Source organism: Impatiens glandulifera, chromosome 3 (genome assembly GCF_907164915.1).
Source record: "Impatiens glandulifera chromosome 3, dImpGla2.1, whole genome shotgun sequence".
NCBI lineage: Eukaryota > Viridiplantae > Streptophyta > Magnoliopsida > Ericales > Balsaminaceae > Impatiens > Impatiens glandulifera.
This window is the reverse complement of record NC_061864.1, coordinates 32532457-32604545: the sequence shown is the minus strand read 5'-3', so window position 1 is coordinate 32604545 and position 72089 is coordinate 32532457. Positions and strand designations below refer to the sequence as shown.

The 72089-nt window shown below is 29.0% G+C and overlaps 2 protein-coding genes and 2 non-coding genes across 4 annotated transcripts; all 4 read right to left on the bottom strand.

Moving 5' to 3' along the window:
- Positions 1–12960: 12960 nt before the first annotated feature.
- LOC124931637 (peptidyl-prolyl cis-trans isomerase FKBP62-like) lies at positions 12961–23976 on the bottom strand. Its single transcript, XM_047472151.1, has 13 exons — positions 23704–23976; positions 23473–23559; positions 22901–23158; positions 22697–22777; positions 22532–22612; positions 18702–18896; positions 17582–17671; positions 17306–17481; positions 16739–16861; positions 16351–16497; positions 14158–14285; positions 13951–14074; positions 12961–13296 (listed from the first exon to the last, which is right to left on the bottom strand). Exons 1-13 carry the CDS (start codon positions 23900–23902, stop codon positions 13267–13269), a joined length of 1719 nt encoding a protein of 572 aa, XP_047328107.1. The 5' UTR covers positions 23903–23976; the 3' UTR covers positions 12961–13266.
- Positions 23977–43763: 19787 nt separating this feature from the next.
- Positions 43764–43837, bottom strand: TRNAI-AAU. Its single transcript has one exon. It is a non-coding gene; the product is annotated as a tRNA-Ile (tRNA).
- A 956-nt stretch (positions 43838–44793) lies between these two features.
- Positions 44794–44867, bottom strand: TRNAI-AAU. Its single transcript has one exon. It is a non-coding gene; the product is annotated as a tRNA-Ile (tRNA).
- Positions 44868–60434: 15567 nt separating this feature from the next.
- On the bottom strand, positions 60435–61139 carry LOC124931284. The gene has a single exon (XM_047471717.1). It carries the CDS (start codon positions 61075–61077, stop codon positions 60559–60561), a length of 519 nt encoding a protein of 172 aa, XP_047327673.1. The 5' UTR covers positions 61078–61139; the 3' UTR covers positions 60435–60558.
- Between the last annotated feature and the right edge of the window lie 10950 nt (positions 61140–72089).

The window sequence follows — 72089 nt, the reverse complement described above, 5'->3', positions numbered from 1 at the left end:
AACTGGTGCTGCTCCATTTTCGGAAGCAAATACAAATCAGGTAAAAAATCAGATATGTAATCATAACCGTCCTAGAAATCAAAATGATCGTGGCCGAAATCAAAATAGTGACCGAGGATGTAGAAATGACTACAAAAATAGGTACCATTTTGATCCAAATCATTGGAATAATAATATGCCAAATAAACCTCAACGAAGAAGGTATAATCCTAAACTTAGAAATGATGAACCCTATGATCGATGTGGGATTAAGGGTCATTGAGCCCGAGTTTTCCGCACATCTAGTCATTTAGCTAATTGTATTAGGCTTCGAAGAAAAGAGAAAGGGTCGAGGCTGAAGTAAACCTAGCAACTCGGGATGACTCTTTTGATGACATCCTAAATGAAAATATCATGCATCTGGAAGCCACTGACTTCATTGATGGCATATAAATGAATATTTTAGACTGTTAATTCTAATATATTTTTGCTTGTGTACTTATGATATTTTTGGCGAAACCCCCACTTTTGTAATTTCCCCATTTAAGGTAAATACTAATGCATTTTGAAATGATTATATATATATATATATATTGTACTAATATTGGTGTTACCTTCGTTTTGTCTTACAAAAGACATTGATACTAAAATTGGAGACTACATCTACCTTATTGACAATGGGACAACGCACAATATTTTGAAAAATAATATCTTTTTCTCACACCTTAAGATGGGAAAGCGGTGAAAATCATAAGCGGTAATGCTAAATGTATTGAATATTTAGGCAAAGTAATTATATTTCTCCCTAAAGGGACCAAAATTGCGATTGAGAATGCTTTATTCTCGAGTAAAGCTCGAAAAAATCTGCTAAGCTTTAATGATATTAAAAAATGGATATAATACTGAAACGGCAAATGAAGAAGAAAATGAATATATTTTAATTACTCAAATAATAGATGGCCAGAAAATGGTATTTAAAAAACTGCGTACTTTCTCATCTAGCCTATATTATACAAAGTATATGTAGCTGAAATACATAATATAGTACGCCTAAAGGCTATTAATGAATTTATTACATGACATGATAGACTTGGACATCTTGACAACGTAATGTTAAGATGAATAATTGAAAATTCAAATGACCATACTCTAATAAAATAGAAAATATTAAATTCAAATGAATTCACATGTGCTTCTTGTTCTCAAGGAAATTTAAATACCATGTCATCTTTATCCAAAGTGAGAGTTGAATCTCCAACATTTTTAGAAAGAATTCAAGGCGATATATGTGGACCTATTTATCCACTTTGTGACCTTTAAGTACTTTATAGTATTAAACGCATCAACGCGTTGGTTCCATGTTTGTTTATTGTCAACTCGCAATCTATCTTTTGCTAGACTAATTACACAAACTATTAAATTGCGAGCACAATTTTCAGATTATCCAATAAAGAAAATACGCTTTGATAATGATGAAGAATTTACATCACATGCATTTGATGATTATTGTACATCCATTGGAATTGTAGTAGAGAGTCATGTTCCTCATGTACATACTCAAAATGGTCGGGCTGAATCACTCATTAAAATATTACAATTAATTGCAAGACCTATATTAACGAGATCAAAACTTCCCGTTTCTATTTGGGGACATGTCACATTGCATGCTACAACACTTGTAAAAATAAGACTGACAAGCTATCATAGCTACTCCCCTATGCAAATTATAACTGGAAATGAACGAATATTTCCCATTTATGAATTTTTGGGTGTACAGTTTATGTACAAATTATGCCACCTAATAGAACTAAAATGAGACCTCAAAGAAGGTTGGGCATCTATGTCGGATATGAATCACCATAAATTATTAAGTATCTTGAACTAACTACGAGTGATTTATTCATTGAAAGACTTGCAGATTATCCTTTTGACGAATCGCACTTCCCGACAATAAGGGAGACAATAATCAACTGAAAAAAGAAATTTCATGGAAAATTCCATTGATAACAATGATCCTTGTACAAAACAATGTGAACTAGAATTTTAGAGAATTATACATTTACAAAGAATTGCAAATCAATTTCCTGATGCTTTCAATGATGTTGCAAAAGTTACAAAATCTTATATTGCAGCGGCAAATGCACCAGCTAAAATGAATGTCCCAGAAGGACATATGGTAAGTGCTAATGAATCTACTGAACGCCAAAAGCGTGGTAGACCTTAGGTTCAAAAAATCTAAGAAAGAAAAAGATTGTGCAAACAGATGATCAAAATCATGAAGAGGTTCTTGAAAAAGATATATCCCCTGAAGATGGTGATATTAAAAATATTCACCCAGAAGATAATGCAGTTATTGAAACATCTTTCAATTATGTAACTTCTGAAAAATCTTTGAACCGGAAAAAAATTGTAGTTGATAATATATTTGCATATAATATATTTCACTCGATGTAATAAAAATGATGAGGATCCTGAACCAAAATCAGTTAATGAATGTGGGAAAAGAAATTATTGGCCAAAATGGAAAGAAGCAATTCAGTTTGAATTAGATTCACTGAATAAAAGAAAAGTATTCGGTCCAATAGTCCAAACACTTGAACATGTAAAGCTAGTTGGCTACAAATGGGTGTTTGTGAGAAAAATAAATGAAAATAATAAAATTCTCATTTACAAAGCAAGGCTTGTAGCCCAAAGTTTTTCCCAAAGACCGGGAATGATTTTGAGGAAACATATGCCCGGGTCATGGATGTGATAACATTCAGGTATCTTGTGAGCCTAGTAGTGCGAGAAAAATTCGAAATGAGATTAATGGATGTTGTCACTGTTATCATTATGACTCTTTAGAAAATGATATCTATATGAAAATCTCAGAAGGGTTTAAGATGTCTGATTTATGAAAATCATATCCCAAAGAGATTTAATCTATTAAATTGAAAAAATCATTGTATGGGCTTAAGAAATTTGGTCGAATGTGGTATAATTGTCTTAGTAAAATTTTGATGAAAGAAGGTTATGTGAATGACCTAATTTGTCCATTTGTTTTCATAAAGAAAATGGATCTGAATTTGTAATCATTGTAGTATATGTTGATGGTTTAAATTTGATTGGAACTCTTGAAGAGTTGTAAACGACTGTTGAATATTTGAAAAAGGAATTCGAAATCAAAGATTTTGGGAAAACTAAATTTTTCCTTGGATTACAAATTGAGCATTCAGAATATGACATATTCATCCATCAATCAGTTTATACCCAAAAGGTATTGAAGTATTTTTGGATGAATTTTGATCACATGCTAAGTACACTAATGGTCGTCCGAGGACTTGATCCTGAAAATGATCCATTTAAGCCAAAAGAAGAAGATGAAGAAGAACTTGGCCCTGAAGTGCCTATTTAAGTGTTATTGGTGCACTAATGTATCTTACAAATAATATGCGACTAGATATTGCGTTAGTTGAAAATTTATTAGCAATATTTAGTTTTTTCCCTAGTCTACGACATTGGAATGGCATAAAGCACATTTTTTGTTATCTCAAAGGGACAATTGACCTCAGGTTATTTTATTCGAAAGAATCTCAGATAGATTTAATTGGCTATGCTGATGCCGAATATTTATCTATCCACACAAAGCTATATCTCAATTTGGATATATTTTTATGTGTGGTGGAACAATTATCTCATGAAAAATTATGAAGAAAACTTTAACAGCTAGTTCATCAAATTATGCTGAAATATTTGCAATACATGAGGCTAATCGAGAATGTGTTTGGTTGAGGTCATTGTTACATCACATTCTAAAGAATTGTGGTTTAACAACTAAAGAGAAAATTATCCCAACAGTTTTGTTTAAAGATAATTCAGGTTGTATAACTCAACTGAAAGGAGGCTATATTAAAAGAGATAGGACGAAACACATTTCACCAAAAAAATTCTTTACTCATGATCTTCAAAAAGAATGGTGAAATTTATGTGCAACAAATTATATCAGGTGAAAACTTGGTGGATTTATTAACCAAAGCATTGTCGACTTCTACATTTGAAAAGCTAGTAAAGCTAGTAAAGAGAATATGGATGCGTCGACTTTGAAATTTGAAGCAATACCCAAATCAGGGGAGATATAAACACAAGAATATTGTACTTTTTTTCCCAAAGAATTTTTTCTAGTAAGGTTTTAACGAGTCATATTCTTTGTGTTAATTAACATCCAATAGGGAGTGTTATGAAACAACAAACGTGGATCTTAATTATTCTCCACACATGGACATATATGTGACAATATGAAACAACAAACAAGCGAATACTAATTATTCTCAACACATGGACATATATGTGGCAATATGCATGTCACCCTTCTTCCTTATAAATAGACTTTCTATAATGAATAAAAGATATATATCTCTCAATATTTTCTTTCAATTTTTTTACTTTGTGTTTGTGTTTGAATATTTCCATCTATTTACTTGTTTTTTGTTTTATTAGCTAATAATCCGTTGTTTTATACCATTATATAATTATAAAATTTTATACTTTTATATTTTTATCATATTTTACAATTAAAATATAAAAGATAGAATAAATAAAAAAATATATTTCATTAATTTATTTATATAAATATATATATATATATATATACAATTTTCTCAAATCATTTATAATATAGAAAAATAATATTTTTCACCATAACTAATTTATATTTTTTTTAAATATTCTCCTCCTTTAATATTTATTTTTTAATATATAATATTTATATAATATAAATTTATATATATATATATATATTTAAAATTATGAGAAATGATAGTGAGATAAAATTAAAAAATAAATATTAGCTAAAAATAGTCATTTTATAACACTTCATATATATCCCTCTTCTAGCCTAGCGGCAAAAAGAGGTGGATACCAACCCTAAGTTCCTGGGTTCGAGGCCGTCGAGCGGCAAGTTCTGCGCCCCTGGTTAAATGATTGAGTGTGTTTGCGGGTGTCCCATTTTATATATATATCTTATAAATTATTTCATATTTTTATTATATTAATATAATTAAGATAAAAAGATATAGTAGATATATTTTCTCTTTTTTTCCATGTGAAAACCTATGTAAATAAAGGAGGTTAAAATAATAAAAAAAACAATTTTAAATCTCCCTTATGAGTGGGCACATAGATCATTTTATTTTTTCACTCTTCATTATTTATTTTTCTCTATTTCTATTCATTAATGTTTTTTCCTTCATCTTCCTAACTAAATTTTAAATATATATTTAAAATAAGTAATAATAGGAAGTAAGAAGGGCATGCTTTGTACTGTTTGTAGGAGTGTTCATCGGTTCGGTTTTCGAATTATTCGAGTTTTTGGTTCAGATTCTTCGAATTTTTATTTTTTTTAAGAAAATTCGAAAACCGAACCGATTTGAATAAATTCGAATTCGGTCGGATATTCGGTTTAGACCAAATATTAAACATCACATGCCTATAAAATTAAAAATATCTTATCTACTTATATTATATAAAAAAATATAAATCATGCAAACTAAGCTTAGTGACTCAACACCAATATATATTTGACAATTGAACGAAGAAAGTAAAACAGTGTCGACGACGATAATATATGGTGGTTGAGAGGTGTGGACGGCTAGAGAAAGGAGAAAATGAATGAGAGATTATGGATTTAATGTAAGGATCTAGTAGGAGGTCCATGATAATTTAATATATAATATTTAAATAATATATAATAAAAAAATGAATTCGGTTTTCGGTTTGGTTTTCGAGTTGAAACCTAAACTCAAAAACTGTATTTGAATTTGAATCGGTTTAGAATTCGATTTGAAAACTGGAAATGTAATTCGAATTCGATCGGATATTCGGTTCAAACGAAATATTGAACACCCCTAACTGTTTGTACTAAAAAAGAGAAGATTTCTTCTCTATATTAGAATGAATGAATCTTATGTCTACTTCTTCTCTCATTATGTCAATTCTCTATCTCATAATTTTAGTTATAATATTATATATATATATATATATATATATTTATAATTATATTATATCGTTTATTTATAATTAAAATAATAATATTTTTTAATTTACTTATTAAAAGAAATTATTTCAATTATTTAAATAATATTAAGGAATTATTTAAAATAAAATAAAATAAAATAAAATTTTAATATAATTAATTTTAAATATTATATATTAATAATAAATTTATTATAAAATTAATTAAAATATATTTTTTTTGGTTGAATAAAGGAGAGCTAGCATTACACCTCACATCCATGACCTCCTCTTAAACTTTAGGTGGAATCGAACTCGTGACCTTTGGGTCTCTAATTAAAATATAAAACCTTAAAAATAAAATAACAATTTTATATAAAAAAAAGTTGTTTAAAAAATATTAGAAAAATTAAATATGAATTATTTTAATAAAAATTATTATTAAAAAAAATTATACGTTATAATATTAATAATTTCTCTCTAATACATCCAAACATTATCAATGAGAATGAAAATGATTAATATTTTTAACCAAATACTACACACTTATCAATCATACTCATTCTCATTCTACACATCTATTTCATTCATATTCACATTTATTTTATTAATATGTAAATTCTAAAAACATAGTAAAAATTCTGATATATATATTAATTAGTTCTTACCTTCAAATAATCATGTTCTCACACCACAATACATGACACATTATATTATAAGAGAGTAACGAGTCGGATTGTTAATTCGCGGGTCGACCCGTTCATAAATTTTAAACGATTAAATTAAAAAAATAAAATATGATATATAAAACTTGGAACCTAAACTTTTAAATAAACTCTTGATCCAACTTAGTTAATAAAACTTTATATTTTAAATTTAACAACAAATTTGATAAACGTGCGACATTGCGTTTATATAATTAATTTTTTTTTTATGTTAATTCCCTATAATTTATTTTTAAGACCTAAAATGTGTTTTTATTAATTAGATAACACATTATTTTACATTCATAACATTATACTTTAATTCATTTGTTTTTAATAATAGTTGTTATTTTTGTTTTAAATATTAATGTGAATTTAAATGATTATAAATAATGTGTTAATCTATATACAAATTAACTTGTTGGTCAAAAGTTTACATACAATAAATAAATAAATAAATATATATATATATATAATTATAAATGATATTTAACGATAATAAGTGGTTTAAAGATTAAAGTATTTATCCATTATACTTGAGACATAATTTGAATATAATAATTAAAATGAGTTTCGAATTGATGCAGCTGGTGGTTCGAATTAAAGCGGCAATTGTTTTCTATCTTATCGATATCTAACTCAATATTCCATTTTTTTCTCGCTCTCACTTTTGTAAATCTTTCAACCTCATAGAAAACTCGAGAAAACGGTTTTTGAAAGGACGAAAACAGATCTACACTATGTAGTTTACGACGTTAAAGTTTTGTAAGGTCCTAAGTTGCGGGACATCTATGACAAGAGCCAATACAGGGATGTCAATTGCGACGTCAATATGTGTAAATGTAAAATTTGTTTCAAGTTCTTTACACTTTAGGAATACAAATTATTTTTATCATATGCACACAATTAGGGAGAGACTTCACATTCTACGTTTGTAGGTAAATATGCGATTATTTCAGTTTTTCTATAATTTGGAATTATAAACATTTTTTTTATCATTTGCCAAACTATATATATATAAAAAAAAATTATAAATTGAATTCAACAATGGTCTACCCGTTAAAGTATTCACGTATCATATTTTTATTAGATACAATTTTGAGAGAATGATGCTTCAAATTAACTTTTTAATTTTATTAACACATTAAAAATTTTAATATCTTATATACGTTAAATATAATATTTTAATATTTACAATACAAATACAAATCATGCAACTTAGGGTACATACTAGTTAAATTAAAAGAAGAGAGCTTGAAACTCCAAAATTAGATGGTATCAAAAAGCGATATAAGTGTAAGCATAGTTTTAAAATACGCGGTCAAACTGGTCCAATTGCCTAGTTAAATGAACGGTCCAACTTTTAACTACAATACAGTTACCTTTCGAACTGTTCAAAATCCGGTATGACTAGACGGTTTGACTGAAAATCCAAACCGTAATTTTCCAGTTCGAAAGGTTAACTCATACATGATGCGTTTCTCTTTCTCTCCCCTGATGACAGTGGCCGTTTGCAACTCTGGTGCAGTTGGTTTTAAATAGGGCAACCATTCACCCTGAAGACTATGACCGTTTGTAGCTCTAGTCCGATTAGTTCCAAACAAGGCGTCCATTCTCCCAAATGATTGTGACCGTTTGCAGCTCCGGTTGGTTCCATATATAACGGACAACAATGAATTTATTGAGAGAAAAAAGTGAAAGATATAAGAAAAATATGAAAGATTAAAAATATTAATAATAATAGCGGTAAATCTCAGTAGAGAAAAAATGTATTAATTCGTGTTGTCAGTTATCAATCAAAGAACGTGAATAATTTTCTTTTTCTTTACCTCATTTCCCATAGTTTATTTTTTCAGAAATAAACAATCAATGACCCAATACATCTAAAAAAGATTCGATTTGGATCAAAATTCGTCAAAAAAAACCCGAGTTATAACAGGATCAGTTTTCAAAACATTCTTATAAGGCCCAAGATGTCAATTGAAATCAAATAGACTTTTGAAGCCCACAGTGGTCGTTTAACATGTTTTTCACAGTTTTCACACATTTAACACGTTTTTGGCATGTCTAACACGTTTTATACATTTTTGACACGTTTAACACGGTTTTTCAAGTTTTGACACATTTAACACGTTTTTCACACGTTTAACACATTTTCACACGTTGTTCACATTTAACACGTTTTACACATTTTTCACGTTTTGACAAGTTTAACACGTTTTTACACGTTTTTCACACGTTTTAACATGGTTTTCACACATCTTAACACGTTTTTCACATTTTTGACGTTTACTCACGTTTAAACACACGTTTTAACACGTTTTTCACACATTTTCACGTTTTTAACACGTTTTCACGTTTTTGGCACATATAACACGTTTTTGACATTTTTAATACGTTTAACATGTTTTTCACACGTTTTAATAGGTTTAAAATATGTTAAACATGTCAAAAACGTGTTAAACGTATCAAAAATATGTTAAACGTGCCAAATAAGTAAAAAACTTATTAAACGTGCCAAAACGTGAAAAACGTGTTAAACATGTTTAAAACGTGTTAAATGTGTTAAAAATATGTCAAACGTTTCAAAAATGTAAAAAACATATGAAACGTGTGAACAACGTGTTAAATATATTTAATGTGTTAAAAACGTTTTAAACGTGTTAAAAACATTTTAAACGTGTTAAAAACATGAAAACGTTCCAAACATGTGAAAAACTTGTTAAACGTGCCAAAACGTGAAAACCGTGTTAAACGTGTCAAAATGAGGTAAATGTGTCAAAAACGTAAAAAATTGTGTTAAATGTGTCAAAAACGTGCAAACGTGTTAAAAACATAAAAAATGTATAAAACGGTCAAAAACGTGAAAACATGTTAAACGTGTCAAAATGAGGTAAATGTGTTAGAATCGTAAAAAAATATGTTAAATGTGTCAAAACGTAAACAAATGTGTTAAATGTGTCAAAAACGTAAAAAAAATGTGTTAAATGTGTCCAAAACGTGAAAATTTGATAAACGTATCAAAAACGTGTAAAAATGTTAAAAACTTGTTAAACGTACCAAAACGTGCCAAAATATGAATAAAAAAATGAAAACGTGTCAAAAACGTGTTAAACGTTCCAAACATGTGTTAAACTTGTTAAACGTGCCAAAACATGAAAAACGTGTTAAACGTGTCAAAAATGTGGTAAACGTGTCAAAAACGTAAACAAATGTGTTAAATGTGTCAAAAATGTGAAAACGTGTTAAACGTGTTAAACATGTCTAAAACGTAAAAAACGTGTTAAATGTGTCAAAAACGTGAAAACGTGTTAAACGTGTCAAAAACGTGTTAAATATGTGAAAAACTTGTTAAACGTTCCAAAACGTGCAAAATGTGCTAAAATGTAAAAAACGTGTTAAACGTGTTAAACATGTTAAAAATGTGAAAATCATGTTAAACGTGTTAAACATGTTAAAAATGTGAAAATCATGTTAAACGTGTCAAAAACGTGTTAAACGTGTCAAGGACATGTTAAACGTGTCAATGACGTGAAAAACGTGTCAATGACATGAAAAACGTGTTAAATGAGTCAAAAACGTGTTAAACGTGTCAATGACGTGAAAAACGTGTTAAATGTGTCTAAACGTGTTAAACATGTCAAAAACGTGTTAAACGTGCCAAAACGTGTTAAACGTGTCAAAAACGTGTTAAACGTGTCAAGGACGTGTTAAACGTGTCAAAGAAGTGAAAAAAGTGTTAAATGTATCAAAAACGTGTTAAATATGTCAAGAACGTGAAAAACGTGTTAAACGTGTTAAACGTGCCAAAACGTGTTCAACGTTTTAAAAACGTGAAAAATCATGTTAAACGTGTCAAACACGTGTCGAGAACGTGTTAAATGTGTCAAGGACGTGAAAAACATGTTAAATGTGTCAAAAATGTGTTAATCGTGTCAAGGACGTGAAAAACGTGTTAAATGTGTCAAAACGTGCCAAAAACGTGTTAAACATGTCAAAGACGTGTTAAACGTGTCAAGGGCGTGAAAAATGTGTCAAAAACGTGTTAAACGTGTCAAGGACGTGAAAAACATGTTGAATGTGTCAAAACGTGTTAAACGTGTCAAAAACGTGTTAAACGTGCCAAAAATGTGTTAAACGTGCCAAAAACGTGTTAAACGTGTTAAAAATGTGAAAATCATGTTAAACGTGTCAAAAACGTGTTAAACGTGTCAATGACGTAAAAAATGTGTTAAATGTGTCAAAAACGTGTTAAACGTGCCAAAATATGAAAATATGTTAAACGTGTGAAAAACGTGTAAATGACGTGTTAAACGTGTTAAACGTGTCAAAAATGTGGTAAACGTGTCAAAAACGTAAACAAATGTGTTAAATATGTCAAAAACGTGAAAACGTGTTAAACGTGTCAAAAACGTAAAAAAACGTGTTAAATGTGTCAAAAACGTGTTAAACGTGCCAAAAACGTGTTAAATGTGTCAAAAATGTGTTAAACGTGTCAAAAACGTGTTAAACGTGTTAAACGTGTTTAAAATGTGAAAATCATGTTAAACGTGTCAAAAACGTGTCAATGACGTAAAAAACGTGTTAAATGTGTCAAAAACGTGTTAAACGTGCCCAAATATGAAAATATATTAAACGTGTGAAAAACGTTTTAAACGTGTTTAAAACGTGTTAAACGTGTTTAATGTGTGAAAAAACGTATTAAACATGTCAAAAATATGTAAAACGTGTTAATTTGAAATTACAATTCCGACCTAAAAAGATTGGAATTTAGAACTATCAAATTTAACTCTAGATTCTCCAATTTTAATTTTAATGTCAATTCCTGAGTTATCAAACACACCCTAAAAGTTATTTGAAAATGATAAAGTCTAGGACTCAAATAGGACTCAAAAGACAATAGGAAAAAATGGGTTCGAAAGCTCAAAAGTCAAAGAGATAGTAAAATTGAAGTTTAATGACTTTGCAATTTATGGATAATATTTACTTCATGAATGATGCCCGACTCCATCCATGTCCTTTAGATTTAACATTTTTTTATACATATTGGTCTTGGTTGCCAACACGTATTGTTGCACATGAAAATGAAAATACAAGAGTCTCGACATTTTGGATGTTCAAATTGAAGAAATCATTTAGCATGAAGGTCATTAAAAGATTGAATGGAATAATCGGCTACCTTAGGAAAGAAGCCCTTGGAGAGCTAAAGAAATGGAAATAAATAAAGGAGACGGATCTTCAATACATTTTCAAGTTGCATTCGTGATCGCCTTAAGCAGGTTGCGAAATATATATTTTATTTTAAAGTTTTAATAGGTGATTTCAAATCATGCAAACATGTATTGCTTACAAAGCATTCCTATAAAATCACAATGCTTCTTTGAACGAAAAAGATTGTTTATTCTACAGAATTTGTAATATTTAACTAAAATGAATGCACATATATTGTAAGCGCGTAAAAATGCAAACAAACATCCACAATGTAGCCAAATATTATTCGAATTTGAAGTTGAATATTTTTTTAAGTTCTAACTCTAGAAGAGTCGATGAATTAGTGTAGTCATAATGTCTTATGCATATTTTATTATCTCTCCTTTTAAAGAAACATTTTAGACCGAGCACTCATATCCCCATCATCCCTCCTTTTAAAAAACTAGATTATGTTAGAACTCTTAACCTATATAACGTTTACAAATCTTTTCTTAAAAATATTTTATTTGAATTAAATTCCTTAAAATAATTAACCGTCTATCTTCATAGAGACGAAAAGACTCGAAAAAAATAACTAAAAACAATTTGATAATCCGATTAGGTTAATTTTGACTTTTTAGAATTGTCATCGGGTTTTTCTCCGCAAGAAACTAAGAAAGAAATTTTATTTTATTCGCATCAAAACGTAAAAGTGAAAAGATTTCGTTTCAAAGATTGGGTACTCTAGAAAAACCATTGATATTATGTCTCGTGTGCCCATCTAAACGGAAACTTTTTACTATTTATTGAAATACAAAATTTATATTTTAATTTATAAAGTACTTTGCTGAGTAGAAATAATATTCAAAAAAATATTTTGAATTCCGGAAAATGAAAGGTATAAGTTGATGGGTGAAAGTTTAGATCTTGTCATCTAAATAATTTTTTAAACTAGAGTCAAACAATGACATTTGGTATCTTATATTCGATTCTTACCATTTAAACTACCTTAATAGATTGATTCTAAAGACTTGTATTAGTAAGAAATCATTTTTTTCACAATAATAAATCCTCTGTAACCAAAGATGGCAACCTATCATATCCACCACCCCTACAGTATTATATTGAAATAGTATAAGTGAGATTTCAAATAAACGTTTAAGTAATCTTCTTCTTTTGTCAGAAGCAACGAGTCATCCAAACATGAGCCAAAATCGCCACATCTGAGATCACTTATACAAATTTCCCATTTATGTATTTATCTATGCAAAAGCATCTATGTCAAATCTAAACCATTCCATTTTCAGATCGAGCTGAAGCTTCTTTGCACATCTAGATTACATTTCATTTTCAGGCAGAGCTGAAGCTGCATAAATCTTGCCTGATGAACTCTGCATCTATCCTGTCATTCCTCTACCTCTCCAATCTTCAACTTCTGAAATGGATATCAATGTGTTTGATCAGATGCAGTCATAGTGCATTCATGACACGGATTCAGAAAGTAAGAGACATGTAATTTTCAACAAAATCACAAAATAGTTATTGAGACAAGGACCACTCTTTTCTTAAAGGGCATTTCCATTTCAAGTAGCCTATTTGGTTACAAGTTCACAAAACTACATTTCAAAAGAAGCTAAAACTTTTTAATCAAACCCCAACATCTAATTTGGGATCCAGCTTATTATAATTCAGCTCTACAATTCTTTTACCAACCAAAAATTTGTCTTACAAAAAGCTAAGATCATATTCCAAACACAATTTTATTTATCAAATTCAATGTGATCTCATCCAACCACACTTCTTTTACCAAACAGGAAAAACTATTTCAGCTAGTACTTTACGTTTTTCTATAATATACTACAAACTAAAAGGAATAACCAGGATCCAACTAGCCCGCACTAAATCTTGACAAAGAGGATAAAAATCATGTAAAAAGAGGAAGAACCGGTTCCCTATGTGAGAAGAAACAATAACATGTTCCTCTTTGTAGTTTGGGAGGGAGTAGGAATTTAATAAGAAAGAACTAATAGTTCAATCCATCGAAAGAAGGATTGGGTTTTATCCAAGCTAGCATTTATAAGATTATTACCTTTCTTGGAACAAAATATCCCTCCTTTGTCTTTGGAGCAAACATGTTTGCGAAGAGTTTTGCATCCCTTTTGTTGCTTTCAGCTTTAAGTTCTTTCAAGCGCTTCTGGACCATCTTAACCTCCCTGATATAAATAACAAAGTATCATGTATCTGTATATATGCACATGTGTCAAAAAAGGAATAACGGCACAAACACAGAATGTGCCTGTTTTGTGGATCAGCCTCCAGAGCCTTCTTGATATCAATTTCAGCTAATTGTAGATCATACGTTTCCATATATGCTTGTGCCCGTCTGTACAAAGCCTTTATATTATAGAACTCCACATCTAGGACCTGTAAGAGATTCAACTTCATTGAGGTTCATACATTTCACTTTAATACCAAAAAATAATCAGCACATCTAGATTAAGAAGAGAGAAGATAAACAATATGCATTTAAAGAATCATACATTTATAGGACCATTTGATCAGGCAAATAATTTTTTTTTAATGTTTAGTAAGCTAGCATAACCCCACATGCAAATCAATACTTAGATGAATTTGTCTACATTTTCTATCCAAACTTCATTTTTTTTCACAAATCCAAACTTATCTACATGTTGTAAGGTTGTATTAGATAACACGACTAATCACTTAAACCAAATGATGTGCTTATTTAGATTAAGTCCATTTATAATTGTCATTTAAAATCATTTAATTATTTAGATTTAGTTCAAATTAAGATATCTTGATTAATTCAATAAACTAGTAAAAACAACAAACCACTTTTAACCCTTGAAAATTAATAAAATATAAGGGTAAAATAGTCATCGACCAGTTGGATGTTGCGTTTGGAATAATATCTTTGTTATTTGGGAGGACTTCAGGTGTAATTCTATATTCAAGGTAAGCGATGGTTATTCTATTTGCTTTTGGAATGCAAGTGGTGCATTCAAGCCTTGCTAAAGACTTTTAAGAGCTTTTCTTGGTTGCTATTTGTAAGAGGGCCACAATGAGGGAAATCTTCATTCTAGTCGTGGGTCTTTTGATTCTTCTACCCGGTTTATCAAGCGCCTTAACTAAAGTGAGTCTGACTCTGTTTCTCGGTTGCTCGCTCGAGTGGCCCTGATGTGTTGATGAACTCTCAGGACGGTCTTCGGTAGAGGCAAGGATAACTTTAGCTTTGGTCTCTGTTATTTGATTTTATTCAGGAAGGTGGATCTGGATTTCCCTTGGGCATTATCTGGTTGATGGGGTTCCATCTAAAATGTTCTTTTGGATGGTGAGTCTTTCATTGAGGCATCCTTATTAACAACACATGCAAGCACAAAGGGACTACTACTGCGAGTAGGCTACGGGTCGAAGGAGATGACTTCCCACATTCTCCTTCATTGCCACCTTTGTTTGTAAATATTTGAGGTCTCTTGTGGTGTTCATCTAAAGCCTGGTCCTTGTTTGAGGGGTCACTGGCTCCTCTAGTCATTTAAATCCAACATACCACTATCGAAGTCAAAGTATGGATTGAAGACGATTGCATGCATTTAGCCTTAGGGCTTGTTTGTATTTTAAGATAATTTAGTCATTTTTTTGTAGGAAGCTAGCTAAAAACCCCAGTCATGAACTCCAATTCAACTTAAGACGTTCTAAGTGTAGAAAAATAACAAGAAAATAACTTTGGGGAATGAACCCTTGTATATATATATTTTTAAATGGTCCGGATGTGATGACTCGAACCTATAACCTTGAGGACATGTCTAGCACTGATCTATGAGTCTTCACAAATGATAAATATTGGTCTTGAACTTGGAACCTATCACTTATTTCATATTTCATGTCCCGCAAAACCGAAAGAAGAAATCAAGAGTACAATAGTCCATTTGGGTATATCTCATAGGGACATCTTATTTGATGGTAGGTATCTCAAAATTGGCTCACCCAAAATTTAAGAGCCTATTTCAAATTTTGGCTGAAGTATTTTCAACTTCCAAGTTTTGGCATCACCTCCGCAAAAGCTCAAGCGTCATTCCTCTGCAACACTTCAGCACCATCTATGTCAATTCAGCGGACACCATGCATTCCACAATATCACTCTGTGATAATCTCTACATTCAGCGATTTCCCTCAAAGCCACTCTTTGGTAGTTACATCAAGGTCTTATGTGTCTCCCCATTTAAGATGGAATTTACCGCCTAGTTTGAGGAGTGAAACTAGTTTGAGGGGCGTGTGGAAATAGTCAAACTAAATAGTAAGTGGGATCCTATTATGTAATAGTTCTAACTACTAAGTCAGTAATGGTAACTTCTTACTAATATTTATTATTTAGTATATAAATGTACTAGACATATATTTTATAATACAAAGAAAATCAGAGGTCTTTAATCCCTCACAAACTCTCTAAAAACCACAAATGTATTCTTACCTTGGAGCACAGACTGATTACTTGATGGAAATCTTTAAGCTTGAGGTTACAAGCTGCAACATTCAACCAACATGAAACTCTTATTGTCTTCATTGCATTTCCATCGTCACCGCTTAAGGACCCATCTTCAATGATGAATTCAACTGCCTTAAAAACATTAAGGAGAAATTCATAATCAAGTAAATCAAACAAGAAGCGAGAATATGCCTATTTATAAACACTCTTTGTTTATGGATCTGGATTTGAATCTGAAACGAGATGAGAAACAACAAATAATTTTTTAAATCCTGACTAAGTTCTATTTCTAAATGTGAACTCATTTGCATCCACATCAAGATGAGATATCTCAAAGTAAGTGTGGGGCCATTATATTCATCAAACTGAATACCTTTTCATATTTCTTGACAGCTCTTTGGTACTTCCCATCTCTGAATAAGAGATTTCCTTCTTCTTTCTTCCTTTCAGCAGTCTGAATCCTTTCATGACAACTCAATTCGCTGGGCACTTTCTCCTTTAGGAAGAAACAAACAAATAAGAAGAAACCATTTGTCTCAAAACCTCAAATGTGTGCATTACAAGATTAACAGAATACCATAATGTGCATTACATGTCATATCACGATGAGAATAGGGTCCAATGAATTACGAGCTTGTAAGGCTAAAATAATCAATCATACAAACAGCTGAAAAGAATCCCACAAGCATTTAAACAATCATCCTTAATCAATAGAAAATAAAATAGTTAGGAGTTGAAAATTGACAATATGAGATATTCGGTCCTGAAAATAATATTTCCATCATCCTCTCCGTTACCAGACTGATTTAACACTAAGGTGCACCGCTAATAATATTCACATATTAACTTAAAACAGAAAATTAAGTAATTATAAAACCCTACAGATAACATCTTCAAGATGAATCTTCTATATATAATTTTTAATCAGGCAGAAAATCACCTTAAAAAAATCCACCATCTCGATCTCATAGATAACAGTGGAATTTGGTGGAATTATAGCAAGATCCCGCTTGACTTGAACATTTCCAAAGCCATATTCAGGATTTATAGTCAATAATGCCTTCTCTCCCTTCTTCATTGTAGCTACAGCCCTGTCCAATCCATCGATTACTTGTTCTACAGGAGAAGACAACGTCAATCTCTTCCTAAGAATCATCTTTTATCATTTCTTTAAACTATGTACGAAGAATCTCAGGAAGAATAAAGGTGAGCTTACCTTCCTCAGTGATAAATTCCAATGGTCCTTCTCCATCAAAACCTCTTTTCTCAAATACAGTGCCATTTTCAAGCATAGCTATATACCTAACTGTAGAAATTGGTAATAGAAACAAAATTAAGGATAACAACATGAGAAACACAAAAGGAATTGAAACTTACAATGAGGCTAACAGAAGAAAAGATAGAGAAAAGAGCCATGAAAAAGAAATTAAAAATCAGGGGAGGAAGAGATTGGTAATGTAATGATTTTTTTTCCTTGAATAATATTGTGTTCAAGGATTGTTTTGTTTCTTGTGGTTCAAGTACGGAAGTGATGCATGTACCTACAAAGGGATTTCATATTGGCCAACTCCTTTTCAACATTTGTAGGTTGGGGCAGATTTCTTTCTATATTTTCTGGTGATACCAAGTGCTAGGGCCAAGTTGCGCTCACATCTACTATTCCCTTTGGGAGACTAGAACAACAGCCCACCGCCAAATCCAGGTGCTTTGAATGAGAAGTAAATGTTAGATTCTTGTGATGTTGGGTTTATTGTTCCTTTGAGACATGGTAATTAATGTCTTCATTCTTGGAGATTAGTTGATCAAGTGTTTAGAGGTCATTCTTCCTTATTTCTTTCCTTAACCTTGATCAAAAATGGCCTTTATTTATTTTAATTTTTAAAAACTTAAGATTGTTTCTTTCCTTTGAGGTGCAACAAGTGTTCTTTTTGGACATAAAACTCAATTATTGTAGAAAATAATTTTGACTTACTAATAGCAGAAATATAATACCATGTACATCAAGTACACTTTAATATCAAATTTAAGAATCCGAATATAAATCATATATATATATATATATATATGACATAGATGATTTTTTCCTATTAACAAACAGTATGGATCTATGCATTATATATAAATCTTTCTAAATGAATTCAAACTATGATATTAACTGTATCTTTTATTAGAATGATTACAAGGACTAAAGTGTACGATATATACACATAATATAGCAAATACATGTTTATATATCATGCTCATGCTATTTTAGTTTTACCAATAGCATCTAAAAAAGGTCAATTGTATAGATTTGTTAGCCAAAAGAACCCAATAAGTACACATGATATTCTTACCACTAACAAATGCATTCTCTTTTGCAGTATCAATGCCATGGCCCTCTTCCAAGATCTTTTTTAGTACCTTGGAATCACCCGTAACATCAATGACAGGCTTGTATGATATCAGCTCCAAATCAATCTTCAGAACACAATTAGGTGGGACAGTGACAGATCGGTCTTTAGAATCATAACCACTCTCTCCAAAGGCATCTGGAACAATTTTGGATTTGGAAACCAAACAAATCTATTAATAGAAGAGCAAGTTATGCTTGTATATGTTATAAAAATATAAATACTCCTTCAAAATTAAACATGGATGCACAATTATATTTGTTGAAGCCATATCTTAATATTGATTTTGTTAAGCCACAAAGAGAAAATACTTTAGCCTAATATGATACAAAGATCTCCCCTAACCAACCAATATCTTCAAGAATCTGTAAGGAGTTAGAAAGTGATGAGTAGAGCAAGGAAAGTGATGAGTAAACAGAAGATTGAAATAGGATGAGTAAACAGAAGTGAGGATAGATTGGTCGAGAGGAGAAGATAAGATACGCGGCTACAAGTTCACTCACAAATTTAGTCATACCTCTAAACCTCACACCTCTTTAGCTGAAATAGTTAACTCTCGCTCTCTCTCTGATTCCTATAATGGTAATGGCAACACATAAGACAAAAGATAACAAATCTAACAATGTACTGGGCCAGCTGGCCAATTAGAAATAAACTAAGAAAAAGAAATAAAAAAACATAATAATCATTGCAGAACTTCACGGTCTGCTATAAGGCTAGAACTCATGCAGAATCCCCCTAAAACTGAAGTCCAAGTAAGTAGCTCAAAATTCATTGCAATCGTATGATAAATCAATTTTGAAATATTGCTATCTCAAACCCAAACAAGGGTAAATCAAGACTAACAACCAGAAAAATATACCCGAAAATCAGATCCATGATATTTCAGATTTGAAGCACATAGAAAGCTCGGATCTGATAGAATGTATGTTAAAGTAGACAAAAATATCAAAACAACTGAAGAATTCCCATCTCAAAACACTCAGAGATGGAATAAAAATAGATCTCCTAAGGAAGTTGCTCTTGGAAGATTGCATTTAGGGTAACGATGGTGTAGGTTTATGAAAATAAGTTTTATGGTAGATTTTGACAAGGTAGTATAGTGCAGTCTATTGTCTTGATTTCATATCTCCATCCTTGGAGATTATTAAACCTAAAGTTAAAATCCCCCTCGTTTCATAAGTTGTTTCTACACATCTTTCTTGCGTTTTTGGGGTTTCTTTCAGTTTCTTAGTAAGAATGGGTGAGATTCTTCATTCTTCTTTCAATCTACTTTTTATTCTCTTTGTGTAGCAGCTTGTATTGTGAGAAATCTTTGTGAGACAGTCACATCATGTGACATTTCTAATATATGCAAGTTTAAGAAGAAAAAAAGAAAGAAAAGAAAAAACTACGAAAGGAAAAAAAATCCTGGAATACAATACTAAAGGAGTGTGCTGGAAGTGAGAACATATTGAGGCCAAGAAGAAGAAATAGGTTGTCAGCCTTCAAGATGAAAGTGACTTAAGGTGCTTAGATCTATATGCATAACGAAGCCCAAGACAAAAGTTTTTAGTTTAAAAAACAACAAATGATCTATAAACTCAACTATCAGCTTTGGTAGAAGTGGGAAGCAATTGGAAGGTAGCAGGATGCTATGGCTATCTCAAACTCCAGCAAGCAAGCTGTCAATGGCAGCATCAAAATAATTTTCAAGAAGTGAAACCATCAAAACAATATAGGTAAATTTGATGGTAAGGTGTGCAATTTTAGTTGAAAATCCCCCAAACTGCCAATTCTGGAGTTTATGGCATGCCTTAAGTCATAAATACCTCATCCTAATCAAAGTAGTAATATGGCTACATGCTTAATCCGTTGTCCCATTTTTTCCACCAAGGTAGCCCAGTGGTAAGAGTCAACTTAAGAGATCAAAAAGTCACGGGTTCAATTCCATCTGGAAGCGCTTTGAATTTAAGCGGGGGGCCATGACTGTGGGGGTGTTATGCTAGTTCTCCTTTAATTCCCGAAACAAAATATATCAAAGTAAACCATTTTCAAATTACATGAAAGCCCAATATGAGTTCCACAGCTTCAAAGTATCTTAGTTTGATATTACATGCAGCATACATGTAACAGAATTGGAGACATCATATGGGTTATGCTTTTTTTCTGTTACAAATCCTAATTTGGTTGTAGATTTGATTTGAGAAAGGGGAAAAACCTGGAGAATTTTAAAGATGAGACTAATAGAAATATCTCTTGTATTGATAAAAGACAAATTGTCATCTAAGAACGATCTTAGGATTTGGAGTGAATACTCAAAGCAAGAAACATATTAAGATGAAAAGAAAGCGCTTCTAAAGAGGACAAGATTTATAATGGTTCCGAAAATGTGTCCTACATCTACTTGCCCCTCTGGCTTTCACTAATCATATATGTTACAGATTGCTCTCTCCAAGAATGCATATTCCACACAAGTAGCTTACACTAACTATCAAGGAAACTTTTCTCTCACAACCAACTAAGTTATCTCCCGAGAATGCTCTGACAAGTCTAAGTACAAAGTGGAAAGAGTAACTCTACCACGAGTGTCCATAAGTGTTCTTATATGCCATCTATTTACACAAATAGAAAGCCACACTTAGAATCAAGAACTTCAAGTCATCTAAGTTGACTCCAACCCACCAACATATTTTTATAGTCTTGACCCATCTTGGCATTCCCTGAATTACATTTGTGTCTCTAAGCCTACATCGTGAAACATCTATGACCTATTTATAGAGCTAGGAACCAGATTCCTATTATTTCTTTTGGAAACTAGGGTTTATTCCCTGAAGGAAACTAGCACGACCCTCCATAAGTGTTCTTATATGCCATCTATTTACACAAATAGAAAGCCACACTTAGAATCAAGAACTTCAAGTCATCTAAGTTGACTCCAACCCACCAACATATTTTTATAGTCTTGACCCATCTTGTCATTCCCTGAATTACATTTGTCTCTAAGCCTACATCGTGAAACATCTATGACCTATTTATAGAGCTAGGAACCAGATTCCTATTATTTCTTTTGGAAACTAGGATTTATTCCCTGAAGGAAACTAGCACGACCCTCCATAGCCATGACCGCCCACTTCCAACAAAGCGTTTTAAATGGGAATCGAACCTGAGATCTTTGGTCACTTAAACAAGACTATTTCCCCTTGTCTAGTTATATAATACTTATCTAGTACTATTTAATTCTAATATGATGCTTCTGTAAATTATCTGCACGAATGAAGTCTCTTCGTTAAGTGACGTGGCCCGGTTTTCCATCGGCCCGAGTCAAGGGACACGTTTCCACCTTTCTTAGCCTTTGATGTCTTATTGTAGAGAATACAACAAAAATATCTCACAGGCAAGCTGAGGATTGAAAGAAGACGGTTAAAATCAATCTAGAAAATAAACTCATTTTCTGATTATGTGGTGATTGCAGACTAAGATATTATATTATTTGATTTTTAATTTTTATATTGCAAAACATTTCCTTTCTTGTGTAGGCAAGCTATTGTATTTATTTACTGCCCTTGTGTACAGAAATATCATCAAGCAATAAGAGAAATACAGACTACTGTCTTTCTCCACAACTTCTAGCTATCAAGCTATTTCTCTTTATTTTCAGTTATAATCTCAGACCCTCTTTCTAGGGTTTTAACTGTATCACCTTGTTTCATATCAGTTTGATGATTTCCTAGGGTGCAAAATAAGTGTGATATCCACACAACAAAGAAATAACAAACTACTGAAGTGCTTACATTGTGGCTGAATAACTAGATTGACTTTCTCTCCCCTTCTCATTGTCTTGATTACTTTTGATAGAGCAGGACATAAATGGCCTAAACAAACAAATAAGATAAGTCAACATCCCAAAACAACATACTTTTGATCAAAATAAAGAAAAGATATAGATATATATATACCATCTTTCAGATGGAATTCAACTCCTCCTTCGGGTGTTTTCATAGCTAGAAGATCATCTTCCAACATCACTTGGTAATTCACTGGATATGAGGAAAAAGGACTTGCTCAAAATAATGAAATGATTTAAAATGCAAAAAGGGTTTAATATGCTCCTTGGACTTGTATTATCTAACACAACAAAGCAGAGAATTAGAGTTTATTACCAAGAACCTCGTCTAAATCACTAGGCGGGGAACTATTCTCTCCCTTCTGCATTATTCTCTTTATAATCCCACCATCCTTGCATATATCTACAACTGTGATCCATGAAATAAGCTCCACTTCAAACTGAATATAGCAATTTTGGGGAACACCATTTGCACCTAAGTCTCCATATCCCAATTGTGGAGGCACAATAAACTTTGCCAGTTCTCCCTTCTTCATGGTGTAAATTCCTTGTTGCAATCCCAAAACCACTTGTTCTGGTCAATCCATCAATAAATGAACAAAGTCAGGGAAACCAGGAAAATAAAGGGAAAAGCTCTTCTTTGTTCCATGATAATGTGATTGCATCTTTGAAAGAATAAATTAAGCAAATAATTTTAGGAAACAAGGGTCTCAACATGAAAAAAAATGATCAGAATCTTCAAACAGGCAAAATGTGAAAGATTCCAGAATGAAAGATGCCTTCTTCAACACCATTTCCAAATGGAACAATGTCAAAATAATGAAGCTTAAATCAATATAAATAATAACTAAACATCTGATTCTATTAACAGGGATTACTGAAACCCACCTTTCCCAAGCTTGAAGGTGAGAGGTTTATCTTTGTCCCTTGTGGAATCGAACTTGGTTCCATCGATTAAAGTCCCCACGTAATGAACTGCATTTTATTCAAATAAAAAAGAAACTAATGTCACTGGAGGCAAGACAACCCCAAAACAACTAACTGCTCGAACGATCAAGCAAAAAGAAGGAGACCCAAAATCTCTTTGATATTGAGTGAGACAGAAAGAGTAACGGGAACCTGTGACTTCGTCGCCGAACTCCGGAGTTTCCCAACCGACACCACGCTTGAGGAGCAACTTCTTGAGGCCAGAGGAATCAATTTGTCGCTCTTCACCGACCTTGAGAGGTGGAGCCGATTCGATCACCTCCCCAGGTTCTTCATCGAGGTCATCCTCGTCTATTGAGTCAGGCAAGTTGGTTGTTTCGTCTGCTGCCATTGCTTTGCAATTTCCTTCCAACTATCAAATTCTATAAGATGGTAAAGGCTGAAGAACTCTCTAGAGATGGCCAGCTTAAATCACTTTCTCATCCAGCAAAAACAAAATATCTGAATTTCCACTAAAAATATGTTTAAATTTTTTTAAAGGAAAAAATATTACTATTAACTTTCACAAAGAAAACATTTATTATATATATTCACTTAATACCAAGGTTTTGAAAACCGTTTCGGTCATAACACCGGTTTTGAAAATCGTTCCGGTCATCAAACCGGTTTTTGAACGAATCCCAGTTCAACAGGTTCAACCGTATCAACCACCAATAACATTATCACATTTTTTTTTATTTTTTTTTCTCTCTCTTTCCATCCCATCCCTTCCCATCACAACACTTCTTCTCTTTTTATCCTGTCTCGTCCTATCTAAGGCTGCAAATGAGTCAAGCCGCTCGTGAGCTACTCGCGAGTCGCTCGGTCAAAGCTCGACTTTAACTTGACTTTAATCGAGTTCGAGCCGAGTTCGAGCCGGCTCGTTTAATATTCGAGTCGAACTCGAGCTCACATAATGCTTGCTCTATAGCTTGTCGAGCTTTTTCAAGCCTGATAATATAATATATTTTTTATTTATTTTTAATATTAAAATTTAAAATAATAATTTTTCTCTTTCCTCTTCTCTTTTCAAAACCCATATAATAAGTTTAATTCATATTATTATATTATATTATCTAAAACAAAACTCTAATTTCAATCTACATAACTATTCATTTTTTTTCTCTCTCTTCCGTCTTCACAATTTATTCTTCTTCACAATTTCTTCTTCCTCATCACCATTTCATCTTTTTCAAACATTTCATCTTCTTCTTCAAGCATTTCATCTTTTTCTTATCTTCTTATTCTTTTTCACCATTTCATCTTCTTTTTCTTTTTTTGTCTTTACTATTTCTTTCACTTATGGATAATAGGTTGATTCCATTTTTCATTCATTTACAAGCCTTACAGGTAATTAAAATCTATCTATTTTTACTTCTACTATAAATAATTTTGATTTTCTTATGTATGATGAGAAACTAATGCTTATAGGATGAATATAGAAAAACACTAATATTATATATATATATATATATATATATATTAGAGGTTTGATAAATATAAAAAATATTATTATATATAATGATTTTTAATTTATATCAGGGTTTATATAAAATGATTTTCAATTTATATTATGGTTGGATTAATGATAGAAAAAATGCGTAAATAAAGATATAATAATTAGTATATAATATTATATAATATAGAAGGAGATAAAAATTGTTAATATATTATATACAATATTGAAGGAGATAAAAATTATTAACATATTATATACAATATTGAAAAAGATAAAAATTGTTAATATATTATATACAATATTGAAAAAGATAAAAAAATGTTAAAATATTATATATAATAAAAATTAAAAAAATGTTATTATATATTATATAAAGGGATAAAAAAATTATAGTATATATATTATATATAATATATTGATAGAAAAAAATGAATTTATAAGATTAATAGTATATTATAATATATATATATATATATATATATATATATATAATTAGTAGATTCTAGCTATAAATAAGTTTATAAATATTTTTTTTTTTTTGAGTATCTACTCCTTAATATATAAGTTAAATTTAGATATTTTTTAATATGTATTTTTATATTAATTATTTTTAAGTTTAAACATTTCATATTATTGACTGCAGATAAGTACGTGTGTTATGTTTGAAGAACAGACTTAAAAAGATTAATATATTGATTGTTCAAACAATTTATATTATTTTGTACTTTAATTTTGAAATTTTATGTTTTAGAATTTTGATTAATAATGGTGGTTTGATGTTTGTAAAGTTTGGACTTTGGACTATCATTTTTGAAATTTTAAATATTTATGATTGTTTAATATTTTATTTTGAAATATAATGTTTTAAATGTTGAATATGTATGAAAGTTTGATATTTTCATTTTGAAAATAATTTTTGGTTTTGGTTTGGGTTTGGGTTTGGGTTTGGGTTTGGGTTTGGGTTTGGGTTTGGGTTTGGGTTTGGGTTTGGGTTTGGGTTTGGGTTTGGGTTTGGGTTTGGGTTTGGGTTTGGGTTTGGGTTTGGGTTTGGGTTTGGGTTTGGGTTTGGGTTTGGGTTTGGGTTTGGGTTTGAGTTTGAGTTTTTTGAGTTCGAGTTCGAGTTCGAGCTCGAGCTCGAGCTTGAGTTTGAAAATTTAATTTTAGTTCAAACTTTTTGAGTCGGGCTGAGCTTATAGGTTAATAGTCGAGCTCGAGTTCGAGCTCAAATTTATAAACTCTTTCGAGCTCGAGCTAATAAATACTAAATCGAGTCGAGCTCGAGCTCAAGCTGGTTCGAGCTCGACTCGGCTCATTTGCAGCCCTAGTCCCATCCATTCTTCTCTTTCTCTCTCTCCCGTCCCATCCCTTCTTCCATCACAACCCTTCTTCTCTTTCTCTTTCCATCCTGTCCCATCCCTTCTTCTCTTTCGCTCTCTCGTCCCATTCCTTCTTTTCTTCCCTATCCAGTCTCATCCCAATCTTTCTTCTCTTCCCTTCTACAAATATACATTGTTGATTATTTAAACCGTGGGCAAGGATTGCAGAAAGTAACGCCAACAACAAAATACAAAAACGAACACCATTATCGTAGGTAAGAAACAAGGATTGTTGGCAGTCATTTTGATGTTCGGAGAGAGAAAACATTTCCAACCGGAAATTTCGGGATCACTTTTCCGTCCGAACTGTCCGGTCCAACCGGATCTTAACCGGTTCGTAAGATTCACGTATTGAAGCTAATAACCGGTACGGTTAATCACCCGTTTCACGGTCCGACCGGTTGGACCGTTTTTAATTAAACTAGCATAGCATGACAAATTCTGTTGAACAGTCCATCCACCCCCACTTTGTTTTAGCAAATTATATTGAGGTCTCCGTGTTCCTCGACTACGACGACAGAGGAAGCAATCCGCCTACTATGGCAGAGCGACTTTTTTCTTTCACAATCAAACCTAAACGAATATACTACCCTCGGTAGCTTACGAGTTTATTGTTTGGGTTGACCAATTTTTACACTCATTTCAGCACGACAATTAATCGTAGGACAATTTATTCTTGGCCTAATTTGAATTCATCACGATTGATCACCCCTAATTTGTAAAATTAAATTCAATCCAAATTTAATGTTTAAATATGTTTTCAAAATCATCTAACATTGAATTTTGGATCAAATTAGCAATCAAATTGAAGTTTTACTAAAATATAATATTCTTTATTATTATATAAATATTTGAAAAATAAAAATATTAAAAAATTATTTAACTAATATATTTAAGTATTTTATATTTTTTATATTTTTAATTATTTAATAATTAAATTTAGTAAGAATTGATATTATCAAAAATTAAAAAATTAAATATAATAAATTAATATAATAGATAATTGAACAAATATAATAATATTTAAAATTAATATATATATATATATATAAATAATTAAAAAAAATATCTACAAATAAAATTAGTACATACAATGTCTTAATTTATTTTTTATAATAATAAATTATTATAATAGATAATTTGACAAATATTATAAAATAATTAAATAAAAATATGTGCTAATAAAAAAATTATTCCTATAATGTCCTAATTTGTTTTTTTATAATAATAAATTATTATAAAATTATTCATATAATATATTTATTGATATTTTCTTTTTAAATTTTTGTCAATTCTAAAATGTTATTTTAAGTATATAATGCCTTATTTTGTTTTTTTATAATAATAAATAAATGAAAAAAATCGATCACTTTATGACTTAAAATATTTAGATAAATTTCTTTTTAAAATTCTTTTGAATTTATATATTTTTTAAAAATATATATATATATATAGAAATATTATAAATTAAAATAACAAATAATTATTATATTTTATGGATTTTCGTATATATACATTTTGGCATGATGTTATGCCTTGAATCACCCTCCGTTGACGAACCTTTGGATTTTCTCACCAATGTTTGTTTTACTCAAACCGACATTTCTAACATTCGATTACATTTTCGGCATAAGCTTAGGCTCTGAATCACTCTCTATGGACGAAATTTTAGGTTTTTTCATCAATTTTTGTTTTACTCAAGCCGATATTCTCGTTTCCGCTTCATCTACCAATATTTGCGTATCCACATATAATAATTACTTTTAAAGGGATTCAAACACTGATCTTAAGTATGAAATGTTAACATTTTAACCGGTATACCACTTATGATGGTTGAAATAATTTTGTGTATGTGTTTATATATTTTATAAGTTACATTTTGAATAACTATATATACTAGCATAGATCTCTTGCATTGCAAGGATTAATTAAACATGTTAAAATTTATAAACGTTATTATAAATACCAATCATTTATATTAAATTTTAAAAATACATTTTAGAATTAATAATTAAGATCATATTTTCACAATTATTTTTTAAATTTCAAATAAATTCAAATTAAATGTACAGACAAATTTCTAATTAAACTGATTAATTTTAAATCAATTTATTTAAAAATAATAAAATTAAAATTGTGTTTAAACCAAAAAATATTATTAAATTTTTTAATATATATAATTAAAGTATATTCTAAACCATCATTTAAATTAAATTAAAATAAAATATTTAAAAAATAACAAAAAAATGTTGTTAAAAGTGAGATTATTTCCAAATAAAGCCGTCATTATAAATTAAGAGAAACTATTAAGTACATATTTAAATATGGTGCAATTACAACCATAAAACATATATGAAAATGAGTAAATAATAAAAAATTTAAACACAAAAAATTAACATTTTGCTACATCTGCGACTACCTTTATCCACATATTAGACATTTTGTTTCATCTCATTATCGACCAACATCTACCTTCACTTTAGGTATTTTTCTCCAATTAATTCGTCATTATCGATCACATTATACCCTCATTTTGTGCATTTAATTCAATTCAAACCACCATTCTCTTAATCCCTCAAATTCGCACCCATCCCATCTAAAATCTGACAATTCTTTTAATCTCTTAAATTTACACTCACATACACCATCATCATAATGATTTTAATACGCTCTAAAAATGCGCATCTAAGACATAAAACATAATCTCAATTTTGAAATATGAACACTTTAACCAATACTTCACTTGTAATTATTGGATTATATATATATATATATATATATATATATATATATAAACTCGAATATATAAAAATATATTTTTTTATAAATTATTTGAAAATTTTAATTAGAGAGGTAAGATTATTTTTAAAATTTAATTATTAATTATATAATATAAAATAATTAATACAAATAGAATTATTTAAGTAAAATAAAATATAAGATTAAAAATTAAAAAAAAAATAATATAGTGACGTATCTAATAAATATGAAGAAAAAAGTAAAAAAAAAATATTTTAAACTAATAAAAATAAATGAAGAAAAATAATTAATATAAAACGGAGACAAATAATCTAACAAATTAATTTATTTTATTTAAATATATCACAAATTAATTTTTAAATTAATTTTTAAATTAATTTTTAAATAGTTTGTTATACATATTTAATATATAATTATAAAATTATAAATACATGGAGGCTTACACATATATTTATAATGAATGAAAAACTAAAGTAATATTATTTAAATATATTCATTATTTTTTTTTATCTACTATTAGGAAATGACCTATCAGAAGATATCTAATCACTCACTACATTCACCCTCATTTTCAATATTATACACTAACAAATTCGTCATTTTAATTTATATTTTTGCGCATATATATATATTCTGTATATAAACTCGAATATAAAAAAATATTTTTTTTCATAAATTATTTGAAAATTTTAATTAGAGAGGTAAGATTATTTTTAAAATTTAATTATTAATTATATAATATAAAATAATTAATACAAATAGAATTATTTATTTATTAAAAATATTCAAGTAAAATAAAATATAAGATTAAAAATTAAAAAAAATAATATAGTGACGTATCTAATAAATATGAATAATAAATATGAAGAAAAAAAATAAAAATTTTTTTTTAACCTAATACATATATATTCAATTTTTAATTAAATTATGCTCAATTTTTATTTGAGGTTCGAACTTGAGTCGTTTTCATCACACTAGTAAAAGAGGTAAATAATGACTATCTCTAGCGATTGGTTCAGTATTAAGCTAATAATAACAATTGGTTATAATACCAATCAATATAGCCCAGGAAAAATATCGATTGGTATTATAACCAATCGGTATAGACCCTAAAAATATTTAAGAAAAAAGGCAACAATCTTATATGTTTATTAAGTTAGTATTACTCAATTAATTAACGAAACCCAAGAGCTCCTCTTCTTTTCCCCATTTCCGAAATTCCTTTCCGAAATCCCTTGTGACCGAACCCTTTTGCTGCGACGACCACTGTTAGATTATAATTTATGAAATGACTTTGATAATGAATGGATAAAACTAAGTTTTAATTATATATAAGTTAAATTATATATATATATATATATATATAATTGTTAAGTCATATCAATTATATTAATATATATATAAAATATTAAAATTAAATTTGAAATGAAACGTAATGAATAGATTTATCGACACATAAATTATCTTTATTATATAAATTACGTGTCAAAAAATATATATATCGGGGCATAGATATCCCTTTGTGGCATAAATTTATGTCTCCGCTTATATTTTTGCCAACGTATAATTAGCCTTTCCCAACAAAAAATTTATGTTCCTGTAAATATCTTTGTCGACTCCATTTGCATTGGCGCTAATTTAAGTGTCGATAACACTTATAGTGGCATATATATGGCACATAAATTTATGTGTCGGTAAATATATTTGTCGACTCCACCTTTATTGGTGCTAATTTAAGTGTCGATATGACTTATATTAGCATATATATATATATATGTATGCCAAAAATCCATGTTTTATGGGTGGGTAATTAACTAGGGAAGGAAATGAGTACCCTACCCGTCGGGTAGTGAAGTACCCATCCCCGTACCTAATTTTTATTTTACTACCTAACCCCGACCCCGAACCTGACGGGTATCTCTATATCTTCTCCATCCCCGATTCGTCGGGTACCCGATCCCCGATGGGTACCCCATTATCCGATTAAATTATAAATTTATATATTTTACTAAAATTAAGATACAAAAAAATATTGAAAAATAACTAAACAATAAATAACTTTAAAGTAGTAATATCGAAATATAAAAAAAAAAAATAGAAGCAATATTTACATATATAATCATGTTATAGATGTCGAATAACATAACAACTTTGTTGCTACTCTAATTGAAGAAGAAAATCTAGAGGAAATGTTGAAAAATATTAAGAGATGAGATGAAGAAGTGATGAGAAAGAGAGATAACTTTTTATAATTGAAGATTAATAGATGAAGATAAAAGAGTGATTAAATAGAAACAAGTTTTTTATAATAAAAAAGAAGTATGAAAAAGAGTGAAGTATGGGTAAGAGTGATGTATGGATAAGAACAAAATAAACTATGTAATTATGATAAATATAATGATGGGGATGTGAAAGGTCACACTAATACTTAACAATAAATAAATAAATATATATATCAATATTAATATAGTCGGGTATTGGGTGTCGGGTTTGGGTTTCACACACTACCCATTCTTGACCCCGTACTTGATCTGGTACCTTCTCCATTTCCCATACCTAACTCCGACCCCGAACCCGATTTAAAATACCCGAATTCGACCATCGGGTACCCACGAGTATCGGGCATATGGGTACTATTAGGATCAGGATCAACGATAGAGACGGGGTCTCACTATGGTGAATGCTTACACACTTCATTTGATAAACTCTGTTAGAAGTTAATATACGTTTCTATTCTTCACAAGTCCTCACAAACTCTTAAACTGAGTTCAAGTGCGGAAATGTTTGTTTAGACTTGAAGCAGCAGGTAAATGGGATTGAAAGAAAGAAATACAAGAGACAAGGGATTTTTGGATGTTCAGAGAAGAAACTCCTACGTCACCCCTTCTTATCAACCTTGAGAAGGATATACACTAGAAGATTTGGTTTAAATACAACACTTGTACAAACCCAGTCGGACAACCAAGACTTACACACTGCCTATTTCCGAACTCCTAACACACACTCTGTTGAGAAGAAATAGATTCTGTTAACTTACAATACCGAGGACTCACATAGAATAAACAATATATGATATAATTTTAGTATTCTAGCAAGCTTGAAAGCTTTTAGACCTTTTAGAGCTTGAGAGAATAGTGAGAACAAACAGTATTTTTACTTGTGAAAGTAGTTGATCGTTCAAGAACTAGTAAAAACTTGTTTTTATCCAACAACTCATATGTAAGAATCGGTGAAACAAAATGTCCTTTATCTTCTTCTTAAGTGTGCAATCTACAACGGACATGTAACGAACATATTTACTTCAGAGGACGGCTGTCCTAATTTGATTGGTTGAGTTCCAGAATGGTACATTAAGGAGGATCTTCTTTGATCTTGTCTATACTTGGATGATAGTAAGCCAAATTTTCATTAATGGGATTACGAGGTACGAGGAACGTACAGCTCAGATGGTTTGACTTGTCTTGGTTCATAGTAGTCTTTTGTATGTGTGATTTTGTTGCCATATCAGACTGCTCATAACGAATGCTTGTTCGGGAACTAAGGTTGATCAGATATAGGAAAGAGCTTAGTCAAAATGTCGAACTAGGAGATTACCGGAAGCTCCTTGTGAAGGACCGAAGTGGTAAAATACCAGATACGCTTAGCATAAAGCCGGATTGATAAATATCCGGAGACATTTATCCAACAATTTGGATAAATTGTCAGGTGCGCCTCTTGATAAATAATCGGAAGCTCTCAAACTACCGGACGCGTGCTTATAAAATACCAAATTACATAATATCAGACGCGTCTTAATATAAAACCGAAGATAAAATACTGGACGCGTATTTTTAAAATATCAAAGTTATAAACTACCAGAAGCGTGTTTATAAAATACCAAAGTTACAAACTACCGGATGCGTGTTTGTAAAATATCGAAGTTACAAACTACCGGATGCGTGTTTGTAAAATACCAAAGTTACAAACTATTGGATGCATGTTTGTAAAATATCGAAGTTACAAACTACCGGATGCGTGTTTGTAAAATACCAAAGTTACAAACTACCGGATGCGTGTTTGTAAAATACTGAAGTTACAAACTACTGGATGCGTGTTTGTAAATACCACCGAACTGATATAAAACTGGGTACGTCTCAATATAAAACCGAAAATGAAATACTGGACGCTCCTTTGTAAAATACCGAAGCTACAAACTACCAGATGCTTGTTTGTAAAATACCGAAGTTACAAACTATCGGATGCGTGTTTGTAAAAATACCGAAGTATAAAATACCTATGTGTGAAATACCGAATTGGAGATAAAACCAGAGACACCTCTTTTATAAAACCGAAGTCGGATCAAAATGTTGGATTTAATCAACTACCAGACAACTTTTCCTTTCTGGTTTTCTTCAATCTACACAGAATTATTTAACACAATTCAGTTCTTTATTTATACACTTATAGTTAATACTTTTATTTAACAATTTCTCCCTTTTAGATTATTTAAGCTAAATATTCAAAACCTGGTGATTTTACAATCATTGGCTAACACTGGTAAAAAAATGACCTTTCCGACAGATATTACCGAGAGTTTTAATAAACTCTCCTAATTGATCCCGAAAGGAACAAATCTTTCGTTATTGAAAATAGATTCCGAGAGGTGTCTAAAACTTTCGGTTTTACTAATTAGTACCGAAAGTTCTACAAAGAACTTTCGGTTTTGACATTCCCAAAAATTCAAAAAAAATCGAAGTGTTGGGAGTTTGGTTAATTGCGAAGGTTATTCCAAAAACTTTCGGTTTTACCTTTCCTGAAATGTTTAAATACGAAGGTTTTCTATTAAACCGTCGGATTTGACTCATCCCAAAAAATTGAAAAAATATTCTAAGTTGGAGAATGATTAATTGCGAAGGTTATTTAAAGAACTTTCAGTTTTACCTTTTCCTGAAATTGTTAATTGCGAAGTTTTATACTATAAACCTTCGGTTTTGACTCATCCAAAAAAAGACAAAAAATAAATAAATCCTGTGATTCTTATTACCGAAGGTTTTTCAATAAACCTTCGGTTTTGAGAATAGTCAAAACCGAAGGTTTATTGAAAAACTTTCGGTAAATACCTTTATAAATACAAACCCTACCCTTTCTCTTTTTCATTCTCCTCTCTCTCCTTTCTCTCTCTCCCGCGCCGCAGCCGCCTCCGACGCTTCTCTTCTTCTTCTTCTTCTTCTCCGTTCCAGGTTAGTTTTTTATTTGTTTTTTGTTTGTTTTTTGTTTTTAGATTTAGGTTTGTTATCATTTAGTTTATATTATCTAGATTTATGCTAGTTTAAATTATTTGTTTGGTAGTTTGATTTAGATTTGTTATTGTTTAGATTAGATTTAGGTTAGTTTGTTAAATATATATGATTCTGTTACATTTTGTTAAATGAATGATATATTCTGGTTATTGTGTTTGATATATATATATATATAATGCATTTAGGATGGGTGAATGAGTATTCGGCGTACACCGGAGAAACTGTCTCGGTCATACCAGAATTTGCTAGCACAAACAGAATCTGCGACACGCGAGGAAGAGGTGAGAAAAATGACGCTGGAAATGGAGGAAATTCGATTGAGGGATGCGGAAAGAGGCCAAATGCTTAATGAAATTAAAGCGGACAGGGCTGAAATGGCGCAAAAAATGGAGAATCTCGAACAGCAAATTGAATTGTTGAAGAGGCAGAATCAATCACCCCCTCCTCCCCCCTCATCTACTAATTAATTTCTCAATTATATTGTTGATTAATTATGTAATATCGTTTCCGTACGAATGATGATATTTTTGTGTGTTTAGCTTTCATAATTATGTATTATTATTATCCTTTAATTTGGTTTTGATTTATTAATGTTGTTTAGGGTTTCTTTTCCTTTATTTATTATATTGCCTTTATTTGATAAAATTATATAACATAGTATCTTTTAAAAAAAAATATGGGTAATTTTGAAGGTTTTTAAATAAACCTTCGGTTTTGAACTTTGTTTAAAAAAATCCTAATGGTCAAAACCGAAGGTTTTCAAATAAACCTTCGGTTTTAACCCTTGTTTAAAAAAAACTGAAAATTTTCTAAGTGTTGGGAAGGGTCAAAACCGAAGGTTTTTAAATAAACCTTCGATTTTGATCATTGTTTAAAAAAACAGAAAATTTTCGAAGTTTTGGGAAGGTTCAAAACCGAAGGTTTATTTGAAAACCTTTGGTTTTTGAACCTTGTTTAAAAAAACATAAAATTTTTTAAGTGTTGGGAAGGGTCAAAACCGAAGGTTTATTTGAAAACCTTCGGTTTTGACCCTTGTTTAAATAAGACAGAAAATTTTCTTAAGTGTTGGGAAGGGACAAAACCGAAGGTTTATTTGAAAACCTTCGGTTTTGACCATTGTTTAAAAAAAAATTCTAAGTGTTGGAAAGGGACAAAACCGAAGGTTTATTTGAAAACCTTCGGTTTTGACCCTTGTTTAAAAAAACAGAAAATTTTCTAAGTGTTGGGAAGGGACAAAACCGAAGGTTTATTTGAAAACCTTCGGTTTTGACCCTTCCAAAAATACATTCTGTTTAAGGTCAGGACCGAGAGGTTTATTCAAAACTTTCGCAAATACCCATCAAAACCGAAAGTTTTCAAATAAACTTTCGGTTTTACCACTTGACAAATTATTAAATTAATTGGTTTTTTACCTTCCAATATAGACTCCTAACAAATATATTCAAGTGTGTGTTGTATTTTAAAAATTAATAATGTGTTTAATGTTAAAATTTTTATGATTGTGTTTGATTATATAGAGAAGTGTATATGAATGTTCATGTTTGATTATCTTATGAATGTGTGTAATTTTTTATCATATGGATTGTGCAATATTTTAAGTATATCAAATGTTTTAAATTAATGTTGTTCAATGTCATTAGAAGGTGAAAAACCAATTAATTTAAGAAATTGTGAAGTGGTAAACCAAAAGTTATATCATTAACTTTCGGAAATTACCATAAAAACCGAAAGTTAATGATATAACTTTCGGTTTTATCCTTCCCCAAAAAACATACTGTTTAAGGTCAGGACCGAGATTTTTATCTAAAACTTTCGATTTTGATAGCTATTTCCCAAGGTTATTGATATAACTTTCGGAAATACCACTTGACAAATTGTCTATTTAACTGGTTATATGTATGTTTTTGTTTAATTATCATATGAATCATTTGTATATAGTTTGATCATATGGATTTTTTTAAAGGATATCAAATGTGTTAAATTAATGTTGTTTAATGTCACTCGCATGTGAGAAACCAATTAATTTAAAAAATTGTGAAGTGGTAAAACTGAAAGTTAATGATATAACTTTCGGAAATAACCATAAAAACCGAGAGATTTACCAAACACTCTCAGTTTTATCTATTTAAATTTTATTCTAAAAATGTCAAAACTGAGAGATTTAGACACATCTCTCGAAATTTAATTGATCAAAACCGAGAGTTATATGACTAACTTTCGGAATTAATCAATTGATCAAAACCGAAAGTTAATCATATAACTTTCGGTAATGACCATTAAAAAAAACAAAACCCCTTTTTTCTTTCTTCTTTCTCCCGTTTTCTTTTTCACCCTTTCTCACTCCCCGCTTCTTCTTTCGCGCCGCCTCTCTTCCGCGCCTCCCCTTTCTAGCCGAAGTCGAAGCTTTCCGATTGAAGACCGCCCGCTTTCCAGCCGAAGACGAGCCTCCCGATTGAAGACCGCCCGCTTTCCAGCCGAAGATGAGCATCCCGGTTGAAGACCGCCCGAGTAGCAAGGTTCCAGCCGCGCCGCCGATTGAAGCTACCTACGTCGATTGAAGCCCGCCAGGTCTCGGATTGACGACGCTGCTGCCTCTGCTTGGATTGACGATGCCGCTGCCGGTGTTTGAAGACTGCCGCCGACGACATTTGAAGGCTAGTTTTTTCTTTTAAGTTATATTAGTTTCATTTTAGGTTAGATTAGTTTGATTTTAGGATTTTGTATGAATTGATTTATGTTAGAATTGATTTAGGTATGAATTGAATTGGATTTTTTTGGAATTTGTATGAATTTGATTGAATTTTGTATGAATTGGATTTTAGGTTAGTATTGATTTAGGTTAGAATTGAATTGAATTTTATTGGATTTTGTATGAATTGGATTGAATTTTGTATGAATTAGATTTTAGGTTAGTATTGATTTAGGTTAGAATTGAATTGGATTTTATTGGATTTTGTATGAATTGGATTGAATTTTGTATGAATTGGATTTTAGGTTAGTATTGATTTAGGTTAGAATTGAATTGGATTTTTGTTAGATTTTTTCAATTATGTTGAATTATTGTTAGATTATGTGTATATTATTGTTAGATTATGTTATAAGTTTGGGATTAGGTTATTGGATTACATTTTGGAATTGATTTTAGATTTGGTTTTGGATATGGTTTTTGGAATCGGTTGTTGGATTTTGTTTTTGGAATTGATTTTGGATTTTGTTTTTGGAATTGATTTTGGAATTTGTTTTTGGAATTGATTTTGGATTTTGTGTTTGGATTAATTATGTTGGATTATTGTTAGATTAGGTTTATATTATTGTTTGATTAATAGGTATATGTGTTTATATATTATTGTTATATTATGTGTTTATTGTTTTTGGTTTGACCAATCAAAATAGTGGGGTGGTTGTTAAAGGGTACAACGGGTCTGAAACTATGTCATATTACAGAGTTTTAACGGATATAATCGAAGTACAATACTTTTCTCACAAACGAGTTGTTTTATTCAAGTATAAGTGGTTTGATACACACTCGGGGGAACTAGGAGTGAAAATTGATAAATTTGGCTTCGTAAATATAAATGTAAACCGAATTTTAAAAACCCAAAGTCAAGACCTGTATATATTGGCGAGTCAAGTAAAACAAGTATTCTACGCCCCTGATATGTCAGCCCGACCCGGTTGGAAGATTGTGACAAAAATAAAACCGCGGTTTACAAATATGTAGTTCAGATTAATTAGGTAGATTTATGTTCTTTACTTTATATTCGTTCTTAGTACTACTTGATCTCAATTATTCGCTCATTTTTATTAATGGTGCATTAAGAATGTCTGAAGGTAGTAAAGAACCTTGGTGGAGTATGAGGAAAACAGCCAGCAAATTGTTAAAGTCATACCAGAACCTCCTTGCACAATCAGAAAACTTAAAGCTTCGAGAATCGTCTTCTAGAGACGAACCACCTATTGTTGTAATCCCGATAACTATTGCTCCCCCAGCACACGAGGATGTTGATGCTGATGAGGCTGAAGAGTTTGTAGAGAGTACGTTTGCTGATATGGTGGATGACGATGAGGCTGAAGACGATGGTCTCGAGGAGCCTCACGAGGAGGATGACGAGGAGGAGCACGGTTCCACTCCCGACCCATCATCGACAGGTAACTTGTTTACAAATTAGTTATTGTTTGAATTGATTCACATATCTAATTATGAATTTGATAATTTTGAAGAATCTTCTGCCCGCAAAAGACGTGGGAAGAACAAGAATATTGCGTTGTCTAAGAGGGTAGCGGGGACAAGGATTCCTCTTACTTTTATAGAGGTAGATGGGAGGTCAGTCGGTGCTGACGTTGGAAGAACACGGTAGTATAGACATGTGTGGTCGATTATTCGGGACCCCTCAGCCGTCTCACATCGTCTTCTAAAGTCGAAGGCATTAAGTGTGGACCAATTGGATTCACTTTGGACTGCTATCAAGGTAATAATTATTACTTAATTATACATTATTCATTAAATAATTATTTTTAACATTTGAATGTTTTTTTTTCAGGATTCGTTCGAAGCTACTAATGGTTCTATTGATTCATTTCGAAAGACCGGATTGAGACACGCCAAGCAGATATACGATAGATGGCGGTCGGATTTGAACAATACATATATCCGCGTCCACAAAGGAGACGAGGCGGCGGTACTGGCTAATCCTCCACCAGACTACGATCGAGATGATTGGAAGTTTGTGTGTCGCAACCAATTTCTTCACGGAAAAATTTAAGGTACGGTTTTATAAATTATAAAATCTGATATTAATTAATCTAACTTCATTTTTTATTTCAAATACAGCAAAATAGTCGTACAAATATAATTAACAGGAAGAAGCTAAAATTCCCACATCATACGGGAAGTAGACCGTTTGCACAAATTGAAGAAGAGTTGGTAAGTACATTATTTGTAATAACTTAATCTAAAGATTGTTATTAATTATATAAATCATTTATTTCAACAGGCGATTGAAATGGGACGGGCACCGTCTGTCATTGAAGTATTCAAGAGGACCCGTACCCCAAAACCGACAAAATAAAATCCAACCCCCGTCCCGAACAAACACGTACAAAAGAAAATTGTAAGTCAATTGAATATGCCTAGTTTTTTATTATAGAAATGATACTTTATTTCAATTGTGCAGGTTGAGATGGAGGAGGTTCTTAGTAACGAACCTAGAATATCTGATTTTGAATTGACGGAGAGGGTGTTCGGACAACAAAAACACGGGGGAGTGTTCGGAATGGGATCAGGCGTCCGCCCACACACTTTCGTGAGGATCGTCGAATTGGAAACATTTCACAACAAAACAATGAGTGATTGTATGAAGAGAATCAAAGATTGACGTCAAACTAGAGGAATTGGAGAAGAGGGACGAAGAAAGAATGTGAATAATCAATGAAATACAAGAGGAAAAGGAAGCAACAAATGCAAGAATGGAGAGGGAGAAGCTAGAAATGAATGCAAGAATGGAGAGCATCGAATTGTTTATGAGGCAATATCAACAACCACCTCCTCCCCCCACCAGCTAATTCTAGTACGTTTTGATAGGTTGTTTCGATTGAAAACATGTTTTGATTAGTAGTTGTTTCGATTTGAATTTATAACAGATTGTTCAGATGAATAGTTTGGTTGCGAATTTTGTAATGATAATGATCATTTAATGTATGTGTCATTTCTTTTATTATTGATATATTGGTTTGGCTGAACAGGTTTTGGTTGCGAGCAAAATAATCGGCATATTTTGTAAATTTTACAAGGAAAAACCGAAAGTAATATTGAAATCTTTCAGTTTTTCTTCAAATGGAAAAACCGAGAGTTATATGAAAACTTTCGGTTTTTCCATTTGAAGAAAACCGAGAGTTAATTAGAAAACTTTCGGTTTTTTCCGTAGGAGTATAACCGAAAATTTTCTAATTAACTTTCGGTTTTTCCATTTGAAGAAAACCGAGAGTTAATTGGAAAACCTTCGGTTTTTCCCTCAGGAGCAAAACCGAAAGTTTTCTAATTAACTTTCGGTTTTACAATTGAAGAAAACCGAGAGTTAATTAGAAAACTCTCGGTTTTACTCCTACGGGAAAAACCGAAAGTTTTCTAATTAACTTTCGGTTTTCCATTTGAAGAAAACCGAGAATTGATTGAAAAACCTTCGGTTTTTCCCTTAGGAGTAAAACCGAGAGTTAATTGTAAAAACTTTCGGTTTTTCTCTCTGAGGAAAAATCGAAAATTTTTCAATTAACTCTCGGTTTTACTCTAGGGTATCTAAACCGAAAACTCTACGATATCTCTCGGTAAACGCCCAATTGTTTTTAACGAAAGAGTCAATACCGAGGGATGGCGAGAGTTACCAAAACTTTCGGTAATGTGTCTATACCGAAAGTTATAGGGTCAAAACCGAGAGTTTTTACTCTCGTTTTTACCCCTTTTTCACCAGTGTAATTATCCTAAGTTAATTAACTATTTTGATCTAACAATTTCTTTCTCTTTAATTGTTTAGAATAAATTATCAAAACTAGTGCTATATGTATTTTTAGCAAGTACCTATTACCATCCTATAAATAACAATTTTGTTGCAACATTAGCAATATTAGTCAATACTCTAACCAACTAAGATAAAGAAGAAATAATTATGAGAGAAGTGTGTATGACACATACATTAACTCGGAAATTTTGTTTCATCCTAGTTCATTTTTAACTTATTTTCTAATATTATATTGTCTATACAATTTATGTAATTTTGATATTAATTTTCTATTAGGAAATGAGTTGGACACATTCTTCTCTATATGTTTCTCTCTAATATTTTGGCTCTAGAAGATAAAAGTCAAGGACATAGTTATTAGATCCGGATTTTTAGTTTAAACGATTTTTTTTGCTTACTAGAACAAACAAATTTGGGTGTCTTTTAACATTTGATAAAGGTTTTCAAGCTTTGATGGACCTTAACCCCATTCCATTTTGACATAGTTTGTTGTTCAAGTTTTATTTCTGTTTTGCGAGTCTAGTATTCTTCTCGTTGTTGTAAAAACTCTAAGACATTTGGAAACCTAGACCATTTCAAATTTTTTAACTTTGTAAATAAGATGTGTAACTTTGTTTTTGAACCTATGGGTAATATTTGCATCCTTTTATTTTATATAAATAAGAAATATATGAGTGGCCCATGAAGACACTTATTTTTTTTGCTAGGTTGGGGCAGGAACTTTAGTAAAAGTTGAAATTGTCTTATTACTCTTATACAAATTTGAAATGACTTCAATTTTATAGTATACATAATATTTTCACTTACTATATTAGAGTTTAAGAAGTACTCATGGATTTCAATGGAATATTCATTAAGGAACCTTTAATCCACTTTTTGACGTGATTGGTTTTTCAAAGAGTTTTTTTTCGAATCGTCTTTCTAGTAAGTTGTTTCCTTATATTTTTTGATAAAAAAAAGTGGTGTATACAAGACATTTAGGAAACTGTTTAATTAAAGTATAAAAAATGGCCTATACAAGTCTCAAACCTGTAACCTTCCACTAAATAACCTTTAATTCCCCTTTTGACCTGATTTGTTTCCCAATGGATTTTTTTCGAGTCATCTAGCCCGTAAGATGTTTATGTATCTTTTTGTTTGATAAAAAAATAGCATATACATTCTGAATATAAGAACATTGATAAATTCTTTAACTAAAGTTAATAAATAAAATAAACGGCACATACAGGTCTCGAGCTCTAACCAACTAAGCCAAGTTGTTAATAAAGCTCTAACCATCTAAGCCAAGTTGTTAATAAATGGACACACTTCCAAAACATTTAACTGAGAGATTCCAAAAATTTTAACTTCTCAAATCCAAACAAAATAAGTTGTTTTTGTATATTTTGTTTGATAAAAAAAGTGGCGTCTACATTTCGAATATAATAATTTGGGAAATTATTTAACTAGAGTAAAAAAATAAAGTAAATGGCCTAAATAGGTTTCGAACTTATGAAATTTGCATTATTAACACAACGCTATAACCAACTAAGCTAATAGGACAAATTTTAACTTTGACACTCTTCCAAACATTTTAACTTCTCAAACTTAAACATAAGGTCTTTTCTGTATTTTTTTGATAAGAAAATAGCGTATACATGTTGAATATAAGAACATTGAAAAATTCTTTAATTAAACTAAAAAAACAAAACAAATGACCTATATAGGTTTTTAGTTTGGAACATTCGCGTTATTAGCACAACGCTTTAACAAACTATACTAATAGGCCAAGTTGTTAACAATTCGACACTCTTCCAAAAAAATTGACTTCTCATATCCAAACAAAATAAGTTGTTTCTATATCTTTTTGTTTGATAAAAAAAAGTGTCATATACATGTCGAATACAAGAGTTTTGGAAAATTCTTTAACTAAACTAAAAAACAAAACAAATGGCCTATAAAGGTCTTAAATATGTGATATTTGCGTAATTAATACGATGCTCTAACCAACTGAACTAATAAGACAAGTTGTTAAATAATCGACACTCTTAAAAAAAAAATAACTTCTCAAACCCAACCAAAATAAGTTATTTCTATATCTTTTTGTTTGATAAAAAAAGTGACATATACTTGTTGAATTTAAGAACATTGAAAAAAAAATTAACTTAAGTAAAAAAAACAAAACAAATGGTCAATACATGTATGTAACATGTGACATTCAAGTTATTACCACGATGCTCTAAGCCTCTAACCAACTAATATAATATGCCAAGTTGTTAAATAATCGACACACTTTCAAAACTTTAGCTTCTCAAACTCAAACAAAATAAATTGTTTATGAATTTTTTGTTTGATAAAAAAAAGTGACGTATGCATGTCGAATATAAGAACTTTGGAAAATTCTTTAACTAAAGTAATAAAAACAAAACAAATGGCCTATACAGGTCTCTAACATGTGACATTCGTGTTATTAGCACAACGCTCTCATTAACTGAATTAATAGGCCAGTTTGTTAACCAATCGACACTCTTCCAAACATATTAACTTTTCAAATCCAAACAAATTAAGTTTTTCTGTATCCTTTTGTTTGATAAACAAAATGGCATATACGTGTCGAATATAAGAAATTAGAAATTCTTTAACTAAAGTAAAATACAAAACAAATTGCTTATACATGTCTCCAGTTTGTAACATTTGCATTATTAGTACGACGCATTAACCAACTAAGTTAATAGGCCAAGTTGTTAAATAGTTGACATGTACATGTCAAAAATTTCTTTAATTAAATTAAAAAAATAAAACAAATGGCCTATAAATTTCTTTAATTAAATTAAAAAAATAAAACAAATGGCCTATACAGGTCTCGAACCTGTGACCTTCGCGTTATTAGCACGACGCTCTAACCAACTGAGCTAATAGGCCAAGTTGTTAACTAGTTGACACTCTTCAAAAGACTTTAACTTTTCAAACCCAAACATAATAAGATGTTTCTATATCATTTGTTTGATAAAAAAAAGTGACTTATACATAGGGGTGTTCAGGTTCGGTTTTCGGGTTATTCGAGTGTTCGGTTCGAGTTCTTCGAATTTTTATTTTTTTAAGAAAATTCGAAAACCAAACCGATTTGAAAATTTCAAATTCGAATTCGGTCGGATATTCAGTTTAGACCATATATTGAACATCACATACTCATAAGATAAAAGAAAATTTCTTAAAAGAGTTAACAAAATAAATAAGTTGTTAAAAAAATCTTATCTATTTAAATTATATACAAAAAAGTATAAATCACGCAAACTAAGCTTAGTGACTCACCGTCAACATTCGACAATTGAACGACATAAGTAAAACAATGTTGACGACGACAATATATGGTAGTGGAGAGATGTTGATGACAGTGGTGATAATACTAGTGAAATAGCTAGATATGTGAAGAATTGAAATATTGTTAAAGTTAAAGATGAGGTGGGTAACTGGAAAGACAATAAAGGTCAAGAAGGTGGACGACTAGAAATGAGGGATTATGGATTATAGATTTATTGGGTTGGATATTAGGGATATAGTAGGAGACACATAATAATTTAATATATAATATGAAATAAATTATATAATATATAATAAAAATTGAATTCAGTTTTCGATTTAGTTTTCGTGTTGAAACCTAAATTCGAAAACTAAACCGAAAATTGTACTTGAATTCGAATCGGTTTAGAATTTGATTCGAAAACCGAAAATGTAATTCAAAATCAATTTATTCGAATTCAGTGAATATAAATTTGATTGAATATTCGGTTCAGACCAAATATTGAACACTCCTACTTATTATACATGGCAAATATAAAAATTTCGGAAAATTCTTTAATTAAATTTAAAAAAAAACATGGCCTATACAGGTCTCGAACCTGTGACCTTCGCGTTATTAGCACGACGCTCTAACCAACTGAGCTAATAGGCCAAGTTGTTAACTAATTGACACTCTTCAAAAACCTTTAACTTCTTAAACCCAAACATAATAAGATGTTTCTATATTTTTTGTTTGATAAAAAAAAAGAGACTTGTACATATAAAATATAAGAAGTTCGGAAAAATATTTAATTAAATTTAAAAAAACAAAATAAATGGCCTACAGAGGTCTCGTACATGTGACATTTGCATTATTAATACGACGCTCTAACCAACTAAGTTGATAAAAAAATTTGTTTAACAATAGAAACTCTTCCAAATATTTAACTTCTCAAATAAAAACAAAATAAATTTTATTTTGTATAATTTATTTGATAAAAAAAGTGAGTATACATTTCGAATATAAGAATTTTTGAAAATTCTATAACTAAAGTAAAAAATAAATGGCGTGTACAAGTCTCAAACATGTGACATTCATGTTAATAGCACGACGCTCTAATCAACTAAGTTAATAGACCAAGGTGTTAAGAATTCGACACTCTTCCAAATATTTTAACTTCTCAAACCCAAACATAATATGTACAACTTTGTTTTTGAACCTATTGGCATTATGTTCATAAAAAAATAGTCACAACTATAGATCAATACCTAAAAAAACTCATTAACTAGAGTAGACACAAAATAATAATAATAATAATAATAATAATAATAATAATTGTATGTGCAAGTCTCAAATATACGAAGACGTTATTACCACAACACAATGCTTTAATCAACAAAGTTATAAGGTTAATTATTTTTCCCAAAGTCATTACCCAACTTTAGTTAAATGTGTTTTGAGTGGAATCGAGATATTCCTAATCCATGTCAAGCTCTCATGATTGTATCCGTTTTGGCCATGGAACACGCGCTTGGTTCTATGAGAGGGTCTAGAGTTGAGACGTGCAATTCTTTCGAAGAAGTCCCACTTCTCCCTCACATAGGTGATCTCTTTGCTCACAAAGAATCATTAAAAACGATTTGCTTATCCTCGTAAAGATATATATTGTTTCATTATAGGATTAATCTTCAACAATAATTTTCTAAGTCAATACGGTTGTCCCATTGAACCTAGTTCTTGGGATCTACAGTCGACATATGTTGGGTTTTCTTTCATACCAACTTATATTAGGCCCGTGTCTTTAATAGACTTTCAAGTGAACTCTCTATTTAATAGTTTGGTTAGTGGATCCATAATGTTATCATTGACTAATATAGTCAAATATGATAACTCTATTTTAGAGAGTATAGTCTAATGACAATATTTCTAAGACGTGTATGTACTTATCATTGACTCTAAGTTTGTCTAATTTCAAATTACTATCACAATAATTAGAAATTTCCTTTTATAAAATCTTGGAATATCTTCTAATAAGCATGGTTATTCATACATTCTTTCGTGAAAAATATTGTTTACTGGCTAATTAGTAGACAAATTATCTTTGAACTATTATGCCTTTGTGTAAGCAATTATATATTTTTCATAAAAAATGTTTTATTTTTTGACATAAATAAAAAATATATATTATAACGTTTAATCTATCCATCATAATTTTCTTCGAAGATTTTCATACGTAGATTGCACTTTCAAGTGTAAACATATTCACTTGTAGACGTAAAATCTTTCATTTAATAATATCAATATATCATTTGATAACAACATAATATTTAGTGTAGTGCAATTCACATCCTTAGTGGATTTAATTATTTTTATCGTAATTGTAAACGATAAAAATATCGTACAAAAGACACATAATTAAATAGTTTTCATTATCTTCATGATATATATAGTATCACATTTACTTTTAGTCAAAGTATGATCAAATTTTCATATCATTATTATAAAAAAATTTATAAGTCATACAAAGACTTTTTAAACTTTCTTTTTCATATATTTCATAAAATCATTTTAAAGACATTGATTCTTCAAATTTTTATGAAAGTAATGTCAAAAGAATGACACGTTTCTTGATTTTAAAATCGCCAAATTTGAAATATCGATTTGAACACCAACTCAGCAAATATAAACAATATATTTTTTGTTATTTTATTTCTTTTTGTAAAGTTGTGCAACTTTATCTTTTATAGAGAACATATTTCTATACCAATAAATTATTTATTTATTTATCATAATACACAGAATAATTTTTGTTTTATTATCAATAAAAATATTTGTCCCAATTCGTGTTGATTTCCTTTAAATTATACACATATGTGTGAATTAAATTAATGATTTTCTAATCAAGATATTGCCGCACAATTCTTTAACAAAAAAATTTATGTTATACTTATTATTCAATAAACAAGATAACTACCATATACAAGAGATAAAAATGTTTATTCATATAAGTTATTCTTTACATAATTTCTACATAAGAAATAAAAATATTTAATCAATTAAAATATCTATTTCAACACTTAATTTCTATAAAAGAAAATAGAATATTTAATCAAATAAATATTCAATATATCACATGATTTCTACAAAAGAAATAATAATGTTTCAAGCATCTTTGACCAAAGCCGTTTAAATATTTATTTTCGGTTGCACGTTTGCATCCCATAATTTGACAAGTTTACCATATTATTCTCAAATCAAACAAGACTTTTCTTGTAAATATTTGATTTCAAAAGTATCAAATTAATTAAGTCTCTATGATGGAATTAAACAATGTATATCAAATATATTATATTAAACCAAAATTAATATATGTATATATATGATATTATATATTATTGCGTCTTTAATTTTAGTCACAAACACAATCCACTATAATCTCAATGATTTATTCGTTCATAGGAGAATCGACTAATCTTAATTTCTTTCTACTTCTCATTTTTAGCTTAATTACCTCCAACAATAAATATATGCACGAAAAAAACTATATCCACATTATATATCAATAATTTAGAATCATAATCGAATAAATAATATCTCATATATTATTAAACAAATATATTTATATATAATTTTATATCATTAAAAATACCTTTATAAAATTCATAATAGTTAATTAGAATATTAATTATTACAATTAATTATAATATTGATCATTTATCTTTAATCAAATATAAAACTAACTTATTATATAAATAATTATTCATGTCATCAATTATTCGTTTCTTAATTAATTAGATGTCTTTTAACTTTCTATAAAAAAAAAATTTTGTCAATCAAAACACAAATAATTTTGTGACAAATTTTAAAATTATCTATTAAAACAAAATAAATATACAATAGATCTGTATATATATATATGTATACAAATATATTTATATATAATTTTATATCATTTAAATACCTTTATAAAATTCATAATAGTTAATTAGAATATTAATTATTACAATTAATTATAATATTAATCATTTATCTTTAATCAAATATAAAACTAACTTATAATATAAATAACTATTCATGTCATCAATTATTCGTTTCTTAATTAATTAGATGACTTTTTAACTTTCTATAAAAAAAAATTCTCAATCAAAACACAAATAATTTTGTGACAAATTTTAAAATTATCTATTAAAACAAAATAAATATACAATAGATCTTTATTCGTATACAAATTGCTAGATAATTATACTTATTATGAATGAACATGAATCATCATATTATTAGGTAATATGCATGATATATATAAATAATCATTTATCAACATAATCAAATAAAATATAACTACAAATATATTTCATGTCATAATAGAAACACTTACATTGCCATGTTTTGAACAATAATCGACGTGAAGCGACTATGTATGCTTAAAACAAATATGGGTATATTGTTCTTATCGAGACAATTCTTGCGAAGATAATTATGACTAACATAGTCGTGTCTCTTTAAATGCATGAATAGAATAAGTTCTAACACAAAGAACTTTTTTTTTTATCTCTTTATACAAATAACTTTTATTCTTTGTCATGATTAATCACATAATTTCTATAGAAGAGAATAAAATTCTTCAAAATATTTATGACAACATAATTTTGACAAATTAAATTTCTGCATAAGAAATCGTTAGGATCCCCAATTCATTTCTTATAAGAAATTGTTATCGACCCCATTCATCTCATAATTTCTACACAAGAAATTAGAATGGTTCCAATATCAAATATGGGTATATTGTTCTTATCGAGACAATTCTTGCGAAGATAATTATGACTAACATAGTCGTGTCTCTTTAAATGCATGAATAGAATAAGTTCTAACACAAACAACTTTTTTTTATCTCTTTATACAAATAACTTTTATTCTTTGTCATGATTAATCACATAATTTCTATAGAAGAGAATAAAATTCTTCAAAATATTTATGACAACATAATTTTGACAAATTAAATTTCTGCATAAGAAATCGTTAGGATCCCCAATTCATTTCTTATAAGAAATTGTTATCGACCCCATTCATCTCATAATTTCTACACAAGAAATTAGAATGGTTCCAATATCAAATATGGGTATATTGTTCTTATCGAGACAATTCTTGCGAAGATAATTATGACTAACATAGTCGTGTCTCTTTAAATGCATGAATAGAATAAGTTCTAACACAAACAACTTTTTTTTTATCTCTTTATACAAATAACTTTTATTCTTTGTCATGATTAATCACATAATTTCTATAGAAGAGAATAAAATTCTTCAAAATATTTATGACAACATAATTTTGACAAATTAAATTTCTGCATAAGAAATCGTTAGGATCCCCAATTCATTTCTTATAAGAAATTGTTATCGACCCCATTCATCTCATAATTTCTACACAAGAAATTAGAATGGTTCCAATATCAAATATGGGTATATTGTTCTTACCGAGACAATTCTTGCGAAGATAATTATGACTAACATAGTCGTGTCTCTTTAAATGCATGAATAGAATAAGTTCTAACACAAACAACTTTTTTTTTATCTCTTTATACAAATAACTTTTATTCTTTGTCATGATTAATCACATAATTTCTATAGAAGAGAATATAATTCTTCAAAATATTTATGACAACATAATTTTGACAAATTAAATTTCTGCATAAGAAATCGTTAGGATCCCCAATTCATTTCTTATAAGAAATTGTTATCGACCCCATTCATCTCATAATTTCTACACAAGAAATTAGAATGGTTCCAATATCAAATATGGGTATATTGTTCTTATCGAGACAATTCTTGCGAAGATAATTATGACTAACATAGTCGTGTCTCTTTAAATGCATGAATAGAATAAGTTCTAACACAAACAACTTTTTTTATCTCTTTATACAAATAAATTTTATTCTTTGTCATGATTAATCACATAATTTCTATATAAGAGAATAAAATTCTTCAAAATATTTATGACAACATAATTTTGACAAATTAAATTTCTGCATAAGAAATCGTTAGGATCCCCAATTCATTTCTTATAAGAAATTGTTATCGACCCCATTCATCTCATAATTTCTACACAAGAAATTAGAATGGTTCCAATATCAAATATGGGTATATTGTTCTTATCGAGACAATTCTTGCGAAGATAATTATGACTAACATAGTCGTGTCTCTTTAAATGCATGAATAGAATAAGTTCTAACACAAACAACTTTTTTTTTATCTCTTTATACAAATAACTTTTATTCTTTGTCATGATTAATCACATAATTTCTATAGAAGAGAATAAAATTATTCAAAATATTTATGACAACATAATTTTGACAAATTAAATTTCTGCATAAGAAATCGTTAGGATCCCCAATTCATTTCTTATAAGAAATTGTTATCGACCTCATTCATCTCATAATTTCTACACAAGAAATTAGAATGGTTCCAATATGAATGACTAAAGTCATATTAGCACGTTAGATTTCTAAAAAAGAAATCATTGACAAGATTCGAATAAGGGACCTGCCTTCCGCCAAGCACCCTTGCATCCAAACTTTGAACCACTATGCTGACGCGCCTTTTCATTCTTTTATTGTTGTTTATGACCTTTTGTCTTCTTTTCAGAAAAAAAACTTTTTCTTCATATTTTCTTCTCTAACTCGTCTAGTTTTCTTGAAACATCAAAGATAGAGATTTTCGACGGCACAAAATACTAAATAGAAAAGCACACAAAATTATTTTAAGATTGTTAGATATCTTGTCTTGAAATAAAATATATATATATATATGATGTTACAAAGAAAATAATTAAATACAATATATATGAAGAACGATATCACCGAATAAGTTTTTGCTTTGAGGCACGTTCTTAGAACATTTCCTTAAAACACTTCAACCGCCTCCCCTTATGATGGAGCTTATCTAGTACAATAAATCTAGTAGTTAACACGGGTATCACTACGCAGAGAACTTAACAAAGTACCTAAATTAATCAATGGGTTTCAATAGAAATATGATGAGTAAAAAACTTGAAGAACACTCACAAAATAAGGAGAGGGATTTTGAAATTCTAGAGGAAATAACTCTTAGAATTATAGAATGAGATATGATAAGATGATATGATTTGTACATAAGATGGTGTGGGATAGAATGCCTATTTATATTGTTGAAATAATAAACTGTTAATTATATCATCAATTGATCTTGCGGTTGACATTGTTTGTCTCTTCATTTACCTTAATATTTCTTCTTAATTAAGGGTAATTGTTAGCCAAAATTAATTAAGACATTTATCTTGCAATAACGTTATATGTTTTTTCAATTGTTAATAATAATTATTAATTATCAAAACAATTGATAATAATAAACGCATGTAAGTTACACTAAACATTAACAACATTTTATTAATTGATCATCAAGGTATTTTAAATCAATTAATATAAATTAATTAATTCAAATTATACACTTGGATCAAATTTCACCCTTTAATTCATATTTGAATTTCATGTGAATTTATTTTAATTTTATTATCCACATTCTAATTTTCATTCATTAATAGAATTTATAGAATTAGTTTAAAAAATCCAATAAATATAAATTGCAAGAACATGTAAATAAATAAAATAAAAAACAACCATAAAATGAAAATCAAAAACAAAGATTTGATCCACACCTTTTTTTTAAAATAAAATTGGCTCATGAATTAGCCATTTGAATAACTCTAAAAAAATCTAACAAAAAAATATATAATATGTTCTTTGATTTTAATTTTATGTGGTTAAATCTAAGATTTTAATTTATATAAATTTTCCTTTCTTGTCTTTTCTTGTATTCAAATCTTTGAGATGTAAAAAATGGAAAGATCTAAATTGTGTATGGAATTTAAAAAATTGTCAAAATTAACTAGTAGAGCCTTAGGGGTGTTGTGGGACATAGCGCCTAAAAATCATTTCTCACACGTAACCAAGCGTCGAACTATCTCTCTTAATTTTTTAATTTTTAAAATTATGTGGCAACTCTCTAGTCTTGAGGTTAATTAATATTGAAAAATCTAAAAAAGGCATATGGCGACTTCCCATTAAAAAATTCTCAATCTTTCCTGGATTCTACGGGAAAGTAAGTTATGGAGTCGTCTATAAAGCCTCAGTTTTCAACTTTAAAATTTCAATAACAATAAAATTAATTTCACTCACTTATATTTTCAAAATCAACTTTTAAAGAGCGTCCCAAATGTTTTCAAACTCGTCGATCTAAATTTTTGAAAATTCATTACATGTTATCCAAGAAAATACTATTTGTAGAATGACATTATTATTTTACAAAAAGAAGGAAATATTCTAGTGGAATACTACGTTAAGGTTTGATTTCTTTGGGATGAAATGCTTAATTTTAAGCCACTAAGGAGATTCAGATGTAGGAAAAATAAAACTGACTATGATGGGTATTTTCTTGAAGCTAAAATGATTTAAGATGACAAAGAAAACAATTTGTTACAATTTTTATGGAAGTTATGATCAATATGATTATGTTAAAAATCAGATTTTGTTGCAAAAACCATAGTTAACTGTGTATAAAGCATTTACAATGCTACAGAGAGTGGAAAATAATAACTACTCTCGGAATATTTAATAAGATAGTTCCATGTATGTTAGGGAGAGATGTGATAGGAGGAACTATCCCGAAAAATCTAAGTCTAAGATATTAGTATGCAATCACTTTGGAGGAAAATTTCATCTCAAAGAGAATTATTTTAAACTAGTCAATTATCTAAACGATGGAAATAACCAAAAGAAATATATAATGAAAAGGGTTAATGTTTCTAACAATACATCTGATCAAGATGTATACGTCTCAAGAGCATTAGGGATATAAAAGGAAAATAGACGAATGGAGAATCTAAAGTGGAAGATCTACTGGTAAGTATTTTGATCTTAACACACATGAAAGTTTTTATACATTTTTTAACTTGACATGAATAGAAATAACTCAATAGGTGATGAGTGTGAATACTAATTGACTTATGAGTATCTTCTCATGTGTGTAATGATAAAACCTAACGAGTACTCTTAGAAAATTATAAAAACTTAAATTCATGTGCTTGGAAAATAGATCTTACCCATCAAAAGATGAAATAGGATCCGTTAGAATTTCTACTATAATAACACTTAATAAAGTCTTATTTTCACCATATTTCAAGAATTACATTATTTCTACTATCAAACTTATTGATAAGAACAAAAGCGATTGTACTTTCCAAATTCAATGATATATTTTATAGGACCATAAGTTTCATCCGGTTGTTGAAATTGGAAAGAGGTTGTTGAAATTGGAAAGAGAACAGAGAATCTTTATTTTGTATTGAATGATAAATATATCAATGATATATCTGATAAAATTTCCTTTAATTCTCAAAACAATATTTTTTATTATAATTTGAATTAATAATTTAGTAATAATGTTAATGTTGATGTTGATTTTCATATTCTTTATAAAATATTAGGTCATCTTTTAGATGGAGCATTTCCAAAATTTATTGTTAACAATAAACATTACTTCACATGTTTATAGTCCAAATCACATATATTACCTTTTACACATAGCACTACTAAAATAAATAAATTTTTTTGAATTAATTCATGCTAATTTGTGGGCCTTATAGAGAAAAATCAGTTTTGGATGGTTCATTTAAGCTCACAATTATTGATGATATTTCTTTGTGTACTTGGATTTATTTAATATTTGACAAAACACTTGTTTTTGAAAAAATATAGCAATTATTTAAATTTGTTAAAAATTAATATGAAATGAAAATTAAGATCATTAGAATTGATAATGAAACATAACCTATAAATGATAGGTCTTCTAACTTATTCAAGTATCTAGGTATAATTTATCGAACAACATGTGCATATACTTCACAACAAAATGGAGTTGGAGAAAAAAGAAATAGACATTATATCAATTAGTTAAATCTATCATGATTGATTCAAACATATTTTCCAAATTTAGGTCATATTCATTATATATTTGATTAATTGTAACCCAATGAAAATACGGAAAACTTCAATTTATATACTTAATCAATCTAATCTAGATGGTAATTTTTTTAGAAACTTTAGAATGTTTGTGCTATGTTACAAATATTTTGCCTTAAAAATTAAAATTCACATATAGAGGAAATAAGGAATGATTATATCAATCATGTTGAAGTATTGAAAGAAAATATAAAAAATGTTGTATTTACAACATTTCATTTCACTAGTTTCTTATAAACAAGCTGCTTAAAATCTAAATTGGATTGAAACAATGAACTCATAACTTGATTCTTTGACTATAAATAATACATGTACTTTTATACAATTAACAAAAGTTAAAAAGAAAATAGGATATAGATGAATTTATAAAACATTTTTACATGTTGACGATCGTTTAGTAGAAAATGGATATAACTGTTAAATTTCACTAAAATTTTGCATCAATGACCAAGAATATCACTTTTAGATTATTACTTGCTTTCATAGATACAAATAAATGACATTTGCATCAGATTGATGTAAATAATGTTGTCTTAAATGGATGTATTCATAAATATGTATAATGTTTATTCCAAAAGGTTTAAAATGTAAAGTTCAAAATTAAGTATGTAAACTCAATAAGAGTTTATATGGAATGAAGTCATCCTTAAGGTCATGGCATTCTGAAATTTCTAAATGTTTTTCAATATTGATTTCTTACAATTTGAAAATGATCATTGTCTATTTATTAAGAAAATATGAAAACAAATTACTTGTTTACTATTATATGTTGATGACATTTTGTTGGAAAATAATTGTTTAAAAGATTTTGAACATGTTAATTCTAAATATTTTATTAAGGATCTTAATAATGTTAATTTTTTCTTAGGATTAGAAATCATGCATAATGAGACATGTATATATGTGAACCAAAGAAGTATATTCTAAGTCTTATTTTTTATTTAGGTTTGATTAGTTCAAACCTGCAACAACTACTATAATAAAATAGATGAAATTTGTTAACGATCCTACTAATAATGAATGATATGATGTTAACCAATATAGAAGGTTTGTTATATTTAAATTTTACCCAACCCCGATATTTTTTATTATGTTTAACAACTAAGTTAATTCCTTAATAAACATGTTAAGTCTCATTTTGAGACAGTTATACAAGTAGTCAAGTATTCTTAGGAATTCTATTTTTAAGAGTATTTTATTCATCAAATAATTGTGTTACATATTCTGATAGCAATTAGGAATCTTGTTTAGATTCAAGAAACTCATTAACATGATATTGTATCTTTGTTGGTAATTCAATTGTAGTTTGGAAAATAAAGAAACAACAAATTATTTATCGTTCGATTGATTAATGATTTTAAGATGTAGGTTGATTTTAGCTTATATATGTTTAATGATCTTAAGATGTGGGTTGATTTACCCTTTGAACTTCAAAACGAAAATATAAATTACAGAAAATTTGGTGTTTCATGAATGAACTAATTTTATTGATATTGATTTTCATATGGTTGGAAATAAATCCAAGTCAATTTTTTTTTCGCTAATACATGTGCCTTATAGTATACCAATTTTTGAATTTTAGACAAAACTTCAACTACACGATTTTGATCTTGAGGTGAGTGTATAAGAACTAAAAATTATTAATGTCGCTTAATTTGGTACTAATGTTATTTAATTGGAATTAAGTGATTGTATAATTTTTTTGTTAATAGGAATTATAACCATATGTATTGGTTATTTAGTGTTGTTTAAAGAGTTTATAATATATTTGTATTTGAAATTAGTTCAAATACTTTTTAGAATAGTTGGAGTTTTTTATATCGATATTGGATTTTGTAAAACTATAAATTCGAGTAATAATAGATATAGACAAATTTTGTATTTAATTTTAATAGGAATGATGTGTCATTTAATTATGAGTGGAATAAAAAATTTAAAATTATTTCTCCTATTCAATTTTCATTTCACTCATTGAATGAGACGTCATTCCTTAGTAGAATTTCCTATATAAAATTTCTCCACGTCTAATAATTACTCTTATAAATACTTCATAAAATCACAAATTATTTACGAGTTTTTCTCACCATTTTCTTGTTCTGCGACTTCTTACTCTTCATTTTTCTTGTTATTCATCTTCTTACTCTTCATTTTTCTCTGTAATCGCTCATAGATTCTTTTCAATTCAAAAATATTTGTTGAAGTCTAGAAAAATGTATATCAAGTTTTATATTTGTTACTATTAACCTTGTTTATTCATGAATAATATATTTATTATGAATTTATATATTATTTACTTTTGTAAATATATATTGTAAAAAAACAAAACTTAAATTAACAATAAAAATCACCGTAATAATTGCTTTCCACCAAGACAAATGAAAATGAGTGACAAATATATTAAAAAAAAAAAAGTTGGTTCCTTGGCCTCCACTCCTGTTTTGTTTTTCTATGCTTTGTTTTTATTTATTTTTGTGGGACCTATTTATAAGAAAACAGTACTAATTTATAAATATCCCATTTTATAAGCAATAAAGTAAATAAAAAAACTTATTTTGTATTTATAAATTTATGATACAAGTAAGAATCTGTTTTTATATTAATTGAAAAATGTGCATTGATTTAGTTTTTCGGAGGTTTAAGATTTTTAATAACCTAATTTAAAAATAATGGTTGGGTTTGATGTATTTAGAAATGTGTAATTTTTTTATTGTTTTATTTAGAAATCTTATACAAGACCACAAAAATTATATTCTCACTTCAACTTAATAAGTTATTAATGATAATCAAACTCTTAGTAAATGTTTATCTTTTAAATAGAACTCTTATTACTTTAACTAGCAGGAATCCGTGCAAATATATACAAAATATTATTTATCTATAAATATTTTAGATAAAATTAATATTATTAAAATTTAATTAATTTAAAATTAATTTTAGAGGTGGATAAAAATTAAGTTTAATCTTAAATTTAATGTTAACATATATTTTATCCCTCGGCACTCACTTAACCCCTCAATTGACCATCATCTTGTGACTCACACTTTTTCACATGTCTTTTTTATCCCCTTGGCAAACCACCCACCAACCTTTTTTTTTAAAATAACTTATCGCCATTTCATTAAAAATCCCAAAAGTGGAAGAAAAAAAATGGTCAAAATCAAGGCTAGACAATTCTTAGTTTTGATTCAGGGATGACAAACAATGGCACTAGAGTATCTGATTGGAAACAAATAAAGATTACAGTAACAAACACCAAAAGCATTCATGACCTACAGTTTTAAAATTCTGATTCTATTGTGAGTTTCCTCTTTGACTACTCTTACTCTGCTTTAGAATCCCAATTCGCAATCCTCAAAACTCAATCTTTATTTCTCGAATTCCAGAGATTATATTCACATCGCATCCTCACATGTTTAGTTTTATGCTTTACTATTGGTGATTGAACTGTTTCATATGATGATGTTTGTTTGTGATCTGTGTTTACATCCTTCCCTTGGGTTAGATTTGTTTTGGTAAAGCCAACACTTATCTGATAAAAGGAATTTTGTTTCACTATTTCAGAAACTTTACAATTGCATGTGCATTCATTGACTTCAATTTTGCTTGAGTTGATTATATCTACTTTCATAGTCTCCTCTTCATTTTTCTCTATTGTTTTCTATCATTTCTATCTAATTTTCCATTTCTTCCATTCCCTGATTCTTCACATTTTTCTTTCTCTAATTCTTCTTCATTTTCTCTCTAATTCTTTATTTTCTACTTATATGATTTTTATCCTCTATTTCCTTTGAATCTTCAATATTTTTATCATCTGTTTCTCCATCTTTAATTTCATCTAGATTCCTTCCACCACCCACCAATCTTAATCGACCTCAATTTATGACACGTCTCTTATTTCTCGTCAAACTCAACCATTAACCCCTCAATTGACCCTTATCTTGTGACTCACATTTTTTCATATGCCTCATTATCCCCTCGGAAAAACACTCATTGACCATAATCTTGTGACTCACACTTTTTCATATATCTTTTTATTCCTCGACAAACCACTCATCAATCTTAGTCGATCTCTCTTTTACTCTCACTTCAACAAATCAACAACCAATCTCAATTGATCACAAACCTCTTATCCAACGTCAAACCAACCACTAACTACCACCCGATCTCCATCTTGTGACCTCACACTTTCAAATGATCGCTTAACCAACCACTAATTCCGACCTCACACTCGACAAACCACCCACCACCCGACCTTCATCTCGTGACCTCACACTTTCAAATGTTCGTTAAACCAACCACTAATTTCGACCTCATACTTTCAAATGCTCTCCAAACTAACCACTAATTCTGACCTCACATTCGAAAAATCACTCACCACTCGACTTCCATCTCGTGACTTCACACTTTAAAATGCTCGTCAAACCACCCACCACCCGACCTCCATCTCGTGACCTTACACTTTCAAATGCTCGCAAAACTAACCACTAATTCTGACCTCACACTTTCAGATGTCCCATATCATTTGTTCAAAAGTTGCGCCACCACATATTTTAATCATTAATGCATTTTGAAAATCTAAATTTGCATGTTTTGGGATTCGAACCATAGTCTTAAGCATAAAATGTGAACACATTAACTTTTAGACCACTTGTTGAAACAATTTTATTATTTTGTATATGTATATATATTTTATATTTAATATTTATTACAATTAGTTAATTTTTATATTAATCTAAAAATTATTTATATTAATAAAGAAAATATTATATATATATATATAAAAAAAAGATAAAATATATTTATATTAAATTAATGATGAAAAATTATATAATATATATATATATATGCTAACTACATTTAATATATTTAATATATATATATATATATTAATATATATATATATTATATATAAATTATTGATAAAATATATATATATATATAATTAATGAGAGAGAAAATAATTATTAAAAAAATTATATAAGATAAAATATATTTATAATTAAGGATGTAATATTTAAAATTTAAATTTACATATTTTTGGGATTCGAAATTCTGGTTTTAAACATGAAATAATCGCTATAATATTTGAAATTGTTGAAATAATTTTATTATTATTATTATTATTATTATTATTATTAAATAATTGATGACTGGATTATTGTGGTACATTATACACTTTAAACATCCTCTATATGAAATGATGTAAATTTGTTTGTATAAAAACTTTAATGAGAATAAATATATAATAAAAAAAGAAAAAGAAATAGTAACATCAACTTTTATTTGATAAAAAATAAATTGTATAGTTAAAGTTATACTTAATAGCAAATTGAGTGTGGTCTGAAGCTCAATCATTGTGATTTACACCATTTGTTGATAAAATCAAATGCAATCATCCAATCAAAACAGTTACTATCATAATTAACAATGAATCATTACTAGATCTCAAAGATATCTTCATGTAATATCTCTAGGACTAGCATGTTCAATTGGTTGAAATATTTGAACTAAAATTTGAATTTGAATTCAATTTTAATAAGAATTAGAATTCAAATCATATATTTAAAAATATTATATGTATGGAACTATCTTAAGAAATCTTATTTAATCTTCCTTCTTTTATTTTATTACATTTATCACAATTAATTAAGAAGAACAAAAACAAATAACCTAGCTTGAAGTATTAACAATGCCTTATTTATAAACACTTTCAATCTAGATACAATCTCAATCTCAATTTATTTTTTTTAATTAATTTTTTCTTATTCTTTAAAGGAAGTTTGCAACAGTTATTACCATTCACTTCAAATTGAATTTTTTTTTTAAAGACATTTAATATCTTTGATAATCATATTTTCAAAACATTTATGAATGTCCTTAATTGAATTAGGCACAATCTCAATTCCAAATAACCATACTTTTATTTTTAACAAAAACTAGTCCAACTCTCCAAGATATTAGAGTTTCTTAGATTTTCAAGATCTCTCAAATTGTTTTTTTTTTTCTTTTGTTAACAATAGGACATGATACTCACCTAAACTTAAAGCTTGAGATCTCTTGATGATTACACAAACTCAATTAATATGGGTAATTAAGAATTAAGATTTTCTTGACAGTTCACATTCATTTGATTCATTGATATATAAAGACTAATCCAAACCAAGAAATTGGGTGTTTTTAACTAATACAACCATACATATAGGAGCAGATGAAATTATAGAATCTCCATTTCAAAATTCTTGGAAAATCAACAATAACAACAAAAAGAGAGATGGAGAAGAAGATAACCAAAATCAAATCAGATCACAATAGTATTTACACAGCATAGCTTTTACTTCTTGGATACATCAACCCAACCTTTCCTCTACCACTTTCGTTACCTTTTTCTTCATCAAAATCAGATTCCCTTTCCTCATCAATCCTTCCCATCCCCACGCTACAGCTTCTAGAAGTACCCACCGGAGCCGCCGCCGCCACCGCCGGCCGCTGAATTTGCTTCATATACAGTCCTGATCTATTATTATTATTACTATTATTATCAATATCAATACCCCTGTCTCCGAGAGTCCTCGTCGACGCAGCTCTAAGCAACTCCCTGTAATCTTCACTCTCGCTTGGCCTTCTACTTACAGTTCCGACGCTGAAACTCTTCGGAAGTCCAGAGATCTTTTTTGCGGCGGTGGAACCTTTAGTGTTGACGGCGCCGCCGTAATTGACTTTACCGGCGTATCCTGTTAAGCTACGGACGTATAGATCTCTAGCCTTTCCAAGGAATTTCACCGGTAAAGTGACGAATCGGAAGAATCTGTTGTGTTGACTTGCTTTGGTTTTCATCTTTGGATTTGTAGTTCTTCTGAAATTGATGAATTGAAGAGAGAGAATGTAGATCGGAGAAGATAATGGGTCGTCCAATGGGGATTAGAATTGTTCATATAGCGTCGGAGAAGGCGTGTTTCGTGGGACATGAAATTTGTCGACTTTAAATTATATAATTTTAAATAAACCCACCGAAAAAATTAAAACATTTAATTTGAATAAATAATATTAAGCTGACCTTGTTTTTGTCGTATCTGATCATTGGCAAATTTGAAATATTACACATAATAGTTAACTGATTATTTTTTACCTTTGTACGGACCAGTTTGTGTACACCACACTACACTAACCTCTAGATTATTAGATAGAGAATTCTTTTAAAATTTATATATAATCTAATATTATTCTATTCATTATTATTAATTTTATCATTTAATTAATTAATTTATATATTTTTTACATTTTAGAAAACATATTTTTATGTTATATATTAATATAAAGGTAAAATAAAAAATTAATAATTTAAATTATAGAGTATTTTATTTAATAAATTTAGTGATATAATAAAAAAAAGATGTGATTTTTTTTTGTTATGGTTATTAAAATAATTATAAACAAACCAGAAATAAGTATTGTTTTAAAATATATACGTTTAAAGTTGTAGAATAAGGTTTGAATGTATGAAAAAATATATTTTAAGAAATGTATAACGTGTAAAATATTGAAATTATATTAAAAAATATTTAAATTATTAATTAAATGATAAAATTAATAAAAATGAATAGAGTAATATTAGATTATCGTAAATAGTTTCAGCATATTAAAAATTGAAAGTAAGATGACGGAAGGTTATAGTAAAAATGTCTTAAATTACTAAAATTATATTTTGTTCTTACAAATTGGATAAATTAATTTTAAAAAAATAAAATTATTATGTTAAATAAAAAGTTTCAACTTTTATTGTGAAAAGTCTTAAATAACTAAAATTATTATAGTTTGAGTCTCATATGGTATATTAAAACGTTCTACCCTTAAATAGAGATTTTTATATTTTTATATTGTAATAGGAATATTTTCGTGAGTTGCACATAGATAAAAATATAAATAAAATAAATTTAATAAAAATAATAATATGTATTTAATGTATAAAATTTTTAATAAATCACAAATAATATATTAAAATAAAAAATAAAACACTCACATTATACATTTTATTTATTTCGGTAAAACAACTTATCTTCTCACATATCTTATCACAATTTTTTCCGAATGAATCTTTCATCTCGTGATTTTACACTTTCATTTTGATTAATCAAATATTTGATTTATATTTTTTAACATTTAGTGACCTCATACTTTGTTCAATGAAATATTTGATTCATATTTTTTTTAACCAATTTTAATTGATACCGGCCTATTATTCCTCGACAATCCACATGTAAATCATACTTGGTTAAAGAGTTGTATTTATTTTGTTGTGTTGCAAGTTCGAAACATACATATAACATTTTTAATTTTGTTTTTAACCGTTTAAAGTTTATAGGCGGGTCAACTCACAATCCGATCTAAGTATCCATTTACTCTCACATATATATTCAAATTAATCACAACTCTCGACCCGGCAATCCGAACACTTTGAAAATTAAGCATTATTGTATATATATATTAGTTAGTTAAAAAGTATTCCCTCATCTATTTTAGCGGTAATAAGAGGTGGATATTAACCCTAAGTTCTTGAGTTCGAGCTCGTCAAGCGTCTCACTTTCATCAAATTCGGTGTTGAATTTAAAATATGAAGTCTTATTAGCTAGTTGGTTAAATGGTTTTACTTATTTTGTTATGTTGCAAGTTCGAAACATACATATAACATTTTAATTTTAATTTTTAACTGTTTGAAGTTTATAGACGAGTTAACCCACAATCTGACCCATATATATATATATATATATATATATATATATATATATATATATATATATATATATATATATATATATATATATATATATATATATATATATATATATATATATATATATATATATATATATATATATATATATATATATATATATATATATATATATATTTAAATTAATCACAGTTTTCGACCGGGCAATCCTAACACTTTGAAAATTAAGCATCATTATATATATATTAGTTAGTTAAAAAGTTGAACTTATATTGTTAAAATGTATCACGTTTATCAAATTTGGTATTAATTTAAAATATAATTTTTTTATATAAAATAATAATAATAATATGTATTCAATATTTAAAATTCTTAATAATTCATAAATAATATATTAAAATAAAAAATAAAACACTCTTCTTCCACATTTATTAACTTCGGTAAAACAACTTTCTCACATATTTAATCACAATTTTTTTTCCTGAATGAACATCTCATCTCGTGACTTTACACTTTCACTTTGGTCAATCAAATACTTGATATATATTTTTTAACATTATGATCGTGACCTCACACTTTGGTCAATCAAATATTTAATTTATATATTTTAACCACTTTCAATTGATACCGGTCTATTATCTCTCGACAATCCACATGTCAATTACACTTGGTTAAAGAGTTATACTTGTTTTGTTAGGTTGCAAGTTCAAACATACATATAATATTTTTAATTTTATTTTTAACCGTTTAAAATTTATGGACGGGTCAACCCACTTATATATATATATATCCAAATTAACTATGATCCGACAATCCGAACACTTTAAAAATTAAACATTATTATTTTATATATATATATATATATATTTGACTAATTTAATATATAAGATTTTTTATTGTTTTATATATATATATATATATATATATATATATATATATATATATATATATATATATATATATTATATCTTACTTTATATATCAAATTGTTTATATTCAAATGTTTGTATATTAATTTTAAATTAAATAATCAAACATATTTAACATCAAAATATCCTTGATAACCAATTATAGAGTTTATAAGTAATACAAATTATTTTAAATATGTTTTTATTAAATAAATAAATAATGACAAAAAATGAATTCCACAATTCAATAACAAACTACAAATATAATTTTCTTTATTCATGTACATACTACTTCTAATGTTTATAATAATTTCTTTTATATCATAATAATAAATAATTATTTAATATTATGAACTAATTACAAAAATAAAATTTACAATCTTTAATTTTTGAGTTAATGTATTAAAAAATTTAAGTTCTAAAATTAGTTAATATATTTTAAATGTGAATCAAAAGTTCCATTGTTCAAATAAATCTATTATATCTGTTTCTAATAAATTTATTTTTATTATACCAAAATTATATATTCGAACAAAGTCAAATATTTTCAAAATATAATAGTTACACGTTTAAATAAATAATTCATCGTAACATATGTAAAAAAAATGAGAATTCAATCTATGAGAACTTGCCGCCTAATGGGCTCGAACCCAAAACTTCAGGAAAATTGGGATATCCACCTCTTGTTGCCGGTATTTATACTGTGTGAGATTCTAATTTATTTAAACCTAGTATTTCAATATATATATATATTTCAATATATATATATATATATATATTAAAATGTTTATTATAATATTTTAGGGTTCCTTTGATGTGGGTTATTTGATAATTTTTATTCAAAACTCTTGTATCCATCATATTTATTTTCAATCAATAAATTACTTAATTTATCTACAAAAGTATTAAAATATCTTACTTGCATTTTAGAAAATTTAAATGAAAAATATATATTAGAATAATTAACCAATTAAAAATTCAAACAACTTATAAATTTTTAAAAGTTTAATAAAAATCATCAAATAACTAACATCAAACAAGCCCATAAAATATAGAAATAGGTGACCCACTAGAAAACTCACTTATTAGATAAACCAGTGGATGGAATTAAAGCTATGGGCAGTTGTTTTATTTATTTGAAAAAGAAAAAGTTGATTCAGGCCATACTCTTTATAAATTTATTTTTATTAAATCTTGAATTATGTAAAACCATTTGTTTAGTATTAATTTTGTTTTAAGTAAAAGATTTAAAAAATATTAATATATAATAATAGTAAAAAATGTGTTTTAATTAATAAATTAAGTAATATAATTAATGAAAATTAAATAAAATAATTTTTGATTATATATATATTTTTTTAATAAAAAAACAAACCAAACAGTCCAATAGTTGGGCGCAAAAGCAACGGCATCAATAATTAGTTAGATTCAGAATCCAGATGGAAAAACACAATTTGCTGACTTTATCATTAAATACTTTATCCTTAAATTAAATTAATTTAATACATTAAAGGTTAAAAACCATGTGACCTATTCATGCAGCCTTATCATATCCAAATTCCAATCTATTATTTTGGTAGCACAAGTCTTCTTATATAACGCGTCACTCTCTATTTTCAAATATTAATTTTTTTTATATTAATAAACAGTAATGAATTACGACATAATGAGGAAATGATTAAACGATGTAATATAGAGGGATAATTATCAATTTTGTATTGATTTAAACCCAAAAAAAATATTTTGGAGACACCGTTATACCATATATAAAAATGATATTTTTAATATAATATAAATTGTTTAATATTTAAAAAAAGTAAAATAAATTAAAAAAAAGAAATAAATAAAAACTCATGAACAATTTGGATTGAGTACTTAGAAAAGTTACATCCATTTATTGCTGTCATAAGCACAGAACTTTTATTTTGAAAAAAAAAATATAGTAAATAAAGTCTTCTAATAATATCAATATGGATATATTCAAGCTTTTGACTTTATCCTAACCCAAAGAAACAAAGAAATTGTCAACTTTTGTTATTTACTTATTGTGAATAGGGTGTTATATTAGTTCGATATGAAAACCCTCGGAGAAGACATGGAATTAAATTATATTAGTTAAAATTTTATGATTATATTTCAATAAAAAAAATAATAATTTAAGTGAGAAGAACCTATGCATAATAAATCAAATGATACTATATATAAAGAATAAACTGTAATGGAATGCATGGATGTATATAGACAAAGTCCTAAAAATTGACATCATGAACAACCTGTGTCTTATTATAAAAAAAGTCTTACTAAATCACTTTGAGCAAGTCCAATCTATCAAAAATAATAAGTAACAACAAAATACAAATAAATGAGATAAAATCTTAACATATTATAAACTCCAAAAGATAAATTAAAATTTTACATGAACAATTCATAAAAAAAAATATTCAATAAAAAAAATAGTAGTATCCACAATTAAAACAACGTAATCTTCTTCTAATGATTACATTATCAAGATTCTTATATTGGTTTATTTTGAACCTATATATATGGTCCTTGTAAAAACAATTTATTAAAAAGATTTTTCTCCCATTTTTAATGAATTTGAATACTTTCTTTAAACAAAGTGTCCTATCGGTATCTTCCTTCACTTTATACCATTCTAATATATATATATATTATAATTTAAAAAGTTATTATCAACTTCAATTTTAGATATTTATAATAAAAATTGAATCAGAGAAATTATTTTTTTAAATAAGACTCTTTTTTAGCTTAGTAAATTAATTAATATGTTGTTATTATGAATGTTAACAAAAAAAATTAAAAACTAATTTTGTTGATGGTGGTATATAATCCCATAAAATAATGACAATGTGTTTATTATGTGTTTTGTTGTAAAGTAGTTGTATTAGAACACCTAATTGGAATGGAAAAATGGAATATGGATAAGGATGAAGAGATTATTTATAATTATAATTATATTTATGCAGAAGGAACATTATTATATTGAAGGAGACTTTTCATTTGCCTTTTCTTCTAGACTCAGGCAATAAATGTCCACATTGACCTGATCTTTCCTATTCATTGCTGACTATTTCCGATAATTCTCACTTTTTTTTAATTGTTTTTTGAAAATCACAATTGTTTTGTTAATGTTTATCTATCACGGTTTATTTTTCAAATTAAATTAATTTCTTTATTAAAAATTAATTGTTTAAAAAAATAATTATATTATTTGAGTTAATGATTATAATATATTTAATATTTTAAATAATTATAAATATATATTCATACAAATTAAATAAAGACTATTCAAACATAACCATTACAAATTAATATAAATAAAAAGAAAAAATAGTCCTACAATAGAATAGTACTATATTCTCAAATGAATTAACAAATTTCCACCGTCTAATAATAATATTGTTAATTATCTTTAACAACATACTTTATTTGTTAAATGTTTTCCAATTTTTTTCTAGCTAGATAGTCCAACAAAAACTAATAAGAATAAAGATAAATATTGTAAGTCTCGCTCTTTTAGCAGTCCTGGTCTATGACTTCCAATAACCACCGATAGTCTTCTGCATAATCCATTAGAGCCTGATCAAATTTTACGAAAGACTCCAAAATACTTGCCACAACATTACAATATGAAATAAGATGGGATGTTGTCTCTACCTCTTTGTAACATATACAACTAACAATAACCATGCAATTCGGCACACATTTCTCATCCGTCAGAATATCGTCATGAATGACACATTAATAAAAAAATATCTTAGCAGACATCTTAGACTCCTATAATATTTCCCAACATAACTTAACCTCACTAACTTTATAGAACAATTTGTAACAATGTCCAACATTAAAACTATCCAGATTCCGACACCGTATAAAATTTTGAGAAGACGAGTTTAACTTCTTATTTTTAACCATAAATAATAGTTTGTCATGTGACCTGCTTTCTTCTCTATTTAATCATTTCTGTATCTAATATGGCTAGAAAATCCACGAAACCCGAGTGTCACACATAGATTTGACCGAGACATCTCTACAAATGGTATTAAAAGCAGTCTTTTGGAAACAATCAGCAAACAATTAACACAACGCCAAGTGGCGTCCGATAAATTGATCGAATGTCCATCACCCATAATGAATATCTAATGCTCCTGAAAATTTTTCCACATAGCGTGACATCTTACGAGACAATAAGACTTCTTGGTAAACTAACTAGACTTATCATAACTAGACTTATCATAACTAGACTTACTTCTAATCAATTTATCCCAAGTACTTTCTTGCTTCAACATAAATCTACTGCACCATTTGGATAATAAGACTATTAAAAGGCACAAGCTCACGACTTCCCAAACCTCCTACTCTTTTATGAGTTTAACATTATCTAAGTCACTAAATGAGAAAATGAGGAGTCTCTCAATCCCCATAAGAATTTATACATAATTTTCTCTATTTTTACGACTAGACATATTGAGAGGAGAAACATATACATCATGAATGTTGATATGAAAGCTATAGTGCTCTTGATAATGACCAAACGGTCGCCCTTAAAAATTATTTTCTTTTTCATAATGGGAAGCTTCCTCTCCATCTTATTATTAATCGAATACTAAAAGCTTTGGAGTTAGCATTATCCCAAAAAGGGAGCCCAAGATATGTAAACCGTAAAACCCCTATTTTAAATTTCAAAATCAGGTCAATCTTATTCTTCTCCTAAACGAAACTAAATTAGAGAAAAAGATATCAAACTTGCTCAAGTTAACACGTAATCTCGAATATGCGTCAAATAACCAAAATATATTTTGAAGGTGCTCGACATTTCCCTTTGTATCATGAATCATACAAAGTGCGTCATTAACATACAACAAGGGAGACATGGAGAAATGATATCTCCTCAAACCATAGTCCACCCCCTCGAAAAAGATCTACATTTTCGACAAACAACATCATTCTAGAAAGAGAATACATAACAATAACAAATAAAAAAGGGATATAACGTCTCCTAAATTATACCCATTTAACTCCCGAAAAACCCATAAGAGCTCTCCTTCACGATAACGGAGAACTTCGTCGTTTGTATGGAAAATCTAATCCATGTGATTCATTTCTTCCCCATACACATTCTAGCCATAATGTAAAAATAACTCCTAATTAATATGATGATATGATTTTTTGATATCTAGTTTGACAAATGCACACTTATCACCTCTCGAATTAGCTGAATCAATACACTCATTGACGATCAACATCGCATCAAAGATTTTGTTAGGATCGGTGTCAACTATAGAGAGGGTTCTGAATATAGTTAACAATTTTTAACTTTCAATTCGATGTTAATCTTGTGAGGGATTAAGATCTGTTTCTATTCTTCACAAATCATCGCAAGTTCTTGAACAGATTTAAGTGCAGAACTTCTTGCTAGATTTAAAGCGTTAGGAAAACGAATGCAAGGAGCGAAAAGGAAATAACACATAGAGTTTTATGGATGTTCATAGATAAAACTCATATGTCACCCCTTTTTCTATTTCCAAAAGGTTTTTCACTAGAAGGCTTTGATTAGTATAGAACACTATACAAATCCGGTCAGATACATAGGACTTAACAACTGCTTGTTTCAGAACTCATAGCTAACTCTTTGTTGAACAAAACAACCTCTGTTCAACTTACAATACTGAGATTTCACACAGAAAGGATAATAGATTGATTTTATAACGATCATAGAGAACGTAAACAATCCGCATTTGAGCTAAAGAGTTGGAGAATTCGGGAACCGAGAGATTTGTCGTTGTTCTTGGATCACCTTTTATACTACATACTCAACAACGGTCGAATCTTCTTCTTTGATATGTGTTAGTTATCCGTTGGATGTACGCTAGGTGTACGGGAAGGTACACAAGAATATGTTCATTAGATCGTGGCGTACCAGATTGTAATAGAGAATATTTGTTGGAACGTGATGTACGGGAATGTACAAAACGGACTAAAAGAATATTGAGTACGTGACACTTGAGCGGTTACAACTTGATAGGCAGAATGGAAAGACGGTTGATAACAGACATTGCTTATGGGCTGAGCAAAAGGGCGGATGCTTCTTCAGACGTCTGCTAAAACAAATCTTCTGCTTATGCACTTCTTTAGACTATAGGTCTAATGAAGTCAGATGACGTATGCTCGTGCACTACTTCAAACTAACACGTCTGACATAGTTTAGACTTCATCTACTCGTGCACTACTTGAGACTAACACGTCTGTTGTAGTTTAAACTTCGTCTGCTCGTGTATTACTTCAGACTAACATGTCTGATGTAGCTCAGACTTCGTCTGCTCGTGCACTACTTCAGACTAACACGTCTGATGTAGTTGAAACTTTATCTTCTCTCACTTGATGACAATGCTGGTGAAGCATTCGTCAAACTCGTTCATCAAATCCCCTGGGTGCATCTTGATTCTATCAAACTTCTAAGTAGCAACCATGAGCTTATTCTCTCTAGTTTGTTTGTTACCCTCACAGAGTTGGATAATCTTCTCCCATACTTCCTTGGCAGTGGAACATGCTCTAATCTTTGCAAATATGTTCTTGTCTAGAGTTTTGTATATGGAGTTCTTGGCCAAGTTATCCAGGTTATTCTTCCTTTTATCTTCATTTGTCCACTCGCATCTTTCCTTTCCAATCTTTATCGGGCCGTCAGTGATAACTTACCACATGTCGTCGTCTTGTGAGGCCATATATACTTGCATACAGATCTTCCATCAATATACTCTTCAGTGCGGAACATGGGGGGATTGTTGGAAAAAGACATGATGATATTCGAATGTTTGAGAATAGAAATCCTTGCTTTGATACCACTTATTAGGAAATGAGTCAACAATAGAAGGGGGTTAACCAAGTATTGTTAACCGCGTAAACCTTCGTTTGATATTAACTCTGTTAGAAGTTAGTATATGTTTATATTATTCGCAAGTCGTCACAAACTCTTGAACGGAGTTCAAGTACGGAACTGTTCGTTTAGACTTGAAGCGACATATAAAGAGTAGGATAATGCTGAATGTAAAGAACACAAGACACAAAGTTTGTTTATGGATGTTTGGAGAAAACTCTCCTACGTCACCCTTCTTCTCAACCTTGAGAAAGATATTCACTAGAAGATTTGATTTGATTACAATGCGTACACAAACCCAATCAGACAACAAAGACTTAGACACTACCTATTTTCGAACTCTTAGCACACAACACTCTGTTGAATAGAAACAAATTTTGTCAACTTATAATACTGAAAACTCACACAGAATGAACAGTATGTTATACAACTTTAACAATCTAGAAAACTTGTAAATTTTTAGAACTTGAGAGCTTGAGCTCTTGTGAATGCAGTGAGAAATCGAGAGCTCAAAATAGATGAAAGATCAGATCAAAGGTTAGTTCAAATTTTCCTCTAGCTTCTCCTTAAATATGCAAAAGGAAACGAACACATTTGCTTCAGAGGACACCTGTCCTAATTCGGTTGGTTGAGTGCTAGAATAGTACATCAGAGAATATGCGCTTTTGATCGTGGATGTATTGGATGAAGATAGTGCGCCGTATATCATTAATGGGATCGTGGTGTACTAGAAATGTACATCACATGGAATTTGAATTGCTTTGGCACGTGACATTCTTCTATAGGATTAACTCATCTTCGGTGACCGACCTCCAATACCGGATGCTTGATAAAATACCGAATTTGATCAAGTACCGGAAATGCTTCATAAAGCCGAACTCCTGTCAAAAAATCAGAAGCGCCCTGATATAATACCGAACTGGTAAAATATCGGAAGCGTCCTGATATAATACCGAACTAGTAAATACCGGAAGACTGATATAATACCAAACTGGTAAAATACCGGAAGCGTCCCGATATAGTACCGAACTAGTAAAATACCGGAAAGCTTGAATAAAACCGATCTTGATATAATACTAGATGCTCTTCTATATAGTACCAAAGTCATATAAAACCGAAAGCGCTCTTCCAATATAATACCAAACTTGATATAATACCGATCTCGATATAAAACTGGATACACATCTTCACACAATATCGAAGTTGAATATAATACAAATCTCGATATAAAACCGGATGCGCATCCTCACATAATACCGAAGTTGAATATAATACCGATCTCGATATAAAACTGGATACGCATCGCAAAATACCA

Coding starts and splice junctions, on each gene's coding strand:
- LOC124931637 (XM_047472151.1), bottom strand. CDS start 23,902: ATGGCAGCAGACGAAACAACCAACTTGCCTGACTCAATAGACGAGGAT. Junction 17,482..17,581: donor GGAATTTATCACTGAGGAAG/GTAAGCTCACCT, acceptor CTTCTCCTGTAG/AACAAGTAATCGATGGATTG. Junction 14,286..16,350: donor TAATCAGTCTGTGCTCCAAG/GTAAGAATACAT, acceptor AATCTCTTACAG/GTCCTAGATGTGGAGTTCTA.
- LOC124931284 (XM_047471717.1), bottom strand. CDS start 61,077: ATGAAAACCAAAGCAAGTCAACACAACAGATTCTTCCGATTCGTCACT.